Below are 72,089 nucleotides of genomic sequence, written 5' to 3' on the forward strand. Positions count from 1 at the left end.
CAAGCTTCACCCAATTTGTGCAGAGTTTTCCTTCTCTTATAAAATTCAACATGATCATACAAGGAGGAAGGCACCCTATTTATAGGATGCCTTGGGAAACAAGAAGCAAGGGTAGGATGGGAAACCTAAAAGTGGGGCGGCCTTAAGCATTGACTAAGGTTAATGGCACACCCTAGGCCACTTTTTTTAGAAATTAGGTAAAAAAGAAGCTAAAGTGACCCTATTATGCTAAATGATAACATATTCTATTGAAATTACAAATAAAGACGCTAGCTGATGCTCAACTCTTAAGGTATGTGCTCTACTCCTCATGATCCTTTGAGGAAGACTAGGTACTGAAGCATTGACTTAGTGGATCCCAACCTAACCCCGTGTCTTGAGTCATGCTCCTAGTCATCTTCCGGGAAGATTGAGCTTGATCAGTGGGCACACTCTCTTGTAGGTCTTCATCACTATTGAACTATCTTAAGGAGTTAACAATTTCACTATTCAATTAATCACAATGAACACTTTCTACATTTTTCACTATAAGAAAACCACTAAATAAAAATAAAAGATAATTAGTCATTCTATTAACTAAATTAAATACTATTTTAGAGACTAAAAAAATTATTAATATATAAAACAATTTTATAAACTAATTTTTAAATTGGTAGTTAATTAAATACTAATTTAAAAACTAATTTATAAATTTAGAAACTACTTTAGATATTAAAAATTATTTAGCCTATAAAATAATATTTAATTTAATTAATATAATTATTAATTATTATTTTATTTCTAAAATTGATTTATTTTTAATAAATTTCTAATAATAGTTAGCTGTCAAAGTTCACAACATACAATAGTTTCACTCCAGTAATTTTAACAATAAAAGATAAAAATTTAATTTTAATTAAGAATAACATAAATTAATAACATCTATAATATTCTGCATAAGTTATTTTTTAACAATAAATTTGAAGTAGCAAGTAGAACATCCAAATACGATGCTAGACAAGGTAAATGGTTTAGCATTTTCTCATAATAGTATATGGTTCATTTGTTCAGAAATTATAGAAAATCATAATGAAGTCACAATCCAATGGCGTATACATTTTTTTCTCTTTCCTTTAAATAACGATTATTTTAAATTATAAATCAACCAGGAGAAGATACAGAGAACAAGTACACAGAGTTTAGCAAAATTAAAAAGGAATGTGTCACGGAATATTCCATTCCTCAAATTACATTTTTTATTTTATTTTTTGGTAACTGCCAATGACGAAACACTCTTGTCAAATGTTAAACGTTAAAATATTCCTTTAATTTTGTATATCATATTTGAATCTCCTTGAATGTTTATAAAAATAGATAATGAAGTTAAAAAATGTTATGTATAGATTAAAAATATTAAAATGGATAGATGTAAGAAATAAAGTGAAGAGTTTGTGAGTAGAAAGAAATAAAAAAAATAAAAAAATGAAGTGAAGAGTGTTTTTGATTGGGCATAAAAAAAGAAGTATAAAGTAGGAAGTCAATTAAATATCCTCTTCAGTTTCGACCAGTCCTCTCTCTGTTCCCAAACCCACCTTACCAATTTTCTCACTCGGGAATTTTGCCGGAAAATTTCAGCGTCTTCCATTTCGCAACCAAACAAAAACACACCAATTCTTTATAATTCTTGCACAATCCGAAAGAGAGAAAATAAAAAATCATGGCATCGTTGGGATCTTCTTCTTCTTCATTCTGGTGCTACCGATGCAACCGCGTCGTTAGGGTTTCCCTCGCTACAGAAGGGCAGCCAGATCCTACCATTCTCTGCCCCGATTGCCACTCCGGTTTCCTCGAAGAGCTCCACACGCCTCCCCACTCGCGTCGATCCACGCGCGCCGGGTCGCCCTTCAATCCCGTCATCATGCTGCGCGGCGGGGGCGGGAACGGAAACGAAAACGAAAACGCAAACGCCAACGAAAACGAAAACGACGTCGCCTCGGGGAACTTCGAGCTCTACTACAACGAGGGGGTTTCTGGTCCGGGCCCTCTACGCCCGCTGCCGGCCGGCGTGACCGACTTTCTGATGGGCTCGTCGGGCTTCGACCACTTGCTGGACCAGCTGGATGGCACCGCGGTGCGCCTCGACCGGGCGGCGTCGAAGGCGGCGATCGAGTCGATGCCGGTGGTGAAGATCCTGGCGAGCCACGCGCACGCGGAGTCCCACTGCGCGGTGTGCATGGAAAATTTTCAAGTGGATTGCGACGCACGGGAGATGCCGTGCGGGCACGTATATCACTCGGAGTGCATCGTGCCGTGGCTCTCCGTGCGGAACTCGTGCCCCGTGTGCCGGCGCGTGGTTCCTTCCGATGAAGTCCATGATAACAATTCGATGGGGTTAACCATATGGAGACTCCCTGGGGGAGGATTCGCTGTGGGCAGGCTCATCGGAGGTAGAGAACTCCCCCTCGTGTACACGGAGATGGACGGCGCGTTTAACGCCTCTAACGGCGTTCCGAGGAGAGTCTCCTGGGATTCGTCTATTGGTAGGTCTAGGGAGAGTAGGGGGTTTGCTTCTGCTTTTCGGAATCTCGTTTCCTATTTCGGAAGAGTTAGGAGTTCCTTTTCTCGTGGAACGAGAAACTCGCGTGTCAATGGAAGATCACGCTCTGCCACAACCATTTTTTCTAGGTTCAGGAGTCGATCAAGATTTTAAAAAACTACGATTTCGACCACAATATCAAGATTTTTTAGGTCATCGTGACGCAATTGTTGCCCTATTCGCCACATTTGTTTGCAATTTCCTAAAATGAAACTGAAACCATGACAGCAATGGGGTTCGGTTTTCCTAATGTTTTTTTAGTTTGTTTAAGTATTCGTTTGAATTTAGGGGAATTTTGATTGTTTGTAATGTTTGTATTCTGTTTATTGATTCTGATACTGTAAATAACTATAACTGATAAACGGTTTATGCAATTGCTGAAGGGTGGTTTTGAATTAGCACATAGTTTTGGATAAATATCGGATTGTTTAAATTTTAGATATGTAATTTAAATTTGATTTATGAGATTGAATTGTCTGATTTTTCATCTAACGGTTGCAATTAGCTGATTGTATGAATGTGTTGAATTCAGGGCTTTGCTGTTTGTTTGTGGTTGTGATGAGGTTTAGTTAGGAAGGAAGAAAGGAAGATGAGATGTCATGCTGGGGTGGAAAGAGGATCTTGTGTAACTGTTGTTGTATCTCTTTGTCTTTTGGTTTTGAATAATTTCATTGGTTTTGTAGTTAAGTAATCAATGCTTGCTAGTTGTGGTGTTTTATTTGTTTTGAAATGTGGTTCTGTTGGGTTATGGGAAATTATGACTTCTATTGTTGATGTAACATGGTCTGTTTCTTTGTCTACCGCAGCTTTGGTTTCTTAGGCTCATGTTAGGTGGTGCTTAATATTTGTGGGTCTACTTTAGTGGCATTGCCGCTTTCAAACCTCATTTTCCATGTGATTGGTTTGGGTAGATAAACGTTTCACACCTTATTGATAAATGATACCAAATTGCAGTAAAAGGATGTGCTAAGGAACATAGATCACCACTTGAAGTACGTACTCTATCTCCTTTCGTGTTGTCTAATACTTATTTAGAAGGATTAGGACACTTCTGAATAAATTGTCCATCTGGTTATTCATTCTCACCAATGGCTTTAATGGTCAAATCTGCATTTAAGGGGACATGTTGCAGTCTCTGGTGTAGGGTGCTCGTTTTTTGCTTGATCAATTTCTCATTTGCAAGTTTTATCTTGAATAATTTCCAAGTGTACTTTTCATATGTATTTCTCTTGTAGCCGGTCTCTATCGATAATTTGAAGGTGTTGTGATATGTCTCTTTACTTTATTTGAAGATCGAAGGAATTTTAAATACCAACAAAAAAATTATGTGGACTTCTCTGATGTGATCTGAAACTTGCCATAAACTTGTATGGCCCTTTTTTGTGTTTTTCTATTTGCCTTTTATTTTTCGTTAGTAAAGGCGAGCATGCCTCTATTGGTATCTTACGTGATGAATGGGGAAGTTTCATTCTGCCTGTGGCTTTCTGTTGTTATTTTATAGTTTCTTTTCATCTTTAAGCATATGGATGCCTCAAGTTTTTGAGTTTATGCGTGATTCGAAGAAAACATTTTGTTTTTCTGACTTTATAATGCAATCCTATTTTAGTTAAAATGATTGGAATTAGTAGATTCACTCTACTGATTGATGACATGTGAACTTTGGGGCATTTTTTCTTGTTTCCAGGGTATGGCTTGTGGATTATATTTTTAATGCCAGCATGCCTAAATTGGTATCTCATCTCATGTGATGCATGAAGAAGTTTCATTTTGCCTGTGCCTTTCTGTTATGAGGAAGTTCTTTCAACTTTAAGCATTTGATTGCCCCAATTTTCTTTTGTTAATGTATGATTCAAGGAAAACTTGTGCCTTGTTTATGACTTTATAATGCAATTTCTTTTTGTTAAAATGACTGGAATTTGTTGATTCCCTCTATTGTTTGATGACATGCGAAAATTTGGGGGTTTTATTTCTGATTTAATTTTTTATGCTGCGGCTACTTTGTAAATAACCATCATTAATGTTATGAATGATTTGATGTCGTCATTTGGAGACTCACTTTCTCCATTTTTATGAGTTTAAAGTTTGCAGAAAAAGTTTTGACGAGTCAATCAAGTTCACAATACCACTATAGGGTTGCTCCATCGAATTTGGTTGGGAAAATTTTATAGTGAAGAGTCAATAGAAAAGAAAGGTTGACTTATGTTGTCTAGGCCTTTATGTGATCTATTCTATTACTTTCTAATAGAGGGAAGGTTGAGAATCATAACCTTATTAGTAAAATGTTGGTTGTCATTGGAGATGGTAGTCTGTAAAGAATATCGAAGAATATCAAGCTTACATTGTAACATCTCTAATTAGATTATCTAAATTGTCTCTAATTAGATTATCTAAATTGGTGTTAGGGATGTCATATCAACGAACATGAACATGAGATCGAAACATTGGTGTTGATAGTGGGGATGGAAAAGTGGTTCTAAAGATGAATTCTTATTCTCATAGTTATTGATCGAGAGACTTTCTGATACACTCAATAGTTTCACATGATTTAGAAGTTGAGATCAATGGTAATTTAAATACACTTTTATGTCTTGATTCTTTAAGGTGTCTTTTAAGGACAAAATGACGGAGTCTAAGGTGTCTTTTAAGGACAAAATGACGGAGTTTCGAGCTATCAAAGTGGATAATACTTCATATGTGATGATTAACTACATTGATACTATTTCAACAGACTTGAGGTTGAGAACAAAATTATATAAATGTTATATTATATATATATATATAATTTACATCATATAAAAGATTATTACAAAATGATATCTTTCTTTATATGGATTTTTAAAATACATGCATATTTCATAACAAAATACGATGGCGGGGTTGATGTTTTATATAAAATTTTATTTATATTAATTTCTTTATTCATCATTTGATTAATTGAAATATTGTTGATATTTACTTTATTTTGTCAGGTATTAATTTTTTTTCATTAAAATATTAAAATTTAATTTAATTTTATTGTTTTTGTATTTTTTTTATTGTTCAAAAAGTGATATCAATTATTATAACATCTAAAACAAAAAAAATAATTAAAGAATTAGAAGATTTTAAAAGTGACGAGCTAACTTATCATCCCATCTTATGATAGAACGTGTTACTATTTTCTGTCCGTACAACCTTGATGAGCCAGTTCGCCCCATCCCACTTTTAACGTGTCGACAACCGATCGAGCTAAAGCGGGTCAGAACTTTTTTTCATAATAATTTGATTAGTTTTAAAAAGTATTAAAAAAAAAAGATGTGATAGTTGAGTAACACATGGGGGAAAAGTGCACAACTCTTGTGTACTCTTATCCTCTTCATTTTCATGTGGTTAACATCTTCCTCACACTAAAGACCTAGTTTCTACACCCTTACACCCTGTCCCATCCACAGCCAAGAGTTATCTGAACTTCTAAATTTTAAAATCTCATATATTTACATTAAATATGGATATTTCCTTTTGCTTTACTTTTATTAAATAATCACTTAAACTAAATGTGACAAGTTAAATATAATCCAGTTCAGTTTGATTTTTAAATTTTAAAAAGTTTAAGCCAGATTTATATAGATTTTTGTAGTTTTATTATTATAAAATTATTAAATATATTTAACAAAAATGTTATGAATTCCTTTTCAGAACAATAATTAAACGTTTTATCATGAAAAAATTGTCAAATAAAAAGATATATTTTGAAATTCTTTTAATATGTTAGTATATTTATAATTTTAACTTTCCTTTATATTTATTAATAAATTACATAAATTTAGAATTAAAAATATGATAGGTTGTAAATAGAATATATCTTTATTAACATTATATTTGATATAATGTTAGTTTTGATATTGAGAGGACTGTCATAAAGGTCAAAGAAGAAATATATATATATATATATAAATTATTTTGATTTTTAAATGTGATATTATATTTAAATATGATAAATAGTGTGGGACATTCTTTTTATTTTTAAACGAAATTTGAATTAAATAATTCAATAAAAATTGTAAGAAAAAATAAATCAATTTTAGTTGATTTTTATATTTTTTTTATCAATTTAAGTTAATATTTTAGATGGGTTAAAAATGATAAATTCTACCGCCATCTTGTACCTTTTTTCTCTGCACTTCATATTTGTTTAAAATTTTAAATAACTTTAAATAAAGTTCTCACATTTTTAAATAATCTCATATTTACATCTCTTACACTTGCAACCTATGAAACTCGGACACTCTTCTTAAATGGTGCATCCGTGTTGGACACATGTATCAAATACCGACACTTGTAGGACACACGTATCAGTGAAATGTCTAATTTAAAAAATATTTATTGGATTTCTGACAATTCTAATATGGGTCTAAGATAATTTAAAATAAGAAAAATACATTAAATTTTTATAATTTATAATTATATAATATATAAATCCGTATTCTCGTGTTCTACATTTTAAAATTATGTATATTTTTGTGTTAGTGTTTATGTTACACATACACTGACTGTTAATTTCTCTCCACATGAGAGTGTATTTAACGTTATCCAATACAAATATAATTTAACTTTTACAACTTGTTAATTTCTTTTTCTGAGTTTTGAGATTTAAAAAAAATAAAATAAAAGATAAACTAACAAAACAAAATAATCACTAATAAAAAAATCCACAAAACTTATTTCAACCATGTTTATTGCCGAAATCACAAATAATCATTACCACTTAAAGATAAAATAAAAAACACTGTAATTGTTGAAATTAAAAGAAAATAAGAAGCTAAGGCGAATTTGGCTTGAAAAAGACTATCTAAAAGTTTGAAGTTATCCACGTTATCCCAACTTCTGACGTGGCCTTATCCAAACATTTTGAAGAACCATGAAAGCACGCCATATGTGCCTCCATAAAATCCACAAAACACAGACACTCTCCTTTCTCCGATCGTCTTTCTGCCACCAACATGGCTTCCATCACTCCACTTCACACTATGCTTCCCAACGCTGCGCCCAAACTCCCCGCATCTGTCGCTGTTTCCAACACCAAGGTGTCGTTTGGGCCCTCACCTGGGCTACCCTGCACCGCCATTCAGAGGAACAAGAGTAGATCTTCCAGGGTTGTTGTTTCGGCTGTTGGAGACGTTTCTGCTGATAGCACCGTTTACCTTGTTGCTGGCGCGGTTGCAGTGGCACTCGTTGGAACCGGATTCCCCATCTTGTTCTCTCGCAAAGACACGTAAATTCATTCTCTGCATTTTTAACCTTTCATTTTTAAAATCATTATTACAATTTTTCTGCAGGTTTACATGGATTGTTTTCCTTATAAGCATGCTACTTTACTTGTTTAAACATTTGTTGATCTTTATAATACTTATTTTAAACATTCAACCATTATTTTAAATGTTACAATGTCGTGATTTCTCATACAAATTTATATAATTAATATATGTTTATGTTCATAGATAGAATCATACGGTAAAACAGTCTATTATAGCGGCGTTTGTCTCAAACTGTTTTACACTAGTGTTAATTTTGTCTATAATGGAAATCAGGAGATTTTGAGAGTGGGAGAGGGAACGAGGAGATGATGAAAGTGTTTTTTTCAATGTTAACACTAATCAAACAAATCTTTTGATTTGTGGTGATTTATCGTCATATTTTACTTAAATATCATTGTATATATATTTTATTATAATATATAAAATTAAATATTACATAAATTTATTTAGTAATTTTAAAGATATTTAATTATAGTATTAATAACAACAAATAATTATAAATAATAAAAGTAATGAAATAAAATTATAATGTCATATAAAATAACAAATATATATAATACTAAATATTATTTTTATAATTTTTAATATATTTAATAAATTTATTTTAATTTAACACAAAAATATTTTCTATTATATATTTTTTAAATTTTTATTAAAAAATACAAGAAATTATGGATATTATATATTAAAAAATTTAATTAATTCAAATCTAAAAATAAATATATCTTAATTCATTATTCAAATATTTTTAATAACAAAAATAAATTTGTAAACTTACCTTTTACATATTTAAAATAATTTCTAAATTTTCTTTAAACTATCACATCATTCACAAATTTTAATAAATTATCTTTATAAATCTATTCAATCATCTTTTAATTCAAACAATCTCATATATTTTCACACATTCTCTCTAATACTCACAAATTTACTCTCTTTCCTGCTCACAAATCTCGTCCTTACTCCAGACAGAGCACAATAAAGAGAGATATAGTATAATCCCATTGTAGATGGATTCATTCTCTTTCTTCTTCCCTAGTTCTATTACTAGTTTTTTCTTTGCAGCACTGTAGGGAAACCTTCTTTTCCTCGTAAGAAAACTCCATATAAGAGAGATTTTTCCGATTTATTTTTTATGGCTGTTTACACGTAACAATTGGTGCTTTCCTCCATCGTGGTTGAGAACACATGCTTGAAGGAACTCTCTGCCAATATGAAGCGCATGCTTGAAGTATTGGAGAGTCGAGAAAGAAATATTGTATGAGGTTTGAACACGTTGATGAAGCGTAACCTTGCTACTTGTTCTACAAGTTAGGGACAACCCTTCCGGTTCCAAAACATAAGCTGGATTTCTTTTGCTTTGATGGCACCGATGTTCAATGATGGATTTTTAAGGCAGAACAATTCTTTAATTATTATAGAGCACCAAATGAACAACGTTTGACCATTGTTGTGATTCCCTTGTATAATAAGGAGGTAGTTCCTTGGTTCTGGATAATGTTCTGTAATAATTTGTTTCCATCTTGGCTTGGATTTACTAGAGCCTTAGAGTTGGAATTTGGTCCCTTCATATGAATGTCCATGATCTTATTTGTTTAAGCTTACCTAAACGTCCAGCGTTCATGAATATTATGGCCAAATTATTGTGCTTTATAATGGAGTCCATGGTATCACATTTGAGGCACTGTTGAATTGCTTCATAGGAGGTTTAAAACCACATATCTATAGGGATGTTATAGCTCAAGCTCCTACAACTTTAATTCGTTCAGTATCTCTATCTAAATTGTATGAGGAAAAATACATGTCCAAAGCCAAATCATCTAATTCCTGTTACTCTTAGAAATATCAGCCACCCCCACACTACCCAAACCCTCAAAACCACCAGCCTTCCTCCTTTACTACCTAACCCTAGTCTTGTCCTGAACCAACACTATCAAGAGAATTTCCCCTACTGAAATGCAACTCAAAAGAGATAAGGGATTATGCTATACACTTGAAAAGAAATTTTCCTCAAGCCATAGATCTTCTAATAGGCAGTATCTGGTGTTGCAATTAGACGAGGAAGACCAACATCAACCTAATCCAGAACCCCCAGATATTGTTGCAACTATTGATACTTGTATTGATAAAGAACATCATTTGTCTTATAATGCTCTTAAAGGGTCGTCTAGTGTGGGAAATATGAAATTTCAAGGCTCTATCAAATGAATGTCGGAGCAAATTTGTTGGATAGTGGCAGCTATGACAAATTTTTGCAACCTATACTAGCTCATTGCGTTAAGCTTCCTATTGAATCTATTCCTAATTGAAGAAGGGTTGGTTAGAGATTTGAATGTTAAAGTCCAAGATCACTCTCTCACTCTACCTGTCTACTTGTAGCCAATTTCAGGCGTTGATTTGGTTCTTGGTGCTACTTGGTTGTCTACATTAGCAAAAACTAACTCCAAAGTTTTATTTGGGAAACCAATTTGTCACCTTGCACAGTGAACAACACATGCCGCCAACTCTTGCTCAATTTCACCATTTGAGAAGAATGCATTACATTAGTGCCATTGCTGAATTTTTCACCTTGCAGATTCAAATTCTGGATCGTACTGCAAATCACTAGTTGGATTTGCCAACTATGGAACCAGAAATAGCTATGTTGCTGCAGACACCCCGAGATGTCTTTGTTATTCCTACAAAACTACTCCTACAAGTACTTATGATCATTCCATTCCCCTGCTGCCTGGTTCTGTACATGTGAAGGTAAAACCTTATAAATACCCTCTCATTCAGAAACAACAAATCGAATCGATAGTGCATGATATGTTGAATAGAGGAAGTATTGTGCCTAGCACAAGTCACTTTTCTTCTCCTATTATCCTAGTAAAAAAGAAAAATGACACTTGGACTATCACGGTTAAAGATAGTTTTCCTATTCCAATGGTATATGAACTTATTAATGAACTATTTGGTGCAAAATATTTGTCTAAGTTGGGTTTAAGGTAAGGTTATTATCAAATCTTTGTTAATCATGAGGATAGACACAAGATAACCTTTTACACTCTCACCAAGGTCATTATGAATGGCTTGTTATGCCATTTGGGCTTACTAATGCCCCTGCCACATTTCAAAGTGTTATGAATCAAGTTTTTCAAGGTTTCTGACGGAAGTTCATCTTTGTTCTTCTATGACATCCTAATATATAGTTCGTCACGGACCTCTCATTGCACCATTTGGAAATAGTGTTGCAGCTTTTACATATGAATAAGTTGTTTGTTAAATTATCCAAATGCTCATTTGGCCTTCAACAAATTGAATATTTGGGCCATATAGTTTCTGGTGATTGGGTAGCAATGGACCAAGAAAAAATTCAAGCTATGTGGCCTATTCCTCAGAACGTCAAGAAATTAAAGGGAATCCTTGGTCTAAAAGGACATCAGAAAAGATTCATAAAGAAATATCTTTCTTTGATTGTCCCTTTTCAAATTATTACAAAAGGATAATTTTTATTGGGATTATCATGTTGCTTCTGCTTTTCAAAAATTGAAGGAGGCTATTATGTGGGCACCGATTTTGGCTCTACCAAATTTCTCTAAATCGTCTGTGCTAGAGACTGATGCATCAAACACTAGAGTTGGGACAATTTTAAGTCAAAATCATCACCCAATTAGCTTTTCTAAAAAAAGTTACTCCCAGATTGCAACTGCTATGAGCTTATGCTAGATAATTCTATGCCGTCATTGAGTCTATTACAAAATTCAAATAGGATAGGTTTTAAATGACTCTGATACCATATTATAAAGTAAACTTTAAGCCTAACTCAACCCCATAAATCATCACCCATTCAAAGCGAGATTGGTCATCCCCTCTAATCATGTATCAGTTCAACAAACTCTACAAGAATTCCATAGTTTTATGCTAGTTATGCCAGGACCTTGGCTAGAATAACTTGACAATTCTATTGGCAAGGCATGCACAAGGACATTAGAAGGTTTGTGCAAGATTGTTTAATCTGCCAACAACTAAATCATCTACCACATTACTTGTTGGACTGGTACAACCATTGCCTATTCCTGAACAAATATGAAAGGATTTGGCAATGGATTTCATCAACGGGGCTTCCTCCATCAATGGTTATACAGTGGTTCTAGTTGTCATTGACAGGGTTTCTAGAGATGCTAATGTCTTTCCTATGAAGTCTGATTATTCAGCAAACAAGTAGCTGTAGTTTTCATGAAAATGTGGTGAAATTACATGGTTTTCCATAAACTATTGAATCTGACAGATTTAAATTTTACTAGTCATATTTGACTACATTTGTTTAGGTTCTGCCAATCACCCCCAAGCAGACGACCAATATGAGGCTCGAATAGATATCTTGAAATGTACCTAAGATGTTTCATGTATAATTCTCAAGATTGGGCGAAGTTGCTTCCATTCTTTTCACACTACTATTGGCATGACACCTTTTAAGGTAGTCTACGGTCGTGATCCCCCTTCCCTCACCAAATATATAATTCGTCCTAAGACTCTAGCTCCCTACAAGAACTATTGACAGAGAGATGCTTCTCAGCAAATTGAATTCACAATGATTGATCAGGTCTTAGTCAAGCTACAAGCATACAAACAACATTCCATGGTTCTGCAAAAGAATCAGAAACTGAGCATGTGGTGGCCCTTTCCCTATTGTGGAAAAAATTGGACAAGTTGCTTATCAACTACTTTTACCTCCAACCAACAAGATCTATCTTGTGCTCCATATTTAACAACTGAAATCTTGTTAGGGCAATCACTTTCAACCCTATGTGCCTTTACCAATTACTAAGACTGAATCTAATTCTATAATTCAGCCTACTACTATTATTGAATCAAGAGTTATCATAAAAAGGAAGCAACACATTCGACAACATCTTATTCAATGAGAAGGAATTGATGCATCTTATGCTACATGAGAAGATCATGACACCTTTATCCGAACTTCAACCTTAAGGACAAGGTTGTTCTTAACGGGGAAGGAATTGTCATGAATGGAAATGACCATGGGGTAAATGAGGAAAAACGAAATGTTGCACATGGGGATAATGAAGTAGTGGATTAAGTGGCAAAATATCCATGTGTTATGGGGAGGAAGGTAAGTGAGAAAATAAAAAATAACAACCTAACATTTTTGTTAAACTTGAGTATATGATTTATCCTATAAGTGTTTACAAATAAGGCACATAATGATTTTTACTATGCTAATTATTCGTTTAGTGTGGAATTTGTAAATATGTTATGTGCAAACAACCAGAAAAGATAACTTATAAATTCTTTTCATTATGTATTATGAAGTTATATGGGATTTCTTATAAGAAAAAGAAGGTTAGAGTAAAGATAAAGATACATAAGAAAAAGTTAATAACAAAACTATGGACCAACCAAATTGAGCAGAAGAAAGAGAATACATTTATTCACACCTCCCCCTAAGGTAAAGGACTACATGTAATTTTTCTCCCTAAAAATCATATGTTTAACATGACACAATCTAATAATTTCACATATTTATCACTGATTGTGCAATGATTAAAGTGGACTTATGAATCCTTATCATGTAACTATTTTCAATTGACTTATTTTTCCTCGGGAATTTGATGGAGAGCTTTTGTTTTCATAGTTTTCTCATGGATTGATTCTTATTTAGGAGGTTTTAAACTTAAAATGAATGCATATATATGTTTTATTCAGACATTCTTAAAAAATATTTTTGTATTACTAATGATATATGAATATGCATTTGGCAGATGTCCTGAATGTGATGGAGCAGGGTTTGTCCGAAAGGCGAATGTGACGTTGAGAGCAAATGCAGCACGAAAGGATCAAACTCAAATCGTTTGTGCTCGTTGCAATGGATTGGGTAAACTTAATCAAATAGACAAATAGACTTAACAAAATCACTTCTTTTCTCCTTTCTTTGTTTTCTTAATATGTAACTGTTTAAGCATAATTATCCCCTCCTTCATCCTTTTTCTTCGTGTGGGACGAACAACTTTATAATATGTCATGATAGGAGAGAAAATCACAAATTTCACTTTGTTCAAAACCTACCATTTTGTATTGCATTTATTATTTGTGTTTTTCTCTCCCATTTCATGATACTCCAATATTCCTATGTTTTCTTTAAGTGTATATGTTATATGTAATTGAACCATATTTGTGAATGCAGATGTGTTCAATAAATATCATATGTTGATGTTCATCCTTTGTTCCAAATTCTATTGTAATCACTGAATCTAATTAAATGGGAAAAATTAATAGAAGCCTATAGGACTTATATTTGGATGAATTTTAATGAATGATTATAATTTATTGTTTATAATATTTTTTTTTCTTGCTTGATAACAGATGAAAACCAAATCATAATATTCAAGTATTTTCACTACAAAGAAAAAAGAAATTAAACATACTAAAAAATTATGATTAAAAGTTAACATTTTTATCCTCAATTAATTATTTTAAATACAAAATCAAGTGTTAAAAGTAATTTAATTACTTTTATAGTCAGTTTACTAGAAAACCAATTTTGAACAACACTTTTTCTTCCCTCTACTTTCTCAACTATATCAAAACCGTGACTCAATTTTTATGATAACCTTGATCACTTTATTGGGTATCTTAAAATAGGATAGAAAAACTAATGGTAGTGGATTAAGAACTGATTTTATGATAATTGTTCTTCCTATAAATTATAGATGCTTGTCTTTTCATCTTGAAAGTTTTGTTTCAATTTTTTTATCAAACAATTCTAATTGTGTGATTTTCTTTGATTTGTCCGTATTGAGATTTCTAAATACATAAAAACTTTGCTTGTTATCAAGCTAGTTAAAATTGAGACTATGATTATAATTATGAAGGGTTCACAAAATCGTAAAAATTTAACACAGGAATGTAGATTTTATTTTCTATATAAAGTATCAAATTATTGAGAAATCCCTCCTTAATTATTGAGATGATAAGCAATGTATCTTGATAATTGATCCATTGATTATATTCAATGATGACCATTCCAAGATATCTTGATAACAAACATTAATTATTTATTATCTTTTTATGAAGAATTTTTTTTTCTCATTCTCTATATAAAGGGAACTTGTGAGAAAGAGATGCAAACAAATGAGAAGAGCAACATATACAGTAAATGAGATAATAGATATCCACCATAATGTGAGATTAGAAATCTTAGTGAAATGCTAGAGAGACTTTGTATTCTATCCTGGTTAGGTGAGATTAAGTGTTATCCTCACAGGGTGAGAGAAATTTTTTTTTTTGTAATCCTACTTTCATAGTAAATACATTTTCTGGACCAGATATCGTGAATTTTTATTTCTCAAGTTGAGAAAGTTTTCCCACTTTAAAAATTCTTGGTGTCATTATTCTATTTTGTTCTATTTTCTTGTCTACTTATTGCTTCCGCAAGTGCTCATTTTGTATCTACACCAAAGAGAGAGAATTAGTTCTGATTTTTCCAACAATGGTATAAGAGCTTGCTTCTGATACAAGATATAAGGAGCCATTTATGATGGAGACATGTTCAAGTTGACAGCAGACAACTATTCCTATTGGAAGATGGAGGGTCACTTATAGTGTAAGGATATGCATGAGCTCATTTCTTACAAAGACAAGCCATAAGGTAAGAGTGATAAAGATTGAACTTTTGAATTGAAAAGTTGTTGTAATGATTCGAAAGAATATTGATAGAAGTTTGTTTGAGTATGTGTCCACACACCAAAATGCTTATGAGTTATGACCAAAACTTCAATTTATGATTCAAAAGAAAACTCAAAGAAATAAAGCATCTCTTGTTAGAAGACTAGTGAAACTTGACTACACGAATGGTCAAAATATGATAGATCACTTGAATTCATTCAAAGGTCTTGTCAATAATTGATAAAGATAGACATGAAGATTGATGATGGGTTACAGTCATTTTTGCTACTTAATTCGTTACCTGAAAGTTGGGACACACTAGTAGTCACGCTCAACAACTCAGTCCCAGATGGGAAGATCTCAATGGTCACTGTTTTAGACAATTAGTTGAATGGAAAATCCAGAAGGAAAGAAAGAGGTATAAATTTTCAATATGAAGCAAATGTTATTGAGAAGCGAGGAAGAGGTGAAACCTATGAGAGAAATGAATCCCATGGAAGAAACAAAGCAAAACCAAAGGTCGTTCTCAATCTAGAAGAACAATAAAATGCTATTATTGTAGCAAAGAATGTCATAAAAGATCTAAATGCAGATTTTTGAAGAGAGACCATAAAGTTGGAACTGTCCATCCAGACTTAGTTGATCCAAAGAATAAGCATTATACTCCAACTACAATCGTCCTTATAGAAGATAATATTTTTCTCATTGGAGAAGACAATTACTTAAATGTTACATATGGTGATTGCTCTTGGATCGTTGATTCTAGTGCCTCCTTCCATGTAAGTCCACTTGAATATTTCTTTTCAAATTATAAGAAATGTGATTATGGTACTATGAAAATGGAAAACCATGTTTCAAGAAAGATTGTAGGTATTGGTAATATTGTGTTACTTACAAACACAAAAAACAAGCTTGTATTGAAGGAAGTGAGGCATGTTCCAGAAATGCGTCTCAACCTTATCTCAACGGGGAAGTTGGATGATGTTGGTTTTATAAGCCACTTTGGTACTGGAAAGTGGAAACTAACAAAAGGAAACATAGTTATTGCTAGAGGTTCAAAGGAAGGATCTCTTTACATTATGCAAAGAAGAATTTGTTTGGGAGAAGCAAATGTTGCTACATATTCCAAAGATCTTTGGCACAAACGATTGGGGCATATGAGTGAGAAAACACTTCAGATGTCCGCCAAAATTCACTTGCCAAGTATAAATGGTTAAATCTTGAAATCCGGTACTGATTATTTTATGATAAACAATGTAGAGTCAGTTTTCAAAGATCAGACAATCCCTCAAGGAAGCAATAAGTACTTAAACTTGTAGGAGAATTAGATTATTGATACCCCTTAATTAAGTTGGGAAGTAACCCCTCTTTAATTCATGGGAGACCATGAGCAATGAATCTTGATAATTAATTGTATTCAATGATGGTCATTCCAAAGTCTTGGAATTATATCTCTCTCGAAGGCTATGAAGCTCAACCTAGAAAGTTGAAGATAGTATTTTCAAAGTATGTTGAAAATGTAACAAGCATTAATTATCCATTATCTATTTATGAAGAAACCTTCATCTCATTCTCTATATAAAGGGAACTTGCGAGGAAGAGATGCAAGCAAGTGAGAAGAGCAACATAAATAGTAAATGAGAGAATAAATATCCATCATACTGTGAGATTAAAAATCCTAGTGAGATGCTAGAGAGACTTTGTATTCCATCCTGGTTAGGTGTGATTAAGTGTTATCCTCACGCAGCGAGAGATAAAAATATTGTAATCATACTTTCATAGTGAAGACATTTTCTGGACTAGGTATCATGGGTTTTTATTTCTCAAGTTCAGAAAGTTTTCCCACTTTAAAATTCTCGTGTCATTATTCTATTTTGCTCTATTTTCTTTTGTCTGCTTATTGCTTTCGCAACTGCCTATTTTGTATCTCCACCAAGAAGGGAGAATTATTTATGATTTTTCCAACACAAATTAATTGCATTAATTAAAGCAAGGTCTATGTCACTATAGTAATGACTTCAGGAACAATCTTCTAAGTTTTCATAGAGAGTCCAAATGAAGGTGTTTTCTCGCATACTTGCTAACCACCCAAAATAGCAGAGAAAGTCAACTATATGGATGTCATACCATCTATCTCAAGCAAAGACAACCTATATTTATTGGTTTTATAAGTATTATTAATCAACAACACAATGTTAAATGCATTCATCAATTTCACTGAATAATGTGTCTAAAAAACATCACTAACAACTTGTGAAGACTTATTACACCTACTCCTCCAGTGAATATATTTGTCACGCTCTAGCAACATCATTAACTATTGCATTTCAGTTCTACATCCTTTAAGTGATCTCTTGTATGCATATATAACGTACGTTGTGCACTTACTTTATTGTTTTGACATTCTTCTCATTGATTTCTTTCAAAATAAGTAATATATTTGTGAACTTAACTAGACTTTTAGTCATGTTAACATTCATGAAATATTCATTCAATTTTAATCTATCAACATAAGGGTCAACAACTAATGTTCGAGCCTATGACTCCCACATATTACCTTTAATATTCAACCTTCTCAATTGGCAACATGTTTACCTCACAATTTAAAAGGACAATCACACATTCGTGTACTAGTTATAGTAACCTCCAAATAATGTTTGTATTTTCTATACTTATCATCATTTTCACAACCTAACAACACCAATATTTTTTCTCTCTTGTTGTCCATTTGCTTTATCAAATCTAGTTATGACAATTAAAAAACCAAGTCAAAATGTTACCCGTACCCATCGAAGTAAGTAATCTTGAGTACAAAAAACCTACATAATTACATGACTTGTCAAAGTTTTAAAATAAATAAATAATTCTTTTGCCTCATTTGTTGTAAAATCCCTAACACAGTCTCCTTCAACCAATTCATCTTCACTTCATTAAATTGAACTTTTCCATACCATACCTCTTATCTACTTCATCGGAAACTCTATTCCATAATTAGGATACCATCTCCATAATCCTACAATTACATAAATAAGTAAATATAGATAACACCTTTATTATAATTTTATCGATTATTACAATAAAGATTTTTGAAATGATAAACGTTTAAAACTCAATTATGCCAAAAACCTTCAAACATATTTTTAATTATAAGTAAAATTAATTATATTATAGATTGTACAATTCAAAATACAAAGTTATATCCCACTTGTGCAATCTAGAAGATATTACTAAATTAAAAAATAATTCAAAATATTACCTTTTGGATATTATAATCTAGAATACAAAGTTACATTTCAAATTATTCAATTTAAAATTCAAATTTATATTTGGATTGCACAATCCAAAACTCAAGAATTGAAAAAATTATGAAAATTAACCAAAAACAGAAACAAAACATAATCATCTACCAACACTAGTAAACACCACAAACTCCATTAAACTCCAACCAATAAACACTAATAACTAAATACATTTTCAAAAGAATAATGTTAAAATTTTCAGAACTATTGGGAGCAGGAAGAAGTTACCCTCACTTGTAATCTTGGCCGGCTCTTGAGAGTGAAACCCACCCATACTCCACTATATTGGCTGTTGGAATAGCGAAAGCCTTTGTCACCTTTCTTTCCTTATTCATACCCCAATTTTCTTTTCCTAATAACAAGGAAAGAAGAAATCGCCTACTAGTCATAATATAAGAGAAAGGGTAGGTAAAAGAGAAAAGATAAATAAGAAAACTAAATAAAGACATTTCTTTAATCATTTGTTTAAAAACAAAAACAAAATAGAGAGACTTTGTTTTCTTTTCTTTTTTTAGACTATTTTTTTTTTTACTTTTAAACATAATTAATGTAAAAGAGATTGATTTTTTAAAAAAGAAAAAGTATCATACTACAAAATGAATTTATATTTTTTAAATAAAATATATTTCTATATTTGTTTAATCTCTTTTAGTATACTTTTAGTATTTTTTGTTTTTAATTTTTTTGTATTATTTTATTTAATTATATTTTTATTTTTGTTTCATATTTTTCAATACTTTTTTACATACCCAATATGTCATGGTCATTTTTTTTAAATCGATCTATTTACATTATTTATTGAAAAAATTACACCAATTTGATAACAAAATTCTTCATTTAATTTAATTTAGATATATATATTTTTTAATTTAATTTTATTTTATTTTTAGATTTAGTTTTTTATTATTTTTTCTGTAACTTATTTTTTATTTTAATTATTTGATATACTAACACAACTTCATCATGCACACTCATGTAGGTCACGCAACTTCATCTTTGCTTAAGTAAAATCATTATAAACTCACATGAGTTTAGAGTGAAATACTGACACTTTGACACGAATTTCTCATTTAAGTAAATAAAAAAAAAATATCTTGATATGTTAACAATAATATACAGTAAAATATATGCACTTCACATACCAATAAATTAATATTTTAATCATATTTTATTTATTTTTTAATTTTAAATATTATTATATTATTATAATAGTTTGTTAAGATGTATGTATTTTACTTTTTGAGTGTTAAAAAAATCTTTTACATAAAAAAAATACTGATTACTCATTTTAATAATAAAATATAGCATTAGCAATCTGGTTAATCAATCCAATTCAACATTTTATTCTTTTTAAACATAACTTCGAGTTCAATTACTATTTATTCTACAATTGTCAATCAATTAATTACTATATATTCTACATCCCCTAATTATAATCATTACTACCAAAAAAAACTCATTAAATAAAAATTAATTTTAAAATAAAAATTAATTAATTATTATATTGATTAAACTAGATACTATTTAAAAATTAAAATAATTATTAATATTTAAATTAATTTTTGTTAATGATAAATAATTTCTAAATTATATTTAATTTTAGTTATCAATTTAGAAACTATTTATCAATAATAAAAATTAATTTAAATACGATAATTATTATAATTTTTAAAATAATATCTAATTTAATCAATATAACAATTAATTATTTTTTATATATATAACTGATTTTTGGTTTTTATTTCTAGTACTATTTATTCATCCTGTTACTATTTATTAAATTTTCTATAATTTAATAATTTCTCATAAAATCTTAATTTACAAAAACATCAATCGTTCCACCCGAACTTAATTTTATTAATATGTTCAAAGGATAATAAAATCTACAGGATTCATAGGCACTCTCGCAAGGAAAGAGATGCAGAACTTTTAATGCTTTTTTTCCAAACTTAGTGCAAGAAATCTTTTATTTCATCATTATGATTCATATTTTGCCCTATCCTCTTCAATACGTACATTCCTATTTTGACATATTCTCTCATATTTTGCTGTGGTATTTCCATGCATGACTTCGAATAAATAAAAAGATTTATGATTTTATAAAGATAATAAATAAATGTATAAGCTGAAAGATTTATAAATTTATAAAGATACAAAATATAGAATACCTGAAAGATAATAAGAACGTTTCCATGATTTAGTACAGCTAATAATTATTTTATAAAGATTTTATCCATATCTAATGAAATAATTTACCATTAAATATGAAGATTTTGTTATATTTAACATGAATAATATTTATTAATAAATATTTCAAAAAATCAATTATTAATACAATATAAAGATTAAAATAAAGTATTAGATTATCATACAAATAAATATAAATGTATATATTCAATTATTATTATTATTATTTAATATTTAAATATGTATTATTTATATTAAAATGCAAATATTATGTTTTAAAAAACTTGTTTTAAGATAAACAACGTTTTTATTTCTAATACACTTCACCTTCCCAATATTGTATTTCAAAACTAGTAACAAACAATATATTAATTTTCAGGAATTCCTACCATATATTATAAATTATCAATACAACTTCCAAGGAAATGCATCATCATATTAAATAGGTTAGATTTCTTTTATTAAACTTTTTTTTTCTGAGGTGTATGTACCGTCAAATACAAAAATTAATAGACATTGAAGATTTGAGAGATATCGAATACGTAGATATTTTCCTTTAAGATAAATTTGTGTATTTTGATGAATCATAAATCAAAGTTAACCTATTTTGATTTAACAATACAAGTTACCGACCAAATTATTTATGGAAATAGATGGAATATAAGAAAACAAATCATACTAGTATATATTTGAATAAAATCCATAATAAAACAGATTATAAAACATTCAGTTATATCACATTAATATCCACTAAAACTAAAACTACTTTAATTTACTTATTGATAGTTTAGAATATTTTTATTTGAACACAAACAAGAAGGAACGAAAATCAAACTAGAAAAGACAAACAACCTTCTTATAATAACTTTATTATATTCTAATTTATCTTTTATTCTAAAATGAAAAATAAAATTATAAAAACAAAATTATAAATATACAAAAATGGATAATTTTAGTGAGTTTTAATATGTTGGTAAATATATCAACTAAATATTTATTTGCAACAGTTAAACCTTCTAAAAAATTTTATTTGTAAATTTTATTATAATCATCAATATACTATCTCCATACAAAATTTTAAAATACAAAAATGGATAGTTTTAAAAATATGTAAATAAGATAGTAAATAACCTTTATAATTACTATTAAATATCAATTTAAAAACTATTTTTATAAATTTTTATTTATAATAAAAATTATTTTACGTTAATAAAAAATTATTTTAGATATTAATAATTTTTTTAATTTATGAAATAGTATTTATTTTAATGAATATAGTAATTAATTATTTTAAATTTCTAAAAGTAATTGGTAGTTAATAGAACTTGATCTTTAGATTTTTTTTTTTTGAAAGGAACTCCGAGAAATCTTTTTATTAACAAAAAAAGTTCTCAGTATGGAAAAACGTAATCTGTGTTTTTGTTTTTCCCTTATAGATTTCAAAATACAAACAACACTTTGCTAAACTGATATTTTTAAGCAATTAATTTTTTTTTAATATAGACTAATGCTGTGAAATTTCACAACATTTTAATAAGTTAAAATAACTTAAGTTTAACTTCTTTGATTACTTTAATTAATTAAATCGTATTTTTTATATTGTATCATAATAAAAAGAAGGAGAAATCTTTTCTCTAGAAAGATATTTTCATATATAATTAAATCATATTTGTTTATAAATTCAATATATGAAAATTCAAAAATCAAATATTAAATAACAGAGTAATTATATATGGTAATAAGTATAAGGAGAGATCTCCTTCCAGCAACCATATTTCTGTATATTAATGGAATTAATGTCAATTGTTTTAAAAGTAGAAATAAGGCGATATCTTATATTGACAAATATTTTCGTATATAGTAATTTTTTTTATCTTCATGAATTCAATATCATGAATGTTAATGACATATGAATAATAAAATAATTATAATGTGGTAGCGAATAACTCCAAAAGAAGAAAGAAATCTAACATTAACAAATATATTTTCATATATAATAAAATAAAATACATTAACGTTTAGAAGTTTTAATAAAGTTGTTTTCTGTTGGTTAGTTAATAAATCCAAATTTTTCTGAGTTTTACATTTTATCATTTTCTTCTCAATTGAATTTTTCTCTCCACAAAATCTTTTAAAGAAAAAAAGTAAGTTAAATTTTAATCCTTAACCGTCCCTTGTGTAATTTTCTATTCTTAACAACCTCTTTGACAGTTGATGAAACAAAAGAGAACATAAAAATTGGAAGCAAATAATTATCACAAGCTATCACCTCCGTGTAACTAAAACTGTCACGCTAACATAGTTCGAAGCAACCTCAACATTTGTGTTGATCATCCTTCTATTTCAATTCTAAGAAAATTATAATGATGAAGTTTTGATAATTTTTCTGTTGTACATTTGATACACGTCATAGGAAAATAATAGGTTGTGGCATAACATGCAAAGAGGTAAGATGAAGCTAGATGAGGATCTGCGTCCTGATCGTGAGGAAGATTTCCAAACAGATGATGAAGAAAATCAGGCACAAAGGGTGTTTGAACATCTGGATGATGATACTGATTCTGATAATTCACCTCCTTCGCCAAGTTTATCCAATGAAGTTTCCATGATCTCTTGGCCTCAAAGCTACAGGTAATTCTTCATGTTGTTAATTAGATGTGTTTTTTATTGTTATTTTGAGTGGGCAAGAATCTTTGTACCACTTTGTTGTACATTCAATTCTACCTGTGTTAGTTTTTGAGTTGTTTTTGCATTGGTCTCTTCATCAAGAAACAGGTTATTACCCCATTAATTAACATGTGTTGGTTAGTTATATGTGATCACTATAACATTAGAGGATTATGACCAATGAATTTGAATCTGAATATGCATTTCAATATACTTTTATTGTGATGCATGCTACACATATACTAATGTAGAAATCAATTATTTCCCAATATAATATATGAACTTTGAACAATATTAAAGTACTAAATTCCTTTGTTTATTATGAGCAGACAATCTATGGACATGTTAACTAGTGCAACACCTCCTGGACTTACTCTCTTAAAGAGATTTGGTTCAGTAGGGAGAAGTAATTCTCTCGCTACATCATTCAAGAGATCTCAAGAATGCCAAGAGGATTCTGCTCTAACTCTACCCCTTGTTTCTGAGACATGTGCATTCAAACAAGAGAATCATCCTGCTTCAGCACATACCCTACAACCACTTAGTAGTGCAAGATTTTCTGTGGAGGAATTGCCACCGCCACAAGAACAATGTTCATTTGCAAAATCAGTAATTAATGGTGACTATCATTCCACAATTCTAATATAATTACTATCTGTTGTTGCATTATCCATGTCCTCTACATCTGTCATCTTGTCATAATGTAAAATAACCAAGGTAATGTTTTCACTTTTGTGAAATGAAAACAAGATACAAGATATTTACATACAAAATTATTTAATTATTTCAAAACTAAATTCATTATGAAAGATTGTTGTTAAGCTTTATGCATAATTATCCTCATTGTGTTGACTTACAAAATCTATTTTTTTATGAAGGAACCAATATACTATGTGGAATAGGAATTCTTACCATTCCATATGCAATGAAAAAAGGAGGGTGTCTGAGCCTTGTAATACTTTTAATGTTTGCTATCATGTGTTGTTATACTGGGATGCTATTAATAAGATGTTTAGAAAGCAACGTTGGACTCAAAACCTACCCAGATATTGGCCAAGCTGCTTTTGGAATTGTTGGTCGCTTGGGGATTGCAGTGAGTATCAAATAATAACTTTTAATAGTGTCATCTAAAGTGGGTAACGGTCAAGTGAATAATTAGCCATTGATGAGAAAATCAATGAAAATGAATGATTTTCTCATCAATGATCATGATTAGTTACTTTACTCTCTAAAGTGAGTTTCTCACTTTAGTGAAGCCAAATCAACTTCAATACGCGCATATACAACATTATTGTGTGTATAGAAAGGAAAACTAACATATTTTATTTGGTTAAATGCAGATCTTTTTATACGTGGAACTTTTTGTAAGTGAAAGAGTTTGATATGCATTTGCAATTGTTTTTAAACACATTCTTTAGCTTTATTTATTCAAAATACATACTTACCTCTGAATAGATCTTATGTGCAGGCTTCTTGTGTTGAATATATAATACTAGTTAGTGATAACCTTTCATCACTATATCCTAACACCCATTTGAGATTTGGTGGGATTGATTTGAACACAGAACAAATTTTTTCCATCACAGCAGCAATTCTTGTTCTACCAACAGTTTGGTTGCGAAATCTAAGTTTACTTTCTTATATTTCAGGTATTTGATCACCATTGTGTTACAATTTACAAATCTCTCTTTGATTGCTAACAAAAGTTTCATCTTTGCTCAGTTGGAGGAATATTTGCAACAATACTTGTTGCACTTTGCTTGTTTTGGGTTGGGACGATGGACCAAGTTGTAGGATATAAGCCAGGAGAAAATGTTTTAGACTTGGCAAACTTACCTGTCTCAATTGGTCTCTATAGTTTTTGTTTTGCTGGCCATGCAGTTTTTCCTAACATCTACTCTTCTATGAAGGAACCATCCAAATTTCCATCAGTGTTGTATACCTGGTAAGTATCAAATCTATTATTGAGCTTTGTAAGATGTAATGTTTGGTACTCAATTCATGTTTTCTAGAAATGTTTATGAAAATATTGTTTTGCTGGACAAAATTATTGACTATAACTTCCATTATGCAGCTTTGCCTTTTGCGGTTTCATGTATATGAGTGTGGGAATAATGGGGTATTTAACTTTTGGTGACTTAGTTTCATCTCAGTTTACCTTAAACATGCCTAAAGAATTATATGCATCTGAGATTGCAACTTGGACAACGGTAAGAGAAGAAACTAGTCTCATTTTTCTATGTTATTATACAAATTTGAACTTATATATGTTGAACATAAGAAATTTTTTTATTCTCTTATGTCTATGATTGTTTAAATGATATATATTTAATAAATTTATGTATTTTATAGGTTGTGACTCCATTGGCAAAATATGCCTTAACGTTATTGCCTATTGCATTGAGCATAGAGGAGCTAGCCACCTCTCCTAGGCTAAGATGTCATGCTACCTCCGTTCTTATTAGAACAAGTTTAGTGATTTTAAGCTTACTTGTGGCTCTCTATATTCCATATTTTGGTAAGTATTCACACATTTATCATCATTATTATTACTATCACCTTTGTCAATAGTTTTTGTCTTGTTTGATAAGTTTCTTTCTACAAATATTTGTAGAAAAAGAAAATAGAACTGAAAATGAATTATTCTTATTAATCTTATTACATTAGTTTATTAAAGAATATTAAATTTTTCTTCTCCTATATGATGGAAAAATAGGATTTTTTTAAAAAATCTAGTGAAATTTCATTTCTTAATTAATAAAATGATAAGGTTTTTAAAAATTATCGAAATGGATAAGTCGTGCCAACATGACACGACTATATTGTGAAATAGTTGTGTCAAGGTGACACAACTTTAGTGTATTTGAACTGGACACGACTTCGGTATAGTCAAATTTTAATTAAACTTGTGTAACACACGACTTATCTATTTTAGTATTTTAAAAAAAAAAAAATTAGTAAAAATTCCAGAAAAATAATTTCAATCAAAATATTTTCTTTATGTAATTTTTTTAAGGCTTCTGAAGGGACACATTGTTTTTGCTTAAAAAGTATATTGAGGGGAAGAAAACGGAAAGGTGCATGCAAAACTGAAACCATTTAATATCAACTTTGATGAATCTATAAAACATATACAAGGATTTTCATAGTATAAAATATGAGAAAAACATATTTTAGTCATATATCTAAATATTCTTGAGAACAATGATAATTAACAAAGAACATCATACACTTTTGTGGTTTAATTATCTCTTTAAAAATTATTGCAGGTTCTTTGATGGCATTAATTGGTTCATTCATGTCCATACTCGTTGTAAGTTCTCTAGCTTCCTATTCACATTTTTAGTGCAATTTATTTAAACATATATTAAATATTTACAATATTGTGTTGTTTTGAGGCAGGCACTTATTTATCCATGTGCATGTTTTCTCAAGTTACACAGTGGCAGATTATCAAATTCGGAGGTACAAAACCATATCTTTATTCAAAACATTAATTATTATTTTAATATTACCACATGAAACTAATTAAATTACATGTTTTTTTTTTAATTTCAGATAGCAAATTGTTCTTTTATAATCGTTGTGGGCATGATATCCGCTTGTATTGGAACATTGTCAGCTGTTTCAAAAATAACTGGCGAAGGGGACTGAATAGAAGTACTTGTTCCCCATTTGTACCTTCTATTGTCAATTTTTGTTACAAATTAAGACTTTCTCATACATGTATTAGTCATTATGCTTAGTTGTGAATTTGTGTTTCATAGTTTAAACCAATCGCAGTTTGTAATCCATAAAAAATGGATTACGATTCGTGTTTTCAGCTCTTTAGTTTGAGTTTGTAAAAATATTTGTTTGTAATATTTGTATGTTTTGTACTCTTTTAAATGAAAATGAATACATGTATCTTAAGGTTTTGCCAACGACTAACACACATGTCCATTAAAATGTTTAGAGATTATTTTAGTTCTTATAAATATGACAATGTTTGTTTTTAATTTGTTAAAAAAATTATCCATAAAAATTTCATACGTGGTGATATTTTCATAAATGGAGGACATTTTTTTTATTGTAAATAATAAAGACTATACTCAAAATTGTATAACTTAATGCTATTATTAAAAGTTAATTATATTAATATTGTAACCCCTCAAACTAATTATATATATAACTAAATTAGTTGCATATATAATTAGAGATTTTGGTATAGAGAATTTTTCAACTCCATCCTGACTTGAACTACAAATAAATTGTTTAAGTAACAATTCATGTCGCTTAAGTAATAAGGATTACTCTTTACGATGATGACAATATTTTTTTCACACATTTATAGTTTTATTGTATGATGGAAACACTTTCAATATGTTTTATTTTGATTTTTTAAACAATTTTCTTAGTTGTAATATATTAAACTTAATGTATATAATTGCTTTAATCATGTATTCTCAGCTAATTTATCATTTGTTTACTCTTTTGACTATAACCTTTATGTAGATATTATTTTTGTATAGTTTTAGTTTAATTAGATTCTATATTTTTAAGACTTCAAAATGAGCATACAACTTGCTAGATTTTGAGTCTTCTATTATTTTTGGAAGTTGAGGTAAATTTTTTTATTTTTGTATAGAAACCTATATGATTTTAGCTACCAACTTTAGAATTTAATTAGTTGGTAGCTAAAACTTTGCTAGCTAAATATATACCAATTTAGAAGTTATTTATTAATAATAGAAATTACTCTAGATACCAATAATTTTTTTAGTCTCTACAATAATATCTAATCTAGTTAATATAGGGACTAATTATTTTTGGTCTTTAAAATTAGTCTCTATTTAATGATTTTCTTATAGTGAGCTATCCATGGATGAAGAACGAAGAATACAAAATAGAGAGAATTTAGTCTACGAATCTTAAATCTGTGTATGAATATATTAAAGATTAATTCAATAGATGTGTTCTTTGAGAAAATGCACATCACTTTAGCTAGCCTTTAACGTATATATTTAAAATACACTTTATAAAAATATGTGATAATTATATAAGTCTCTTTACAACATTAGATGATTTAATTTCAAAATAACATTGAAAATCAAGTGATAAGACACTCTCTTAACATACAAAGGCTTTCTAGAATTCAATCATCTCACCAATATTCCATCGCTTGAGCAACCTTTAGGTGTTGCTTGAGCGATAGTTATTATAAATGAAGGAGAATTGACGTGACACCTCCCTTGTTACAATTAGAAACCACAACTTGATTAAGGAGTATTATTGCTTGAGTGTTTACTTGGTCAAACAATGGTGCTCAATAACTAAGTTGGTGACTCTCACTTGTGCACCACTCTTGCAACGACTTGACCCTCAACATATGTAAAACCAACAATTCTACATACTTTCATTAAATAGTTTTCCAACCCAAATTTAAATATTTTATCTATTCTAACAAGTTTGAAGTGTACTTTTACAACACAAATATCAAGTATTACTCAATTTGATCATTCAAACCAAATATCAAGTTCAGAACATAAAAAAATACATTAACAACCAAATTAAATCAAACATCTCAAAGCGAAATCTCAACAATTCCCATACCAATATCATTTAACAAACTTTCTATATTCATAATAAAATTCATTTACAATTCAAAATAACTTTTCTTAGTTGGCACTAGCTTGTTTCCAAAACAACAAGAAAAATAAGAAGTGAAAAATACTAAAACTCCTAAGAACTTAAGGAAACCCTACCAAATAGATCAAAAACATTTATTAGAATATGAACCAATTAAGAGAATAATTATTTTTCTCAATTGACATAATCAGTGAAACCTTGATTTTAAGTCATAAATCATTTATACAAGATTAGACATAACTAACCCATTTTATTACATGTCACAAGGTTGATGTTGCATGTCATACTGAAAATATCTTCTTTAAGGGAATAGTTAGTTTGCATTGGTTTTATAGAATCATAGTATCTTATAGGGATTCAAAAGTTTTTTAGTCACTTTTGAAGAACCTTATAGGGAAAATTTAGAACTAAACTTCTCTTTTCTACAATACATAACCCTGAAACTAACCGTCAAAACAAAGTGTTTAATGGACCTTTATCTCGACTATTAAGATGTGTGATATTTGGGAACCTAATGGAGTGAGAAAATACATTATATAGAGTTTGCATACAATAAAGTGGTTAATACCACAACTTTCCATTTTCTTTTTGAGATTGTGTATTGGTTTAATCCTTTAACACCTCTTAATCTCATATTCTTCTAATCTTTTACCTTATGTTGTATAATAATGGATTTTAAAGTCTCAATTAATTAATGAATTGCACACTAAAGTTAAAGCTCAAATTGAGTAGAAGATTGATCAATATGCTAAACATGCAAATGAGGAAACAAAGGAAATCATCCTTGAACAAGGAAATTGAGTTTGACTTCACTTGAGAAAGAACCTCTTAAAAGAAGTCCAAACTTTAACCAAGGGGTGATAGACCTTTTCAAGTCCTAAAAAAAACAAACAGTAACGCATGATTTAGATCTACCTTATGATTATACAATTAGTTCTACATTTAATGTGAGTTATCTTACTCTCTTTAACGCGGGTTTTAAAAATTTGTGGGTGAATTCTCTTCAAGAAATGAAGAACAATGAGTACATGAATAAAGATAAAGAAAAATAACAAAAATAACACAACATTTCAAATATGATAATAAGGATCTTGTCAAGAGAATATGTTCTTGCTAACAAAAATAATTGTTTGGTTTCTTTCTTTTACATTTCTTGGACTCTATAAGATTTATATTTTTCTTTCATTCGTAAAATTTGTGCAATTAGTAATTTTTAGCTTAGGTTGTAGTTGGATCTATTAAGCTTAATAAGTGTTGGAACAATTTGAAGTCATTCAAGCCCACTTGGAGCCCATATAATTCTCAACCAAACGAAAGCAAAAGTTAAAGGAGAGACTAGACATGACAAGTGTGACACTAGGGTGAAAAGTGACTCAAACATGAAAACACATGGAGTTAATTCTTACCACTAGCATATATCTAAGATTTAAATGTCAAAATCATTTTCCCTCCCTTTTAAAACTCAAAATTTTCAGCCAAAGTGCCCTGGAAGGTTATATATACTCACCTATTCCATTGTATACATGCCTAAAATGTTTAGACCTTAGATGCAACAAAGTCATCATACCCCCTAAAAATACCTTAACCCCCATTTTTACCTTTTATATTTTTACCTACTTATGATTAGAGCAGTATTTACCAAAACAAACACTTCAAGGTCCAATATGGATTTGTTAGGTAAATAGAGATGGTGAATGGATGTGGGTAGTAGTAAGGAATGAAGATGTAGGAGAGACATTAGAAGGACTACTAGTGGCCAGGATCACATAAATTGGTTTGAAATCAACTTGGAGTGGTAAGTAGGGAATGATCAGAAAATCAACTTTTGGCACGATAATAGGCAGGAGCGGAAATTTTGGATGTAATGTACCTAAGAATCTAGTTCAACCACACTAATACAAATGCAAATATAGGGGATTTGAGAGAGTGGAATAATAACACATGGGTCAAGAAGGTAAATTGGAGAATGAATTGGTTTGAGTGGGAAGTCAACCAATTTAATAGTCCGGAAAGAAGGATCACGATCAAACAACTATATTGTGATAAAATAAATGAGTGGAAGTGGGGAAGTTCTTAATCAACCACATATTGAGTTAGCTCAACTTTTAGGATCCTACAATAAGAATGCTTGGAAGAAGTTGGGGAGCTATTTAGTAAGCTTTGGGAAGTTAAAACTCTTCTTTTGAGCTCAATTCTTTGTTTAGAGTCTAATATTGGATAAAGTTGTCACTAGAGATAAACTCCTAGTTAAAGGACTATAAGATAATACAATTTTTCCATTGTGCTCATTGAAAGGAGAATGTGTATACCACTTATTCTTTGTGTAAAGTAGCTACAAGGATTTGGAACCGTGCAACAAATAGATGGCATCAACACTACTATGCATTTCAAAGCTACAAAGCATTTTAGACTCTTTAAATTTAGTTTGGATTGTATGGTAACTATGGAGCCACAAAAACAACATTGTATTTGTTTGGAGATATTTATAGTAGCATAGTTGAAGGGTAACTAATAACTATCCTAAATTTACATTCTCTTACTCTGATGGATGCTTGACTCTAGTGTATCTCAGAACTTTATAACTTGAAAGGAATGACCAAATAGTACAATGAAGTTGTTGATACCAGTGCAACAAAGATGTTAACGTAGACGATGATTATTGCTATGTGTTTGGTCATTGTGCAAGAAAGTCAAACAGCAAGTGCTGGAGCAACCACGAAAACTAGAAGTCATATCTCTATGTCCAAACACCAATAAGAAAGTTTTTAGTACACTAGACCCAACGAAGGGTCCCAAACTGAAATACAACTTATATGTTATTTGTTCTGGGGCCTAGGTGTGTAGGTTCAAAGGCTATATCAATGTTTGACTTGGGAAAAGGGAATGCACATGGTTTGGTTTCTGTGCACTCACATAACTATCACAGGGGATCATTCTGGTTTAGCCACATGTGTCAATGTATGTAACTAATACAAATGAGTGATTTTTTTTTAAAAAACTATCATGATTAAAAAGGTATTATGATTAAAAACTATTAATAAAAATGCTTAAATTTAAAAATAGTGATTAAAACCATTAATTTAAATTCGAAATTTAAATGTCAAATATACATAGTTAATAGTAATCACTAAAAACTCATTATTTTCTATAATCATGACATATGAAAAGCCAAATGATTAAAGTGTATTTGGACAATATAGGTATACGTCAAATTAATCCAAATGTTTCGCAGATGAAGAGAAGAAATATTGTGGCTCATTTGCTGCACATGTGTTTTTATTTTGGAAATAGAAAGGTAAATTGATGTGTTTACAACACCGTTTTTTATTGGTGAATATGAAATTTCGTGGTCCACTTTTTGCTCTTGTTACGTGAGACACAGAAGCACATCTCATGCTGGATATGTTTGATCCATTCTCATGTATTGGTCTCATACCCTTCTATTTTTCTTGCAACAATGTTTATTTTTAACATTCACTTGTCACAGTGTTTGGTTTGTGATCCATCAAAGTTTCAGCATTGCACAACTTTTGGGTGCTCTCCATTTTTTATAGGATACACACTGGTTTAGATTCTTATTGATTAAGATTAGTTTTGCATTTTCAAACTAGTGTCAGAAACCATTTTCTGATATTTGTTATCCAAACAAGAATGATATTAATCAACTCTATAAAATTACATTATTTAAAATTAATTATAAGACAACATATTATTTAAAATATTTTAGTTTTGATATAATTTAAATCATTCAACATAAAGCATCGGTTGATCACGCCAAAAACTTTTGTCAATTTTTTTACCTTCAAATTCTTTTCAGGTTAAAAAATGTATGGTGTGATCATTCACATTTATATTAATTATAATATTTATTATAATTATAAAATCATATTTAAAAAATATTAATTATAATATATTTTAATTTTTTAGTTATAATTAACGTAAATATTATAATATATTTTATCATGTGTCAAGAAAATGTTAGTGTTGATTGTTGTCAAGTATTCATTCCAATAATCTTTATACATTCAAATAGTCTAAAATTTGGATTATGAAAAAAATTAATTTCAGAATAAAAAAACATATTTAACCCTTAAATATTTTATTTATTAAAAATAATTTAAAACGAGTATTTATCCTTTGTAAAATTTAATAGGGACGTAAAATAATTATATTATTTAATTTAAATTTTGGAATTGTTATGTTAGAAATTATGCATTTTTTAATCTAATTTAGTTATGTATTTCTCAATATAATTCAACCTTTTTAAGGTTCGAGTTAAAGTAAAAATTATCATAATTATGTTTTTACGTATGAATAATATATTTAAAATTTTAGCTAATCTAGCAAAGTTCATCAAATTTATTATGTTTATTTTAATGCAAAATTTAGTACTTTTTTATATGCATGTTAAGTCTTTTCTTTTCTTACCGTGAAATATAGTGTATTCAGAAAGTCACGTTTAACTTAAGATAAGTCAAGTATTAATTTGTAATATTTACTATAGATTTTTTTTATAAATCTTAAATAACATAAATATAAATTTCAGAATTTCAAATATAATAAAAGTTAGTACTTAATTATTATTTTCCAATAAACAAATTAAGAACTATTAACAAAAAATAAAATAATTAAAATATTCACAATATTTAGGGATTTATATTAAAAAATTAAACTGTTCTCCAACAATAATGCCAAAACTTGATGACTTTTCTAGGGCAAGTGCACCGCATTGTTAGAAGGAATAATTTGTCCCTAAGGACGGATATCGAACCCACAGGGAATAGTTGAATAATCAACTAAAAGATTCACTAAATATAAAACAGAATAATAAAAGTTTGTTAAGATTTGTTATGATGACAATTAATAAGAAAACAAATCAAAGATTTTTTTGTTTCAATTGGAAAAATAGGAATTGAGATTCATCATTTTCACTCTTTTTCATTTTGATTAGCATGACAATATTGTGTCCTTTGATTGATATTGATGCCCGTATAAAAATTATTTATATCGATTCCTCACATATAAAATTATTAAGATGCTTCCTAAATATCAATTCCTCGCATATTTAAAAAAAACAACTTATCCTTAAGATCATATGTTGATAACAATTAACATTTCAAATTTATTCCTAACATTCAAAATGTTAAGTATTATCATTTAGGCCAAAACCTTAGAAGTACTTTCCAGTCAAATTTAAGATTCTAGATCATTATAAACCAAGAATTACAAACAAAACAATAATATCAATCATCAATCAATAACAAAATATTATGTTTAGATATCACCTCAATACATAAGAGTTTGAACATATTACTCTCAATCCCAAAGGATAGAATTAGCCACACATGATGACTATTACAAGCAGGGAGAGCATGAAAAGAAGATCCAGGATGTTCCTTCTTAACGATTGCCTCCTCTAATGTTTTTCACACCTCCTATTCTCCTAATTGGGTTATGATTCACTCAGTGGTGTTTTCCTCTCAATCTTGCACATCAGTGTGGTGCTTTAAGCCCTATATTTAATCTAATTTGATTGGGTTAAGTGAATTCTCGCCTGGGCGTTATTGGGCTCACCTGGGCGACCCCAACGTTCCTGAAACTATCTCACTTAAGCGAGATTGAGCTCGCTTGAGTGAGATCCACTGGTGACATCTTGGCTTTTTTGCAAGTTTGGGCAACTTTAGTGAGTGTTGATGCATTACAACTTTCTCTTTTTAGCTTTGTATATTTTCCTTTTGCCCAGTTATCTCCATTCTTCCCTAGAAACCTGAAATTAACAAAAATTTGGAAATAAATCATTCTTATTCAAATTAAAATAATAAAATATGTAAAATGGTATAATTTCATAAATTAGAGGTTATTTTATACTTATTTTAGCAATTAATATCCATAAGTGCCTATATTTTAATATGAAATATTACTGAAATTTGGTACTTATCAATGGGGTTGGTTTCATTCCTAACAGAATGTTTGCTAAGAAGTTTTTCAACCACTCAGCTTCACTACTAGCCATTTCGAGAGCAACGAACTCAGATTCCATTGTTGATCTTGTAATAATTGTTTGTCTGCTGATCTTCATGTAACTGCACCATTTGCAAGTGTAAATACATAACCACTAGTGGATTTTGTCTCATCTGAATCAAAGATCCAATTAGCATCACTGTAACCCTCTAGCACAGCGGGAAATCCACTATATTCAATGGCACAAGCCATTGTACCTCTCAAGTATTTCATGAGTCTTGCAAGCACATCCCAATGATCCTGACTAGGACATTGAGTGTACCTACTCAGTCTACCTACACTACAAAAAAAATCACTTTTAGCGACCACCAAATTCGGTCGCTAAAAGCACTATAATCGGTCGCTAAACCTATCTATGACCGAAATAGTCACCAAATAAAGATGGAAGCGAAAACCCTAGTCGCAAAGTCTTTAGCGACCGAATTATAAAGTGGTCGCTAATTTGCAACTGAAATTTCGATGGCTATATAGGTCGCAGAGAAGTTGGTCACCAAAAATTTAGAAACTAAATTAGCAACCGAAAATTCGGTTGCTAAATTCGTAGCAGATAAATTTAGTCACCAAAATTTGAAAACCAAATTAGCAACCGAAATTTCGGTGGCTATATTGGTCGCAGAAAATTAGGTCACCAAAATTTAAAACCCAAATTAGCTACCCAAATTTCGGTGGCTGAGATAGAAGGTGATAGTGACCACCGTTTTCGGTCGCTAAAAATAAATCATTTGGTGACTAATTTGGTGGCTAAATGGAGACCCCTATAGCGAAAATTTTGATTTCGGTGGCTAAATAGCCACCAAATCAATTTCGGTGGCTATTTTTATATGTATTATTAATACCTATTTAAAATGGTATTTTGACCATTTTATAAACAAATTCAAACCTGCTTATAGATACTCAAAATTCAATCAAGCTAAATTGGAATGAACTTCAAATACATAGTTTAAGAAGAAGTTGTACTCAAATTAAAGGTAAATCGTACTACACAACTAAAACTGTTGAAAACTAGTTAAAAGAATCAAATCTATGATATAATTCAACATACAACTAATCTTCTTCTGAACTGTCATCTCTAATGTGGTCTCCTTTATGATGTCCACTGGTAGTAGGATCCGAAGAGTCTGATGCGGGATTTTTCATTTGAATGTGTTGGAGGATGAGTTGCATCTGCTCATCTTGTTTGCGCAAGCGTTCACTTTGCTCTTCATGAGTTTTCATCAATAGCTCCATATTTTCTTCAAGTGTCCGCTCATTGACCCGTTTTGTCATAAGTTCATCATTTAGCTTTTGAATAATCTCACGCATTTCTTCTATTTGATGGACTACTGGAGCTTGACTTGTAGTAGCAGAGTGAGCACTTGTTGAACTATTAAACCTTTTGCTCAATACACCAAGACCATAGACATTCCCTTTTTTATTTCCACTTCCAACAACATCGATGTATATTTCATTGTCATCAATAGAGGCAACATGAGAGTTTTGCGAAAATGCGCTTTCAAGCATTTGCTGTTGTCGGGCTTCTTCTCGATGTTTCTTATATTTCTCCTGAAAATGAAGTCAAATTGATTATTGTGAAGAAAACATATAGTAAAAATTAAATTATAACTTAAATTTTAAACATACCGCAAGGTCGTGAGTCTTGTCATTGACCCATTGTCCAGTCTTTAATTTCTTTGTTCTCTCTACAACCTCCCAAGCAGTTGGTTATCGTTCAAGCTTTTTAGTCTACATAAATTTAAGAAAAAAATATAATAGATTGTATTTAAATTAAATATAGAAAGAGAAGAAATATAATAATATTACCATTTTCTCAAAGTGAGCTGCGGTAGATATGGAACCACCACAGTAGGCTGAGGCTCCCTTCTCAACAACCCGATTCGCCTTGGCAATAGCACTCTTGTTCAGGAATTCTGTAGAACTCCAATGCTGGTCCAAGGTTGCTCGAACAAGTGATGGAATCCAAGTCCCCTTATCTTGACCATGCCTAACTTTACTCATAGCATTTTTAAAGATACGAGAGGCTTTTGTATCAAAAATGGATCAAATGAGTTGGTCTTGTTCCATATCCCACCTATACTCTTTCTGCATGTAAAATAAATTAGAAAACAAACATTGTAGAAAAATAAAATATCATTTTAAATGTAATCATAACTCAAATTACCTTAAACTCTCCAAACAATCTATCCCTAAGCTCAAGATGAACCTTCTTCCAAGTGGGACTGGGTTCATCATATTTTTTCTTGATGATTCGTGAGATTACATTGGAAGGTCCATTTGCTGGTGAAAAACTATGTTCAAAACATATTGTCAAAATGATATATGAAAATTAGATCATATTGATGAATTACAATTAGATTAAAATATACTTACTCTCCTCTTTCTGCATGAAGCCAGGGTCTTTGATCAACTACATTGCCAGACTCATTGTCAGGTGTAAGAGAGTCTTGTATTGGTGAAGGTTGATTCATAGTTGGCTCTGTAGAAAAGGTAGTAGGATTTGATTCTCCTACATGATGTTCAATATCTTGTTCGTGAAGTGTAGGAAGTGGGGCGGCTCCTTCATAAATAGGATGTGTAGACTCCATAGTTGTTGGAAAACAAATGAAGGGGGAATGTTAATGTTGGGTAAAGATATATCATCAACACGAACACCTCGACCACCACGATTAGGTGGTCTACGACCACCACCTTTACCCCTTGGTGTCATCTGCAAGTAAAACATATTACATATATAAGATATAATTAATACAATAATCAAAGTGGATCAATCAATTTTGAATAAACAAATAAAGTAATCATGATCAAAAAACTCAAACCTGATTGTGTTTTCTACAACCAAATAGGTAAGTTATCTTGCCTGTTCTTCACTACAATTATGAGAAACCACAATAAAATTAATGTTAAAGATAATTTGAACAAGGTATACAATAAATTTTAATGCATGAATTACCGAAGAGGTATCTGTGTCACTGAAATCACTCTCAATGTTATCCTCACTTGAAATGTATTCCTCCTCGTATTATTCATCTATGTTTATTTCATTTAGTAATTGTAGATCTACTTCTTCTCCCCTCCCATCAACATTAGCAAGAGAATCATGAATGAATTATGGATCAACATGTAGCACTACTTCAAGTTGTAGAAGCTCATCATCTTGGTATGGAGTGTCATGCTCAACCTCACTTATTGTGTTATCAATGATTCTAATACGAGCTTTTGTTTTAATTACTCCCAACCAACCTTGGTGTCCCTCTGGATATTTGGTGTAATAAACTTGCTCTGCCTGTTGTGCAAATATGAATGGATCATATGCTTTATTATATCTCCATGATTCTTTTACTTGAACAATGCCATAGTTCTTATCTACTTTGGTTCCTATATTAGGAGTATTATCAAACCATTCGCACTGAAAGAGAACTACACTTTATCAAAATGTAGATTAACATTTTGATAATCTTCTTGAGAAATAAGCTTTAAGAACAAAATGGGGGAACAACACTTTATCAAAATTTAAATACATCATGATAGTAAATTGGTCCACACAAAAAGTCTAAACAGAGCATGCATCTTAATTTGCTCAGGTTTTTGTGTAATTCATGCAATTAAACAACTAGGCTAAGCATCAGAATCATTATCTGCTTGTAGATATGCAGTAAAAAAAATACTCCAAATAACGTCATGGACCAATATTGACAGGTATCATCCTAAACAAAACATAAGTGACTGTTTGGTGGCAGTAATCCATTCCAGCTAGTGGGGCGAAGCATCCAGCCAGACCCTATAACTGAAATGGCTGGATAGAACATAGTGGAATGACCACAATTTTGAAGGTTATAAATATAAGTTATATAAGTTAAAAAAAAAAAAAGAGACAGAACAGTGATGGAGACGAAACTCATTAACAGTAAGGGATAGGTTATGACCATGGTAAGGAAGATATGATAAAATACTTGCAGACCTTCATTTGTGCCCTTGTTCACGCCTCTGCTCACACCTCCTCTCTCCTCCGTTCGCGTCTCCGTTCGCCTCCGCTCGAGCCTCCGTTCCGGTCTCCGTTTGTCTCCGCTCAGGCCTCTGTTCCCGTCTCCGTTCGCCTCCGCTCGCGCCTCCGTTCCCGTCTCCGTTCGTCTCCATTTGCGGCGATGCCTTCCACCCGCAGCTTCCTCCTCCTCTTCTTGCATCTTCACCTTCGTTCGCACCACAACCACCACCTGCAGATTCCTCCTCATTCTCCAATGGTTCTTTGTTTCAATGCCCTAAAAGCCAACACCAACTCTCTGAAGCTTGGAGAAGAACAGAGTGAGAAAACTTTTTTAAAACAATAATAATAATATTCAAGAATTTATGACACAAATTTTTCAATAGATAAAATAAAATTGATTTTGAATCAACATCTCAATGTTTTATCTAATTACATTATTTACTTTTTCAATACGTAAAATAAAATTGATTTTGAATCAACGTCTCAATATTTTATCTAATTACATTATTTATTATTAGAAATGAATAAAACTAGATAGCCATACACATTCAAAAATAAATATTAAATAAGTATTTAAATACCCATGATAATAAATATGAATATTTTAATCATTTAATTATTTTTCATACTAATACAAATTTCATGGTTTCTAACTTGCATATACTTATTATCTCTATTAATAATTTTTATTTAAACAACTTTTTTTATAGAAACAAGTGATAAAAGTTCTATTAATAAAAAAATATTAATAATTAAAAAATTATTTACAATTTAATTCTGAAAATTTATTTATTTTTATAAAATTAAAGTTATTTTGAAGAGATAATTTTATTTAAATTTAATTATGTGGCGTAAGTTTTTTTTTAAAGAATTAATTTTATTAATAATAATTTTTTGTTATGTAATTTTATTTATAATTTTCATTTGAGCTGATATTTTAAAAATAATATTTAATTAATTTTATTTAAATTTAAGAAATTACAAACTCATGACCACTCATGAATATATAGAGTGTGATCCTTGTATAGTTTTTTAAAATAAAAATGAATTATTATTATTATTAATAGCAGTAGTAGTAATAAAATAAACAATTATATTTAGCAACCAAAAGAAATTCGGTGACTACAAAATATATGTATTTAGTGGCTGATTTGGTGGAAAAAATAAACAATTATATTTAGCAACCACAAACAAATCGGTGGCTGATTCGGTGGAAAAAATAAACAATTATATTTAGCGACCAAAGAAAAATCGGTGGCTAAATAATAAACATATTCGGTGACTAATTCAGTAGCAAAAAATAAGCAATAATATTTAGCGACCGAATTACAATCGATGGCTAAAAAAGAAACATAATCGGTGGCTAATTCGGTTGCAGATATATTTTTCCAATTTATTCAAAACAACCACTACTTTAGCGACCAATTATTTTGTCACTCTCAAGTTCGGTCGCTGATTCGGTCGCAAAACTAACTAACATCATTAAAAATTCAGTTAGTCGCTATTTCGGTCACAGATTTGACACTACGGGTATTCCGTGGCTATTTCGGTTGCAAATTGCGACCACTTATTTTCAGTCGCTGAATTCGGTGACTAAATTTGTTATTTTCTTGTAGTGCTATTGCATAAGCAATATCTGGTCTAGAAAAGCTAGCATCATACGGTGATGAATGTTGAAGATGGTTGCTGCCCCTTCAAGACATGTGTTTGATGAAGACTTCTATGTACAATTCATGTATATTTCCTTTTGCTTTAAGTGTGTCTTAGGTAGTGTTTTAAGGTTGTTTAAGAGTGGGCTTTTTGCTGAATAACTCACCTCCTACCCTGGCCATGTGATAAGAACAAGCATAAGGTTTCTTAAATTGTTTTTCACATGTTTTACAAAAAACACGTTTACTGCATAAAAATAAATCTGTTCTTTTCTAAATAAACAGATTCATTTTTAAACTGATGCCTTGGCTAAGTCTTGTGAAAATTAGATTTTGTGCATCAAGTATTTTGACTAAGTCTTCTACCTTTCAAAAGGACTGTGTTTTAAATAGTTAAGCTTTCTCTATTTTCGTTTTGAAAAATAAATCTGTTCATCTGTAAATGAATAGATTCTTTTTTACTCTGGTGCCATGGCTATCTTAAACATTTTTATTTTCAGTTTTATCTCTGCACCAGAATGGTTGACTAAGTCTCCTCACTTAACAAATTCTCTAACTGCTTTTGAAAATAAATATGTTATTTTCATTTTCAATCTGTTCATTTTATAACAGCTTTAACTGTTTTTCAAAAATCTGTTATAAGTTGGTTTTCTATAAAATGAAAACTTGTTTCTGAGTTTAAAAAGCGATCATACATTTCAAAAAACAAGTTTTTGCATCAGAGAATTGAGGATTTACAAGGAATTAGCATCTGTTCTTAGAAGATTTCGAAAATCACAAAGTGCTTGTTCTTGTTTGGTTTCAAAAGCTTGGTGAGAGGTGCTGCTACGGTTCTAGCAATATGTTCTACTGGTTTAAGGCAGATTTCTGCATCCTCAATCAGGTGTTGTCGTTTCACTTTTCTTTTCTTGTAAAAGTTTGGTTATACACTCTTCTTGATAGGTTTTCTTGAAGAGTGTGTGTGTGCTGAAATAGGGTTTTTCAGCAAGTGTACCTAAGTTCTTGTAGGTTTCAAGAACAGTGGGATTTGTGTTTGTTTGAATTGTGATTTAGTGAATTTCACCTTGGTTTAGGTGAAGACTGGATGTAGCTCAGTAGAGTGAACCAGTATAATTGCCTTGTGTTCATTCTCTCTTAATCTCTGCACTTAAGTTTCTGCATAACTGTTAAAACAACAAAGAAATAAATTTGTTCAATCAATAATAAATCTGTTCTTTCTGGGCTCGGTTCATACTGTTCTTAATTTATGGAAAACTGTTTGATTTTAAGAAGAACATAAATAACCTGTTAAAAAGCCACTGAAACAGATTGATTGTGATAGGTCACTCAAGTAATTGTCAAGCTATCAATTGAACCTTAATCACTTGTTTAAAATTGAAGCTTGCTGTTTTGTGATTCACTGTTTTTCATTCTCATATCAGTGTGTGTATCTGGAAAATTGATCTGCATAATCTTGTGACAATCTTGACTGTATAAACGTTTTTCAAACTCAAACAGTGCCAAAATAAATCTGTTCATTTTCACATAAATCGATTTATTTTCTTTAAACTGTGTTAAACACTGTTTCTGCGAGAAAGATTTAAAAGGTCAATTCACCCCCCCCCCCCCCCTCTTGAACTTTGACACTATTAAACCCAACAATTGGTATCAAGAGCTAGGACTTGTATTTTAATCAAGTTTGTTTGTAATAATGTCTGAGTTTAAAGTGCTTTTTGCTGAGGGATCTGCTGTTAATAGACCACCTATGTTCAATGGAATGAATTATGCGTTTTGGAAAATTAGAATGCAAATTTTCATGGAATCTATTGATGCATTAATCTGGGAAGCTGTTGTCCATGGACCCTATGTGCCAATGCAGGTTGTCAAGGATGAAGAAGTGGTAAAGCCAAGATCAGAATGGAATGAGACCGAAAGGAGGAAGGCTCAACATGATCTTGTGGCCAAGAACATCATTACCTTTGCATTAACAATGGACGAGTTCTTCAGGATATCCCAATGTAAGTCAGCTAAGGAGATGTGGGAAGTCTTAGAAGTCACTCATGAAGGTACTGAAGATGTGAAGAGGTCAAGAAAGCATGCTCTCATCCAAGAATATGAATTGTTTAAAATGCAACCCGAGGAGAGCATTGCTGATGTGCAGAAAAGGTTCACTCATATTGTGAATCACCTTACTGGTTTGGGAAAAGAATTTGACAGAGAGGAACTCAACATAAAGATATTGAAGTGCCTCGACAGAAACTAGCAACCAAAGGTGACTGCCATATCTGAAAGCCGTGATCTGTCAAAGCTGGGAACTGCTGCACTCTTTGGAAAGCTAATGGAGCATGAGCTAGAGCTCAAGAGACTCAAAGAGCAGGAAACAGCAGAGAGAAAACCCAAAGGTCTTGCACTGAAAGCAAGTGAACAGAATGAGATCAAGGAGGAAAAAGAAGATGCTGAAGATGATGAAACAATCAGTCTTCTTACAAAAAGATTCAGCAAATTTCTGAAGAAGAAAAGCAGAGATAGGAACCAGCAGAAAAGAAGGTATCCTAAACCAAATGATTCAAATTCCTCTAAATATACTTGCTTTGGCTGTGGCAAAACAGGGCACATCAAAACGGATTGTCCAGACAATCAAGCAAATGACAAATCTGCCAGCAAGAGAGTTGAAAGGAGCAAGGGAAGAAGAGCTTACATTTCATGGGAGGAAAATGAAGTATCTTCAACCAGCAGGTCTTCAACAGAAGATGAGGAAAACAATCTGTGCTTCATGATGAAGGATGAGGAGTCAATCTCTGATTCAGTAAGTGATTTCTCTGTGGATTCAGATAACTATGATCAATTGCTTGCTGCTTTCAAAGAAACACATGATGAAGCAAATAGGCTAGCTGTAATATGCAATAAGCTGCAAAAGGTAAATAATGTGCTTGCACCTAAAGTAAAAACACTTGAGGAAGAATTGCCTAAGGCCAAAACAGATTTGGTAAGCCTTGAACTAACATGCTTGCATGCCTCTATTAAAACCTGTGAAAACTGCAAAAAATTGGAAAAACAAGTGGAGTATTTGCTAAAAACCCTTTCCAATTTCACCAAGGGAAGAGAGAACCTTGAGTCTCTTCTTGGTTCACAGAATGTTGTTTTCAATAAAAATGGACTTGGTTATACCCCTGGAAATGTAACTAATGTCAAAAAGCTTTCAAGTTTTTTTGTTCCAGCAAAATCAGGTTTTTCAGCTTTTAACAGTGGCAAAAAGGCATCTCATGTAACCTGTTTTTACTGCATGAAAATCTGGTCATATCTCTAGGTCTTGCATTGCTAGAAAGCATCTTGTTCCTAAGAATTTAGCAAAATGGCTACCAAAGATAAGGTTTTAATCTGTGCTGGACCCTATACTGAAAAGGGTACCATTTATATCATTTTTATTCTGTTTTGCAGATTGACAGCAAGAAAAATCAGTGGTACTTGGACAGTGGCTGTTCCAAACATATGACTAAAGATCTTACAAAATTCACCAGCTTGAAGCTCAAAGCAGAGGGACATGTAACCTATGGTGATAATAACCGAGGAAGAATTTTGGGCAGAGGCACGGTTGGAACAGGGAACTCAACAACCATTGAGAATGTGTTGTATGTAGAAGGACTCAAGCATAATTTTCTCAACATAAGTCAGCTTTGTGACAAAGGATACAAGGTGAATTTTAAGTCAAATGGCTGCACAATCTCAAGTGATTGTTTACTTGTAAGAGAGTGAATAACATATATCTTTTGAATATCATGGAAACTAACTCTTCAAATGAGTGTTTGCTGTCTAGAAGTGATGAGTCTTGGCTGTGGCACAGGAGGTTAGCTCACATACACACTAATCAGTTAAATAAGCTGAAATCTAAAGATTTAGTTTCTGGTTTACCTAACATTAAATTTCAGAATAACAGGCTCTGTGATGCTTGTGTGAAAGGTAAACAAATCATATCTTCTTTCAATTTAAAAGATATTGTCTCTACAAAAAAGCCTTTGGATGTACTGCATATGGACTTATTTGGACCATCTAGAGTTGCTAGCTTGGTTGGAAATTTGTATGCGTTAGTTGTTGTGGATGATTACTCTAGATTTACATGGACTTTATTTCTTGCACATAAACATGATGCTTACATTGCCTTTAAGAAATTAGCAAAGATTCTGCAAAATGAAAATGGTTGCTGCATTAAATCAATTCGAAGTGATCATGGGGGAGAGTTTCAGAATGCTAGATTTGAGAGGTTCTATGAGAAGCATGGGATATCACACACCTTTTCAGCCCCTAGGACACCCCAACAAAATGGTGTAGTTGAAAGGAAAAACAGATCATTAGAGGAACTAGCTAGAACTATGTTAAATGAATCTAAGCTTCCTAAGTATTTTTGGGCTGATGCAGTCTATACTGCAACTTATGTTTTAAATAGGACCTTAATAAGACCAATTCTTAAGAAAACCCCATATGAATTGTATAAGGGCAGAAAACCTAGTGTGAGCCACCTTGGAGTATTTGGGTGTAAATGTTTTGTATTGAATAATGGCAAAGAAAATCTTGGTAAGTTTGATGCTAAATCTGATGAAGGTGTGCACATTGGTTATGCTTTGAATGGTCATGCGTATAGAGTCTTCAATAAAAGGTTGCTCATAGTAGAAGAATCAATGCATGTTGTTTTTGATGAAACTGATCATAGCATATCTAAAATTGCTGCTGATGACCTAGACAGTAATGAATTTAAATCTGTTTTAATCAAAATGAATCGATTCATTTTGATACTGTTGATACACATGCTATGCAAGAATCTACTGTGCCTGCAGGTTTGCCAAAAGAGTGGAAAACCCCTAGAGACCTAACACTTGATAATGTCATTGGGAACATTGAGAAAGGAGTATCAACTAGGAAATCCTTGAACAACTTCTGTGAAGCAATGGCCTTTGTATCTCAAGTGGAACCCAAGAATCTGAATGAAGCTCTCAAGGACAACAACTGGATCTTAGCTATGCAAGAGGAACTGAATCAATTTGCTCTTAATGAGGTCTGGACTCTTGTTCCTAGAATACCTGAGATGAATATAATTGGGACAAAATGGGTATTCAGAAACAAAATGGATGAGCACGGGGTGATTACCAGAAACAAGGCTAGGCTAGTAGCTAAAGGGTACAATCAAGAAGAAGGGATAGACTATGATGAGACATATGCACCAGTGGCTCGGTTAGAAGCTGTTAGATTGCTACTTGCCTTCTCCTGCATCAAAGGGTTCAAGCTATTTCAAATGGATGTGAAGAGTGCCTTCTTGAATGGTTATATAAATGAAGAGGTATTTGTTTCACAACCACCAGGTTTTGAAGACCATCAGCATCCAGAATACGTGTTCAAACTCAAAAAGGCTCTCTATGGGCTCAAGCAAGCTCCTAGGCAATGGTATGAGAGACTAAGTGATTTTCTCACCTCACAAGGCTATGACAGAGGCACATCTGATAAGACCTTGTTCATCAAGAGGAAAAGGGATGACACAATCCTAGTACAAGTATATGTGGATGCCATCATTTTTGGATCAAACAATGGAGAATTGTGTGAAGCTTTCGTGAAAGTCATGAAGAGTGAGTTTGAAATGTCAATGATGGGTGAGTTGAAATATTTTCTAGGCTTGCAGGTCAAACAACTCAAGGATGGGATTTTCTTAAGTCAAGCTAAGTATTGCAAGGATCTGCTGAAGAAATTTGAAATGGACAAGTGTAAACCAATCAGCACACCCTTCTCAACAAACTGTCACTTGGATCATGATGAAGCTGGAATTGCTGTTGATGAAACCAAATACAAAGGACTCATAGGATCACTACTGTATCTCACTACCAGCAGGCCAGACGTAATGTTTGCAGTGTGCATGTGTGCTCAATTTCAATCTGCTCCTAAAGAATCACACTACAATGTTGCCAAAAGGATTTTGAAGTACTTGCAAGGAACTAAAGCAGTTGGCTTGTGGTATCCAGGTAATATTTCACTAAGTTTAACTGGATATTCTGATTCAGATTTTGCAGGTTGCAAAATTGATAGGAAGAGCACAAGTGGAACCTGTCATTTGCTTGGATCAAGCTTAATCTCATGGCAATGCAAAAAGCAGGCTTGTGTAGCTCTTTCCACGGCTGAAGCAGAATACATTGCAGCAGGGAGTTGTTGTGCTCAAACCATATGGCTAAGACAACAATTGAATGATTTTGGTATCTTACTTAACCATATATCTCTGTTGTGTGATAATACAAGTGCTATCAACTTAACCAAAAATCCTGTCATGCATTCAAGAACCAAACACATTGAAATTAGGCATCATTTCCTAAGAGAACACATTTCAAATGGAACATGTGAGATTAAGTTCATTGGTACTGATTTACAACTTGCTGATTTGTTCACAAAACCATTGGCTAAAGATAGGTTTAATTTTCTGCTTAATGAATTGGGAATTATAAATGTCAATTGTGCCTAGCAGTAAAAAATTAAATTTGTTTATTCGTAATTGAATGTGTTTATTTTCTGTACTGATATGCATTGATGACTAGGAAAGAGAAATTCTGATCTTTGACTGCTTGACTGACCTAGTGGGCATTAACCTCTGTACCTTTGACGGTTTTGGTCATGGTTATGTAACCGATTTGATGGTTTGGGTGCTCAATAAAGGTATGAGTTGTGTGCATCGTGACCCTAAATATTTGTTGCATATTTTCAAAGATTCTCTGCACATATTCAGAGCATAAAATCTTCATGCATATTCACTCATAACTGCCATATCAACCCATTCATTTCTATATAAATCTGTGTGAATATCTGCTACCCACATTGGCTATCCATTTTCTGTTCTCACCATTTGAAACCAAGAGAAAAATTCTGGTTCAACCATGGCTTCTTCTTCAAGACAGAAACAGAAAAATAAGGGCAAGCAAAGCACCTTTCAAGGTGTGCTAGAAGGGTGGTTCGCTGGAAATGAAGAAGCAATCAATGCCTACATCCACGAGACAAGCAGAAAGCATATTAATATACCCAAGGTGCTGGATTTCAACTGGCTGAAATCAGAAAAATTGGCAGAAACAAGGGTTGTGTTGAAGCACCAAAAACTGAAAAAGCTGCTGGAATTAACGGGTAATGTATATCCTGACTTGGTTAAGGTGTTTTACACTAACCTCACATTGGATGGAAAGAATGTTGTCTCTTATGTGAAAGGGATCAAGATGAAGATCACAAGTGAGGTGTGGAATTCTGTGGCTGGAATTAAGTATGCTGGACTGAAAGTAGGAAAAGGAAACACCAGTGCAATTCAAGAATTCAACAAGTTGCAATATTATAAAAGCTGTATGAGGAATCCTACAAAGAGTATAAGCAGGTTCCATGCAGGGCATTTAAACCTCACTCCACGTCTTGTTGCCTACATCATAGCATGGCAACTTATCCCAAGAGGTACAAACCATGATGTTTTACATGAAGAGGATTTAATCCTTCTATATTGCATCATGAACCAGATTAAGGTAAATTGGGTTTTCATTATCAATGAACACATGTTGAAATAAAAAAGATTGGTTGATTACCGCTTTCCCTTGTTGGGTCTATTAGTGTCTAAGTTCAAGAGGGGAGGGGTGAATTAAGCTTATAAAATTTTCGCAAGAACACACAATTTTCAGTATACCAGAGGCAAAAAGAACAGATTGTTTTTACATGAAACAGATTGATTCTTCAGAGCAGTCTAGCACAATTTGAATTTGTTCAATATAAAGTTGTGATCAACAGAGAATTATACCAGAATCAGATTAGCTGAATATTATGAGGATGAAGGATACAGCTATGCTTAGAAATCAAACAAATTTACTCAACACAAGGTTTTAAGGAGAATGATTCTTTCTTAGATTTTAATGATTAGATTGTTTGTTCACAGATCACTTAAACCATCATATACAACTGTCTTGTTTGCGATTAGAGAACTTTAACAAATAAGGAAGAACAGTTTTTACTTAAACCCAGAATTAACAGATTCAATTTCAAAAGAACAGATTTAGTTCTTGACATAATTAAGCAAAACCAGAAATGAGTGCAGGGATGAAAAGAAAAGGCACACAAGTTTTTATACTGGTTCACTCATACAGAGCTACGTCCAGTCTCACCTTACCCCAAGGTGGAATCCACTAAAAACAGTACCAATTACTTACAAACACAACAGTTCTTGAACACTACAAGAACAACACAATGAATGCTGAAAGACCCTATTTCAGCACACCTTGCACTCCAAGAAACCCTATCAAGGAGTGACTAACACTTACACCTTTACAAACCAGAATAAAGGAAAGATTACACCTGAAAAGAAGATGCAAGAACTCAAAACCAGTAGTTCAATTTGCTGCAGAACTGCACCAACACCTTCACCAAGATCAAAGGTTTCCTAGAACAAGCACACTTGAAAATCTCTTTGGAAAACCTTTCAAATATCTTTCAATCCTTCTTCTCACATGGAAATTGTTTGATCTCTGTCAAAAACGTAATTGCTCAGCACCTCTTCATGTGAGAGAGACTTTTCTTTATATAGAAAACAGTTTCTAACTTCTTTTCAAAAAACAGTTGAAAAGCAGTTATGAAAACAACATATTCATTTTTGAACTTAACAGATTTATTTTGTGAAAACCGCCAACTCAGCTAACTGAAATAACTGTCTGAGTTGTACCTTTGGTGCCCTAACTAACTTGTGAGAAACCTTTCAGCTGACCAAAGAATAAACCTGTTCTTTCACAGTGAAGCAGATTAAAATATAGCAAACAGGCCAGCTCAGCTTTAACTGAAATAACTGACTAAGCTTTACCTGTGGTGCCCTAACAGAATATTTGAAAAGCCTTTTAACAGAGAAGAAATAAACCGATTCTTTCTCCATAAAACAGATTTATTTTTTGTACTGATTTAAAACTTTTAAGAGAACTTTTAAAAGCTTTTCAAAAACCATTTAACCACATCATGTGCTTGATCTAGACTTGGTTAGGCATCTAGGATGGGTCATACACCAAAAGGCAACCTTACACAACTACAAGCCTACATACAAGATCATCTAAACCTATTACAAACTTCAAAGAAAACTAGCTATTTTTCTACATCAAACACACACACCACTAGGTAGAGAAGAGACTTCATCCATCTTCAACAATCTCCCCTGTTTGATGGAGACAAATCCCCTTTGCACAGCATAGTTTGATGATCACAATCTGTATTAGACTAGGTGCCAAAACCTGCACATAATTGTTAGACATAAAACCATAATAGGGCAGTTGTGAGTTTTGTGCTACCTTCATGTACCATGTAGCTTTCTGTGGCTGTTCTTCTCCCCTTTTGGATTCATCAAACAGAATAAAGCATGGGATAAAACATACAAACCATTCATCACAGTTTAAACTATAACTCTAGTATTAAGTTCTATTATAAACCTCAATGAAATTAACTAAAAACCAGTGCAGAATAAAGACAAACAGATTAATTCCAAAATGTTCAACATATGAAAGCTAAAGACTTAGATATAGGATCACTTGTCATTGTAGTAGAGCTCAGCTAGCTGCACTTGAACTCCTTCAAGTTGGTCATCCAAGTGTTGAAACCTGGCGTAAGTCATTTCATAGTGTGCCTTCTGCTCATATGTGAGTGTGTCCAGCCTGCTTAGCACTTGTCTTTCAAACATAAACAGAGGTTCACCTCTGTACTCAAGTGCCTCATATGCAACCATTGCATTTTGGCTTGTAGCAGCAACATCTTCATGTCCAGCAGAGTGCACTGGTGATGCATCCATGTTCTGCACTCCATCAGCATTTTCTTCTTCATTTTCTGGATTAGCTGCTTCATTTTCAGCTTTGTTTGCAGCATTCCTTCTGAATACCCAACTGTCATCTTCCTTTTGAAAGCTCATCTTCAAGAGAGTGGAGTTGTCTATTTCACTTGCTGCCTTAATGGTGTCATTTCTCTCATTTGTAGTGTCAACTTCAAAATAATCGATTAGCTTTGACACAAAAATAGCATATGGAAAACGATAGTTTGGTAACCTTGTGGATTTGAGCATATGCTCCACCATTGTACTCACCCAATTTACCTTGAGTTGGTTCATGATACAGTACAGCAGAATCAAATCTTCTTCATGGAGAGTTGCATGATTACTTCCTCTTGGAGTGAGCTGCCAAGCAATGATGTAGGCAAGGAGTCTTGGAATGATTGTAAGATTTCCAGCATGGAATCTAGCCACTGGTTCAGCAGGGTTTCTCACACAACTTCTGTAAAACTGCATCTTGTTGAATCCCTGAATTCCAGCAGTGTTACCTTTGCTTACCTTCATTCCAGAATACTTGATTCCTCCCACATTACTCCATATTTCTCTTGTAATCTTCAGCTTCACACCTTTCACATGGGAGTCCAAATTTTTTCCATCTTGAACCAAGTTGCTGTAGAAGACTTTCACCAAGTCTGGATAGACATTTCCAGTCATTTCTAGGAAGTTCTTCAGCTTTTGATGCTTAAGCAAGGTTTTTGCTTCAGTCAGATTTTCTTCTCTCAATAAAGAAAATTCCAGCACTTTGGGCGCATTGACTTGCTTTATGCTTGTCTCATGGATGTACCTTGTCATTGCTTCAGAATCTCCAGCAAACCATTTCTCCAGAATACCTTGGTTGCTGCTGGATTGCTCCTTGGATTTCTTCTTTCTGTGTGATGAGGATGCCATGCTCAATCTGTTTTTCTCTGCACCAGTTTATTAATATACAATTCTAGAAAAAAAATACAGTACAGATTATCACTCAGAACAGAAACGAAACCTGTGGTGAAGCAAGTGTGAACCTGGACAGCTTATAGCACAAATGAGAAGGTGTGAGAGAAAAGCTGATTTGTGCTAGGTTTATATAGAATCATTAAACCAAAATTTGAAAATCACAGATTTTAATGAAGGACAATTTGATCAGATTTTAGGAATTATGGATTTTGAAGGAAAATCAAATCTATCAGATATGCTACAGATTTTATTCTAATGGTGCAGCAGGTTCAGGTGTGGATTCACGTAAGAATATCTTGGAACCTGATTTTGGCACATCAAATCTGTTGCAGCTACACAATATCCAATCAGTTAGGATACCCACACACTAATTGGCACAGACCTGCTGGTTAATAACCGAAAAAGCAGTCAAAGATAAAGTGAGAGAGAGAGAAAAAGTGAATCTTTCTCTTTCCTAGTCACAGCTGAATTCTGAAACAGGGAACAAAACATGTTAAAACATAAAACAACAGATTGAAATTTTCACTACAGAGGACAATTTAAGCTAATAATACCTAATTCATTTAGAAGAAAATAAAACCTGTCTTTAACAAGTGGTTTAGTGAATAGATCAGCTAGTTGAAATTCAGTACCAATGAATTGTATATCACAAGTTCCATTAGCTATATGTTCTCTTAGAAAGTGATGTCTAATTTCAATATGTTTAGTCCTTGAGTGCATGACAGGATTCTTAGACAGATTTATGGCACTAGTATTATCACAATTTATAGGTATCTTGTTTAACAAAATTCCAAAATCACTTAGCTGCTGCCTTAGCCATAAGGTTTGAGCACAACAACTTCCAGCAGCTATGTATTCTGCTGTGGAGAGAGCAACACAAGCTTGTTTCTTGCAATGCCAAGAGATTAGACTTGATCCAAGCATGTGACAAGTTCCACTTGTGCTTTTCCTATCCACCTTACAACCTGCAAAGTCAGAATCTGAAAAACCAGTTAAATTTAAGGATACCTTGTTAGGATACCATAATCCAACATCCTTAGATCCTTGCAAATATTTCATAATTCTCTTTGCTGCATTGTAGTGTGATTCCTTTGGATCAGATTGATATCTAGCACATAAACACACAGCAAACATAATGTCAGGCCTGCTGGCAGTTAGGTATAATAAGGAACCAATTAAACCCCTATACTTGGTTTGATCCACTGATTTTCCTGCAAAATCTTGATCCAGCTGGCAGCTTGTTGAAATAGGAGTGCTGATTGCTTTGCATTGATCCATATCAAACCTCTTAAGCAGTTCCTTGCAGTATTTTTCTTGGCTTATGAAAATTCCATCCTTGAGTAACATTGACATCTCAAACTCACTTTTCATGGTTTTCACAAAGTCTTCACACATCTTTTCATTTGTGGATCCAAAGATAATATCATCTACATAGACTTGCACAAGTATGATATCTTCTCTTTTCTTCTTTATAAAGAGAGTTTTATCAGAATTGCCACGGCTATATCCTTGAGAGAGCAGAAATTCGCTTAGCCTTTCATACCATTGCCTAGGTGCTTGTTTCAATCCATATAAGGCATTCTTAAGCATGTACACATGTTCTGGATTTTTGTGATCTTCAAACCCTGGAGGCTGAGATACAAACACCTCTTCATTGATGTAGCCATTTAGAAATGCACTCTTGACATCCATTTGAAACAGCTTGAAACCTTGTATGCTGGAAAATGCTAGAAGTAATCTGACAGCTTCAAGACGTGCTACTGGTGCATAGGTTTCACCAAAATCAATACCTTTTTCTTGGTTATAACCTTTTGCAACCAGCCTTGCTTTATTTCTAGTGATAGCTCCATGTTCATCCATCTTGTTCCTGTACACCCACTTGGTTCCTATGATGTTCATCTCATGCTTTCTTGGAACCAAAGTCCACACTTCATTGTATTCAAACTGGTGCAGCTCTTCCTGCATTGCTGTTATCCAATTGCTGTCTTGCAGTGCTTCTTCCAGGCTTTTAGGCTCAATCTGTGACACAAAAGCCACTGTTCTGCAGAATTTGTTGAGTGAATTCCTTGTTGATACTCCTTTCTCAATTTTACCAATTATATTGTCAAGAGTGAGATCCCTTGGAGTCTTTCATTCTTTAGGCAGTCCTGCATTCACAGTAGATTCTTTGATAGAATTTGAATTAGTTGCATCAAGCTCACTAGATTGATTATGTTGCATAATGGTTCTTAAATCATCCATACCAGGTTCATCTAAAATAGATTTGGGCACAGAAAAATCTGTTTCATCAAATACAACATGTCTAGATTCTTCAACTGCAAGCAATCTTTTGTTATACACTCTATAAGCATGACCATTTTGTTATACACTCTATAAGCAATCTTTTGTTATACAATCTTTTGTTATACACTTTATATGCATCATTTTTAGAAGCAAGAAACAAAGTCCATGTATATCTTGAAAAGTCATTAACAATCACCAAAGCATAGTAATTTCCAGCTAAGCTAGCAGTCCTAGATGGTCCAAACAAGTCCATATGCAAAACATCCAAAGCTTTATTTGAAGAAACCATATATTTTGATTTAAAGGTAGTTCTAATCTGTTTTCCCTTTACACAAGCATCACACAATCTGTTATTTTGAAATTTTATGTTTGGTAAACCAGAAACAAGTTCCTTAGACTTTAGCTTATTCAAGTGATTTGTGTGAATATGAGCTAGCCTCCTATGCCACAGCCATGACTCATCATTTTTAGACAACAAACACTCATTTTCAGAACAACTCTTTATAATGTCTAAGAGATAGATGTTATTTACCCTTTTTCCAGTGAACAACACCTTACCAGAAATTTCATTTGAAATTGTACAAGTGTTGGCTTTGAAATTGACCTTGTATCCCTTGTCACACAGCTGGCTAATGCTTAGAAGACTATGTTTTAACCCTTCAACATACAGTACATTCTCAATAGTGGTTGAGTCTTTAGTACCAACATCTCCTCTTCCAAGAATTTTTCCTCTATTGTTATCCCCATATGTGACATGCCCTTCAGCTTTGAGTTTCAGATTTATGAACTGAGTCACATCACCAGTCATGTGCTTTGAGCAGCCACTGTCAAGGTACCACCGGTTTTTCCTGCTGTTTTTCTGCAACAAAACAGATTTAGCACATATGGTACCCCTTTAGTCTAGGGTCCAGCATGATTAATACCTTTTCTTAGGAAGCCATTTGGTCAATCCTTTAGGAACAAGGTACCTCCTAGCTTTACATGTTCTAGATACATGACCAGACTTCATACAATAAAAACATGTTGCAGTATGCATTGTTTTTTAATAACTAAGAGAGGAAAAACCTGTTTTGGAAGGAAAAAAGAAACTAGACAGCTTTTTCACATTACTTTTCATTCCAGGATTATATCCTAGACCATTTTTATTGAAAACAACATTCTGTGAACCTAATAAGGTTTCAAGATTTTCTCTTCCTTTAGTGAAATTTGAGAGAGTTTTTAACAAATATTCAACCTGTTTTTCCAGCTTCTTACAATTATCACAGGTTTTGATTGATGCATGCAAACATGTTAATTCAAGGCTAACCAATTCAGTTTTAGCTTTGTGCAATTCTTCTTCAAGAGCTTTGACCTTAGGTTCAAGTACCCTATTTATTCTATTCAATCTGTTGCACATTATAGCCAACCTGTTTGCTTCATCATGTGTTTCCTTAAAAGCTATTAACAGTTGATCATAGTTCTCAGAATTAGTGGAAAAATCACTTACTAAGTCAGAGTTGGATCCTTCATCATTAACCATGAAGCACAGATTTGCTTCTTCACTTTCAGTTGAGGAATTACTGGATGAGGATACATCATTTTCTTCCCATGAGATATATGCTCTTCTACCTTTGCCTTTGTCACTCTTCTTGCTTGCTGATTTTTCTTTATGTTGATTGTTTGGACAATCAGCTTTTATATGACCTGGTTTACCACATCCAAAGCACGTGTAATTGGAAGAATTTGAATCATTAGGTTGTTTAGAGTACCTCTTTCTTTGTTGAGTTCTGTCACGGTTTTTCTTTCTAAGAAACCTGCTGAATTTTCTGGTGAGCAGACTCACGGTCTCATCATGTTCAGGATCAACTTCTTCCTCACTTGTATCATGTTCCATGGTAGTTTTCAGAGCAATTCCTTTGGCCTTTTTCTCCACAGTTTCTTGTTCTTTCAATCTTTTCAGCTCTATTTCATGCTTTATCAGCTTTCCAAAAAGTGCAGCAGTGGACATCTTGGATAAATCTCTGGATTCTGAGATTGTTGTTACCTTAGGCTGCCAGCTCCTATCAAGACATTTTAGTACCTTTATGTTAAGCTCTTCCTTGTCAAAGACTTTACCAAGGCTAGTGAGGTGATTTACAATGTGTGTAAATCGTTTCTGCACATCTGCAATACTTTCTTCTGATTGCATTCTGAACAGCTCGTACTCCTGAATTAGTGAGTGCTTCCTTGTCCGTTTCACATCATCAGTTCCTTCATGAGTCACCTCTAGTACATCCCACATCTCCTTTGCTGAGTTACATTGAGAGACTCTAAAGAACTCATCCATATTCAGTGCAGAGGTGATGATATTCTTGGCTAAGGAGTCATATTGGGCCTTCTTCTCGGTTTCACTCCATTCAGACCAAGGCTTCTTTATTGTTTCATCTTTGACAACCTGCATAGGTATAAAAGGTCCACTGACCACTGCATCCCAGATTCCCATGTCAATAGACTCCGTAAAGATCTTCATCCTGATTTTCCAGAAAGCATAGTTAACACCACCAAACATAGGAGGTCTATTAATAGAGGCACCTTCAGCAAAAGGCATTTTAAACTCAGACATCATGCACACACTTGAGCAAAATACAAGCCCTAGCTCTTGATACCGATTGTTGGGTCTATTAGTGTCTAAGTTCAAGAGGGGAGGGGTGAATTGAGCTTATAAAATTTTCGCAAGAACACACAATTTTCAGTATACCAGAGGCAAAAAGAACAGATTGTTTTTACATGAAACAGATTGATTCTTCAGAGCAGTCTAGCACAATTTGAATTTGTTCAATATAAAGTTGTGATCAATAGAGAATTATACCAGAATCAGATTAACTGAATATTATGAGGATGAAGGATACAGCTATGCTTAGAAATCAAACAAATTTACTCCACACAAGGTTTTAAGGAGAATGATTCTTTCTTAGATTTTAATGATTAGACTGTTTGTTCACAGAACACTTAAACCATCATATACAACTGTCTTGTTTGCGATTAGAGAACCTTAACAAATCAGGAAGAACAATTTTTACTTAAACCCAGAATTAACAGATTCAATTTCAAAAGAACAGATTTAGTTCTTGACATAATTAAGCAAAACCAGAAATGAGTGCAAGGATGAAAAGAAAAGGCACACAAGTTTTTATACTGGTTCACTCATACAGAGCTACGTCCAGTCTCACCTTACCCCAAGGTGGAATCCACTAAAAATAGTACCAATTACTTACAAACACAACAGTTAATGGACACTACAAGAAAAACACAATCAATGCTAAAAGACCCTATTTCAGCACACCTTGCACTCCAAGAAACCCTATCAAGGAATGACTAACACTTACACCTTTACAAACCAGAATAAAGGAAAGATTACACCTGAAAAGAAAATGCAAGAACTCAAAACCAGTAGTTCAATTTGCTGCAGAACTGCACCAGCACCTTCACCAAGATCAAAGGTTTCCTAGAACAAGCACACTTGAAAATCTCTTTGGAAAACCTTTCAAAAATCTTTCAATCCTTCTTCTCACATGGAAATTGTTTGATCTCTGTCAAAAACGTAATTGCTCAACACCTCTTCATGTGAGAGAGACTTTTCTTTATATAGAAAATAGTTTCTAACTTCTTTTCAAAAAACAGATGAAAAGCAGTTATGAAAACAACAGATTCATTTTTGAACTTAACAGATTTATTTTGTGAAAACCGCCAACTCAGCTAACTGAAATAACTGTCTGAGTTGTACCTTTGGTGCCCTAACTAACTTGTGAAAAACCTTTCAGCTGACCAAAGAATAAACTTGTTCTTTCACAGTGAAACAGATTAAAATATAGCAAACAGGCCAGCTCAGCTTTAACTGAAATAACTGACTAAGCTTTACCTGTGGTGCCCTAACAGAATTTTAGAAAAGCCTTTTAACAGAGAAGAAATAAACCGATTCTTTCTCCATAAAACAGATTTATTTTTTGTACTGATTTAAAACTTTTTGAGCACTTTTAAAAGCTTTTCAAAAACCATTTAACCACATCATGTGCTTGATCTAGACTTGGTTAGGCATCTAGGATGGGTCATACAGCAAAAGGAACCTTACACAACTACAAGCCTACATACAAGATCATCTAAACATATTACAAACTTCAAAGCAAACTAGCTATTTTTCTACATCAAACACACACAACACTAGGTAGATAACAGACTTCATCCATCTTCAACATCCCTATGCTATACTTGTCTCCAAATTGATTGATTACTTTGGTGTTGATGTTACAAATGAGAGAAACGACCCTATCAAGGCTGTAAGTGAGATTCATAATTCAACTCTAACCAAAATGGGATTTCACAAAATCGAGGACAAGTGGGTGGTTCTTAAAGGGAAGGACCCTCAAGCAGAACATGAAGCATCAAACCCCCACAATGAGGATGAGGATGAAGCTGTTCCTATGGAGGATGACTCACCTGCTACCCAATCTATGCATGAGGAAGTTGCTGCAAATGCCATAGTTGCCTATCAAGCTCCAGAATATCGAGGAGAACCAATGTCCATGTTTGAAAGGCAAGTGTTGTATCGCCTTGATGTAATGACTGCAGAACAAAGGGCTTACTTTGAGACTACTCAAGCAAGGTTTCAGCACCTTGATGATCAGATTGAAGGGGTACAGGCACAACTTGCAGAGTTATACTACAAGGATCAGTAGTCTCTTGTTTTTCATGCTTTCTTTATCAGTTTTAAAATTTCTGTAATGCTGAACAATTTGGTTTTATTTTCTGGACTATTATGGTTATATTTCTGTTTTTTTTCCTATGCTTATATGCTGTTTGATGAATCCAAAGGGGGAGAAAAATAGCTCACCATGCTAGGTGAAGCTAACTGAAACAGGAAGTTAAATTCTGCACCTTAAAACCATTTCACTTGTTATACAATGCTTATGTTTTTCTGGTTTAATTTTGGTGCAGTGCAGGTTCTTAAAGCAATAGAGCTATGGGGATTTGTCTCCATCAAACAGGGGGAGATTGTTGAAGATGGTTTTTGCCCCTTCAAGACATGTGTTTGATGAAGACTTCTATGTACAATTCATGTATATTTCCTTTTGCTTTAAGTGTGTCTTAGGTAGTGTTTTGAGGTTGTTTAAGAGTGGGCTTTTTGCTGAGTAACTCACCTCCTACCCTGACCATGTGATAAGAACAAGCATAAGGTTTCTTAAATTGTTTTTCACATGTTTTACAAAAAACACGTTTACTGCATAAAAATAAATTTGTTCTTTTCTAAATAAACAGATTCATTTTTAAACTGACGCCTTGGCTAAGTCTTGTGAAAATTAGATTTTGTGCATCAAGTATTTTGACTAAGTCTTCTACCTTTCAAAACGACTGTGTTTTAAATAGTTAAGTTTTCTCTATTTTCGTTTTGAAAAATAAATTTGTTCATCTGTAAATGAATAGATTCTTTTTGACTCTGTTGCCATGGCTATCTTAAACGTTTTTTTTTCAGTTTTATCTCTGCACCAGAATGGTTGACTAAGTCTCCTCACTTAACAAATTCTCTAACTGCTTTTGAAAATAAATCTGTTATTTTTATTTTCAATTTGTTCATTTTATAACAGCTTTAACTGTTTTTCAAAAATCTGTTATAAGTTGGTTTTCTATAAAATGAAAACTTGTTTCTGAGTTTAAAAAGCGATCATACATTTCAAAAAACAAGTTTTTGCATCAGAGAATTGAGGATTTACAAGGAATTAGCATCTGTTCTTAGAAGATTTCGAAAATCTCAAAGTGCTTGTTCTTGTTTGGTTTCAAAAGCTTGGTGAGAGGTGCTGCTACGGTTCTAGCAATATGTTCTACTGGTTTAAGGCAGATTTCTGCATCCTCAATCAGGTGTTGTCGTTTCACTTTTCTTTTCTTGTAAAAGTTTGGTTATACACTCTTCTTGATAGGTTTTCTTGAAGAGTGTGTGTGTGTGCTGAAATAGGGTTTTTCAGCAAGTGTACCTAAGTTCTTGTAGGTTTCAAGAACAGTGGGATTTGTGTTTGTTTGAATTGTGATTTAGTGAATTTCACCTTGGTTTAGGTGAAGACTAGATGTAGCTCAGTAGAGTGAACCAGTATAATTGCCTTGTGTTCATTCTCTCTTAATCTCTACACTTAAGTTTCTGCATAACTGTTAAAACAGCAAAGAAATAAATCTGTTCAATCAATAATAAATCTGTTCTTTCTGGGCTCGGTTCATACTGTTCTTAATTTCTGGAAAACTGTTTGATTTTAAGAAGAACATAAATAACCTGTTAAAAAGCCACTGAAACAGATTGATTGTGATAGGTCACTCAAGTAATTGTCAAGCTATCAATTGAACCTTAATCACTTGTTTAAAATTGAAGCTTGTTGTTTTGTGATTCACTGTTTTTCATTCTCATATCAGTGTGTGTGTATCTGGAAAATTGATCTACATAATCTTGTGACAATCTTGACTGTATAAACGTTTTTCAAACTCAAACAGTGCCAAAATAAATCTGTTCATTTTCACATAAATCGATTTATTTTCTATAAATTGTGTTAAACACTGTTTCTGCGAGAAAGATTTAAAAGGTCAATTCACCCCCCCCCCCTCTTGAACTTTGACACTATTAAACCCAACAATGAAGACCTATATTTTAGCAATTAATATCCATAAATGCCTATATTTTTATATGAAATATTACTGAAATTTGGTACTTATCAATGGGGTTGGTTTCATTCCTAACAAAATGTTTGCTAAGAAGTTTTTTAACCACTCAGCTTCACTACTAGCCATTTCGAGAGCAACGAACTCATATTCCATTATTGATCTTGTAATAATTGTTTGTCTGGCTGATCTTCATGTAACTGCACCACCTGCAAGTGTAAATACATAACCACTAGTGGATTTTGTCTCATCTGAATCCAAGATCCAATTAGCATCACTGTAACCCTCTAGCACAACAGGAAATCCACTATATTCAATGGCATAAGCCATTGTACCTCTCAAGTATTTCATGAGTCTCGCAAGCGCATGCCAATGATCCTGACTAGGACATTGAGTGTACCTACTCAGTCTACCTATTGCATAAGCAATATCTAGTCTAGAAAAGCTAGCATCATACGGTGATGAAGACCTAGTAGAGGAGGCACCTGGGGCCCAAGCCCAACCCATGAGCTCAACATCCTTCATGCCTCAAAGGATTACTAGGAGCAATGCCAAGGCTTTGGGAGATGAGAATCATTGGATGTCTCTTTTTGTAATTACTTTTGAGTAGTTTTTTTAGTATAACATAAAGGGAGGTGTAGATATAGATATAAGAGGTGTAAATGTACAAAGATAAGTCACACCTTTCCATGTGACATAAAAAGTAGGTGTAGGTGTAGTTTTAGGAGGTGCCAAAGAAAGAAATCAAGTCACACTTCCTTTGTAACTTGTTTAGGCACCAAATTTGAATAGTCTTGTGTTTGAATTTTGCCTTTTCATTTTCAGCCCTCTTCTACTATAAAAGGAGGTGTCATGCTCTTGTAAATTCAGAATTGAAATTTTAAGAAAGGTCAGTCTACTCAAATTGAGAGAGAATTGTGTGAGACTTGTTCTCCTTCATTTTGTCTCATCTTGTGAGTGTTTGGGAAGCTCCAAGTGGCGGCATTCATGCACTTATCTTGGAACAATCACCTCCAAATGGCGTGTTCTTCCGTTCCATGACTACAACCACATAAGTTCCTTCTTGCTTCATCTCCATTTCCATTTCCACACATTATTCAACAATTCTATTCGGTCATTTATATTTGTTAGTCATTTCTATTCGGTAGTTTGTGTTCTTGTTCAATTCAATCGGTTCAAATGTGTTTAATTGCTATTTTAATCGGTTAAATATCTTGTTCTTGATTTCCTTTAAGTTTTCGCACCAATTTTCATTGTTCTCTTGTTGTTCTTGTGTTTTTACTATTCAATTGTTGTGTAAGGAGATGCCACTCATGTTCATGAGTTTGGTTCATCATTGGAAGGCATTAAACTCCATTGATGTTTCCTTAAGCCTCCTTACATTGTTCTTAAAGTGTCACAATTTAAAGAATCTCCTAATCAACTCACATCATAAGGGATAGTAATATATTATCTCCCTTCCTTATAATTTTAACTCCTAGAATCACACTTGCTTCACCCATGTATTTCATCTCATAGTGCTTGTTTCAAACCATAAAGAGATTTTAAAAGTTTGTATACTTTTTCCTTTTGACTTGGAACTACACATCCTACAGGTTGAGTCATATAAATTTCTTCTTCTAGTTCACGATTCAGAAAGATTGTTTTAACATCCATTTGGTGAATTACTAACTTATGGATAGATGTTAGGGCTAACAACATACAGATAGGGGAAATCCTAGTAACAGGGGCAAAAGTATCAAAGTAATCTATGTTAGGTTTTTGAGTAAAACCTTTAGCTACTAATTTTGTCTTATACTTCTCTACGGATCCATCAGGATGGTACTTCTTCTTAAAGATCCACTTACAACCAATGGATTTTGCTCCTTTAAGCAGATCTACTAAGGTTCACGTATTATTTTTCTTAATTGAATCAAACTCAATCCTAATTTCCTTATCTCATTGTTTAACATCATGAGCCCTAATAGCTTCTAAAAAACTTATTGATCATTTTCAATTAGATAAGTGTAAAAATCATCTCCAAATGAGGTTTCCTTTCTCTGTCTTTTATTTCTCCTAACATCCTCACTCATGGCATCACTAACACTATCTATAGGTTGTTTAAAAGTACCACTACTCTTTAAAGGAAAGATATATTCAAAGAACTCAACATTTTTTGTCTCTACTATAGTGTTACGTTCAATTATAACATTATTAAGAACTAGAAACCTATAGGCAACACTATGTTCCGCATATCCTAAGAACATAAAATCAGATGTTTTAGAGCCTATTTTCCTTTTCTTAGGATCAAGTAACATCACTTTAGCTAAACACCCCCACACTTTTATGTATTTCAGATTTAGGTTGATATCCATTCCACAACTCATAGGGTGTTTAACCAGTTTTCTTATATGGTATCATATTTTGCAAAAAAACATGCGGTAAGCAGAGATTCACCCCACAGATTATCAAAAGCATTAGAATTAATAAGCATGGCATTCATCATTTCTTTAAGAGTCTTATTTTTCCTTTCACCTACTCCATTAGATTTAGGTGAATACAATGGGATTACTTCATGAATGATACATTCTTTAACACAATAATCATTAAACAAAACATATTCACAACCTCTATTTGATCTAATTCTTTTAATTTTCTTATTCATTTGGTTTTCTACTTCCGCCTTATAAGTTAAGAACATACCAAAAGCTTCATTCTTATGTTTAACTAAATACACTTTGGTGTATCTAGAAAAATCATCTACAAAAGTTACAAAATAATTTTTACCACCTCTAGACATGGTTTGTTTTAAATCAGCAAGATGGGTATGAATTAAACCAAGAAGTTCATATTGACGTTCTACAAAATGACATGTTTTCTTCGTTATTTTAGATTCTACATATATGTCACATTTACTACTTTGTTTTTCATGCATAATGATCACAATATCCCTTTCCCATAAAAACATTATTTTTTGTCATAACGATCTTGTCATATTCAAATGACACTTCAACTCCAACTTTGCCTAGCAATGCTGCAGAGATCAAATTAACTATAATCGATGGCACATGTAACACATCACTCAAAGCTAGAGTTTTACCAGATATGAACTTTAGAAGAACCTTTCATTTTCCTAGGATAGGATTTGTTTTGAAATCACCGAGATAAACTTGTTCTTCTCCATCCCACACACTTGTGTAAGAGGTAAACACATTTCTGTTTGCACAGATGTGTCTGGTAACCCTAAAGTCTACCACCCATTTACTCACATTGGTCACAAGATTTACATGTGAAACGACTGCAACAATGGTATCTTCCCCTTCGGCTAGATTTACCTTAGGAGAATAATAGTTTTTGGCTCTATGTCTGCATTGAGGTGCATGATAATCTGACTTTCCACAAACAAAACAATTTCCCTTTTTCTTGAAGGTAGAGTTAGTTCTATTGGAACGAAAAAATTTATTATTGTATTTCTTTTTGTGATCCGGTTTTTTGTCGTACCTTTTTGGAGTTGGTTTGTGTTCTACCATATTTGCTTTGGCAGAAAAAGTTTTGGCCCTTACAACAACTCACTCCTTTCTGTTGGTGTCTTCAATAATGATGTGGGTGATCATATCTGATAGTGACATTTGTTTGTGTTTGTGCTTCAGTTGTTGCTTGTAATCAGTCCAAGATTGTGGAAGTTTTTCGATCAACAATTCGGATATGAATTCATCAGACAAGGTTATGCTTTGCTTTGATATCTTAAAAAATCTTGTGGTATTCATTTATTTGAATTTTTATGTCCTTCTCTTCGATCATCTCCCAGTGATAGTTTATGATCACGAACCTTTGTCTAACTACGTCTTCAGCAGTGTATTTGAGGATAAGGGAATCTCAAATATCTTTTTCTTCCTTGTAACAACACTAGACAATGAACAAATCATTAGATAACGCACTGAGTAAGGTGTGACGAGATACCTTATTTGCATGGGTCCAAACATCAATTTGTTTTGTAGGCATGCTTGAGCTGAGTTTAGAAATTTTAAGTGCAAAAGTGACTTCGTACATGTCCAACAGGGTGGACACACATTCTTGGCAGCGTCAGAAATTCTGACCGGTGAAGACTTCAATTTTCGAGATGTCCAGAAATGGTGTCACAAAAATGGTTTGCCTTGTGAAAATAGCGTTTGATGTCTCCGGAGTAGAGTTGTTGTTGTTGTTTATATTGTTAGTCGTAAGTTCTTACGATTGTTGTAAAGAAGGCTTTAAAACACAAACAAAGTTGATTTTCTAAGGCGTAGGTGATCACTGTGTGAAAGGACTTATCTGCGGTGTACTGTGCAAGTCCCCTAGGATACAACAAAAACTTCTCGAAAAATTTCGATGATCAGAACTAGCAATCAACTCTCTTAAAAGAGTAAAAACCCAGGATCCCGAAAAAATTTAGAATAAAAGAAAGAGAAAGAATGGAAAAGAGAGAATGAGAAAAAAAATGCAGTGTGAGTGACACTTGGAGAAAAGGAGAAAACGCATATTTATAAAAGGAAAAACAACAACATCCCACTTCGTTGTAGGAACTAATTGAAGGAAATAAGAGAAGGCAAAAGGTTGTAGAAACTGATTGAAGGTAATTGCACAAGATTGCAAAACTGCTGAACTGATATTTTTATTTTTATTTACTTCAATAATATATATAATAAAATTACAATTACTGGAAGCTATAAAATAGGAATATTAACAGCCCTATAAACGGACCATTAATGCAATAATAACGGTATAATAATTTAAGGGTAATAAAATCAGAATTAATAATAATAAAATCAGAATTAATAACCAACATCCTCCCTTAATTTTGATTTGGAAGTTCCTGCCCCAACAGATCTCTTAACTTGATGATGAAAGCATTGATCTTCAATGGCAATATCTGCAATCTGATCTTCTGATCTGCAATATTCTAATTTGATCATGTTCTTCCCAACTTGGTCTCACAGAAAGTGATATCGAATATCAACGTGTTTATTTCTTTGATGAAAAATTGGATTCTCTGCAAGATTAATTGCAGAGACATTGTCAACATAAATCTTAATTGGAATATTTAGATTAAAACCAATTTGAGTCATGATATTATTTTTCTCAATCGCCAACAATTCTTCATTCATAGCCTTTTGCCATTTGGGGTGTTGAATGGCATCTGGAAGTCTCACGGGTTCTGAATCTGCAAAAAAAGCAAAGTGAACCAAATCTCCATTGTCGTCAACTTCATCATCAAGATTTACTTCACAATCTTGAAGGTGTACAGGTTGTCGCTGCTGTCTTCTTGGTCGTTCCATCATAGTTGCAATTGGAGCTGCAACTTCAGGTTGAATTACAACTTTAGGTTGAACTGCATGTGCTTCAAGAGTGACTTCATCTTCCATATCATTGTTCAAAACGTAAATATATCATTTTTTCGAATCTATTTCGGCTGCTGCATTCCATTGTCATTCCTCATCTTCGGCAAATGTAACATCACGACTAACAATCACCTTCTTTGTTATTGGATTGTACAATTTGTATCCCCATGCTTATATCCAATGAAAATGGTCTTCTATGCCTTATCATCCAACTTCGATCTTGCTGCCTTGGGGACATGAGCATAAGGAATTAACCCAAATATCTTCAAGTGTTGCACATTGGGTTTGAATTCGCTCCATGCCTCAATCGGAGTTTTGTTAGGAACACTCCGAGTGAGTGATCTGTTTATCAAATATACCGCACATGTTACGGCCTCAACCCAAAAATAATTTGGCATACCTTTCGCTTCAAGCATGCTCCTCGCCATGTCCATGATTGTTCTATTCTTTCTCTCAGCAACTCCATTGTGTTGAGGTGTGTAGGGACAAGTTATGTTATGTTGCAACCCTTGAACTCATTAGACTTGTACTCACCCCCTCCATCACTACGCACCATCTTAATTGGTCTATCACTCTGTCTTTCAACAAATGCTTTAAATATTTTAAAGCAATGGAATACCTCACCCTTGCTTTTCAATAGATAAATCCAGGTTTTCCTTGAAAAATCATCAATAAAGGTTAAAAAATACTTATTACCTCCAACTGATGATGTTCAGCGGGTCACAAACATTTGTATGAACAAGCTCCAAAGGAAATTTTGCACGCCAAGGCTCCTTAACAAATGGTATCCTGTGATTCTTTCCAAAAATGCAAGCCTCACACAATTGATCAGGGTGACGAATATGGGGTAAACCATTCACTAAATTTCGTTTGGAGAGATTTTCCAAACTCTGAAAATTTAAGTGCCCAAAGCGTAAATGTCACAACCACGATTCATTATTCACTATTGCATTGAAGCACTTGAAATCACCCATATGCAAATCTACTGGAAACATGCGGTTTTTTGATAAAAAAGGTTTTAAGAATCAAACTAATTTTTTTTATCAAAAAATGATAATTTATTTTCAACTATGTGCATCAAGTAACCCTTTTCAGCTAGCTGTCACATACTCAACAAATTACTTTTCATATTAGGTACATAGAAAACATCATAGATGTACCTGTGATCACCATTCTTCAATGTGATAAGAATTCGCCCTTTTCCAGTCACTGAAACGAACCTCCCATCACCGAATTTCACTTTTGTGCAAAATAAGCAAACAACTCCTTCTTACCACACATATGATTTGTGCAACCTGTATCCAAATACCAAGTCTGATTGTTTGGAGTTTCATTTGATGTTGCTGCCATTAGTACCGTATGATCATCTTCATCTTGTTCGTGATTACTATCTTCTTAAGCACAATTGGCAACATGATTATCACCTTTTGATATGCACTCATTTGCATAATGGTCGCGTTTATGGCAATTATAACACTCAATATTTGATTTATTATAAATGTCTTATCGTCCTCCGCGATCACGTTCCCCGCGCCAAGAGTTATTTGAACTTGGATTATGATTGGAACCAGTGTTGTTTTGCTCAGCGCCTCCATGATTCTAGCCACCACGACCTTTACTACAATAAGTACCATGTTTATGATAGGAGCTACCAATTGAGGCTTGTGCTTGTAAAGCCAATTCAATTGGTTTTTCAATATTATTGTCATTCATTCACTGCTCATGTGCTCGTAGGGATCAGACAATAACCTTACTGTCATTTTTGAAATTTCATTGGCCTCTTCAATTGCGGCAATAACATGTTCAAATCTGGGAGTTAAAGATCTCAAAATCTTTTCCACCTTTGCTTGCTCCGAATGTGTTTCACCAAGGCAAGAACTTTATTTATATAGACATCAATAGTCTCTATGGTTTCCATCTGCAGTAGTTCATATTGGCGTCTTAGGGTTTGAAGACGCACCCTCTTGATCATGTCATCACCTTTGTAATTAGTTGACAAAATTGTCCAAGCCTCACTGGCAGTTGTTGCTCCTTCTAACTGCTCAAACGTCTCGTCATTCATCCCTTAATGGATGAGATACAAAGCCTTATTGTCCTTCTTCTTCTGATCACGATGCGCTACTCGTTGCGCCTCAGTTGCATTATCAGCTAATGCAGACACTCCACTCTCAACGACATCCCATAACTCATGATAATCAAACAAAACTCTCATTTGCACACACCACCGATTGTAATTTTTTCCATCAAGGATAGGAACTAATAATTGGGTAGAGTTCATGATAACAGACTGACTCTGATACCAGTTGTAGGAACTAATTGAAGAAAATAAGAGAAGACAAAAGGTTGTAGAAACTAATTGAAGATAATTGCACAAGATTACAAAACTGCTGAACTGATCTTTTTATTTTGATGTACTTCAATAATATATAATATAAAATTACAAATTACTGGAAGCTATAAAATAGGAATACTAACAACCCTATAAACTGACCATTAATACAATAATAACGGTATAATAGTTTAAAAGTAATAAAATCAAAATTAATAATAATAAAATCAGAATTAATAACCAACATTCGTGAGCGGCTGCTTCCCACAGTCGATGTTGTTCAATGCTGTTGTGGAGAAGAAGGTTGAGTTTGCCCGAAGAGTACGGAGGAGATCTAGATCAGTTGAAACCACGTTTTGGGGTGACTCCTTCAAAGTAGGAAACCATTTATGAAGGCATCCCGAGGATGCAGGACGTTGAGAATCTATCCCGAAGGTTTGTGCATCTTCATTCTCTTCTATCTTCTCTGCATGTGCTTCAGAAGGTTATGCGCATGTTGCGCATTTTATAACTTCACAACAGTGTAAGTATTCTGTATATATGTTTAGAGGCAATTGTTACTTGATAAGATGTTATTTCTTTTCCGGATGGTTTATTTTTTGAAATTATACAAGAATCATAACCTATTGACTAATAAAGTTGGAGTATCCTAAAATATTTTATATCATTATTTTGTTAATAAAAAAACTTAAATAAACAAAACAATCAGGTGCAGAATTGCTAGTACATAAGTCAAGCCAATGTTGAACACAGTTGGAACTTATTTGAAGATGAATTTGGTACGAGGATGTGGACCCAACCATGTTGTTGTGTCCTCAAGGAATACAACAGAACATGTGAGAACCTTTAAACTTCAGTTGCCGTCACCGGCAAATAGGAATGAAGAACCAACGTGTTGTATCTTTTAATTTTGTGCACTGTTCAATGTAGTGCCATAAATTAATTAATGTTCTAAAGGGTTTTTACTTATAGTAGTTTTTAGTGCTACATCTCCCATCAGCCACACTCCAAATTATAGTTTAGGCATTGAATACCTAACATTGGAATGATTCTTTCGTAAATCAATCATTATACTCACACTAGTTGAGTTTTGTTTTTATTGGAATTTGATACTAATTAACTTTATATACGTGTCCAATGATCCCTGATTTTAGTTTCTTTAAAGTTCAACATACGTTGGATGACTCCTACGTTTAAGTAAAAAATATTTTATAATAAATAATGAGAATCATATTAGTTTTAGAACATACATGATACTCTAAATTTTATCTAGGTTAATATTTTTGTTACTTAATCAAATTAAAATAGTTTTACTAATATAGTGTTACATCGTTTAAAAAAATAATAGTATAGATAAAGTTAGTTGATCTAAATTCATCTTTCAACAAATCCAATTATGAAACAAATCAAATAGTTTATAAATATTGTTTGCAAAGAATAAGAGTAATATTTTGTTTAAATTAGATGTGAATTTAAGAGATTGAATTTCAGATAATTTGAAATAAAAGTGTAAAAAAAATGAGATTGTTTTGATTAAGATAAATAAAATAAAAAATGTAATTTTTTTTATGAAAGTTTGTAAGTGATGTAATGAGTATTATTAAAATTGTATCTTTTTAATTTATAAAAATACAAATTTATAAATTTACGTTTATATTTAAAAATTATTAAAAAATTAATTTTAATTATTTATTTATGAATTATAAATATTTATAACTAAAATATTATTTTCGGTCATTGAAACATCATTTTCGATTCTGTTAGAGTTAACTTCGAAAAAAATTAAATAAAAAATTGATAAATAATATTTAAATATTTGATAAAAACTTATTTTTATATTAAGAAACATTATTATTTTTATCTTTATTTTTTTAAATTAATATAATATTACATAAATTTATCTTTTTATTATAAAAAATATTTATTATTATTATTTATAATTATAATTTTATTATTCCTATTAATTATTATAATTAATAATTATTATATATTTTTATAACATAAATTTATTTAATATTTAATACTTTATTTTTCAAATATTATTTTATCATATTATATTATATTTAATTATATAAAATTAATTATATATTTTATTATAATATATAATCAATTATATATATAACATAATAGATTATTTGTTATATTATATATTATATTTTAACGTATAATCGATTATGTATTATAATATAACATATAATATAATATATTATATTTATATAATATAATATAATATAATTAATTATGTTATTTCTAAATATTATCTTTTTTATAATTTTTTTATATTTTTTGTGTTTAGATTGTAGTTTTAGTTTAAATAAAAATTAATAACAATTTGAGTTTAAATAAAACAATTGTAACAAAATAAATTATAAATAATTGATTATATATATATATATAATTTTTATTGTAAATCTCTTCCATTTTGAAGAAAATTTAAAGGTAATAACGATTTTCATTTTTATTTTTTTGTGTTTTTGACATTTTATTTTTGAGTTTTCTTTATATATAACAAATACCTTTTTTTATTCATTCGGAAACAAACAAGCAATTTAGGAGAGTTGAGATTGTTTAGCAGAAAATATAATAGATGTGGCAAAAAATATAAAGAGCAAGTTGAATCTCAAGTTCATTCACTAATGAATTTGTCATTGGTTATCTTAAAATTATCATTCTTTCAATTATCACACAAAGTGAAACTTAATCAAACAAATGTCAATCAAATTCAACAGAATCTTATCAGCAAAACAAACGTCTACTAACATATTTATTATCTCATAATTTAGTATCTCATTCATCTTCAAGAGTCAACTTATGAGATGTTTATCTTTTATCTCTTGAATTAAGCAAACAAGAGATTGATTAGAATTAGGAAAACTAACCAAGAACCCCAATTAAAGAAAAGAATTCAATTCTCAACAAGCATTAAAACACAATTCTTTTGATGAAAACCAAAATTCAAGAAGATTAAATTGTATAGCACAATTTTATGTAGAAAATTGAAGAACAAAACCTTTTTTGAGCACAAACACAATTCACTTATCTATTAAACCCTCAAATGTAACACGAAAATGGAAAAAAAATTAATTGTAGGGAAAAAGAATGTAAAATAGGATAGAACATAGTATCAAGAACCACACACAAAACAATTTGACGTGATTCCATTGAAAACTCAGTCTACATCCATGGACAAAAAATCACTATCAATAATATATTAGATTACAACACTAAGTTTCTCTCAAGTTTTAAAGGGAACTCTCAACTCCCACATTAAAGAATAACTGTCAAATTCAAGTTCCTATATACAAGACAAATTGTCTTACAACTTCCAACTAAGGACATTTCTCATAAGAACTAACCACGTGCACAATGATTCAGTTACAATAAACATGAGGCTTAAAAGTTACTAGGAAGTTCCATAAACAAGATGATCCAAGATTTAATCTTCATGTTCTTCATAAATGAAGACTAACTCATAAGACGATTTTGATACTCATCAGACGATGACGAACCACTAGAGGGTCTGAGACCAGTAGACGATGACAAATTGATAAACAATCTCAAATTGTTGGATGATCTAACACCTCTAGATGATTTAGGAAACTTGAACTTAGATTTTATTTGAACCAAATCTTCACAAATATCCACCTTGATTCAATACAAATCTCTTGTGCGATAAAACACTAAAATTTATATTAGCCTATTTACTATCTAACAAGGTCATGGTTAACACTCTAAGTGTGAATATA

At 32.2% G+C, this 72,089-nt stretch overlaps 3 protein-coding genes across 3 annotated transcripts; all 3 read left to right on the forward strand.

Annotated features, from left to right (window-relative positions):
• The first annotated feature begins 1,524 nt into the window (after window positions 1–1,524).
• Window positions 1,525–2,973, forward strand: LOC137825536 (E3 ubiquitin-protein ligase RDUF2). Its single transcript, XM_068631225.2, has one exon. It carries the CDS (start codon window positions 1,697–1,699, stop codon window positions 2,687–2,689), a length of 993 nt encoding a protein of 330 aa, XP_068487326.1. The 5' UTR covers window positions 1,525–1,696; the 3' UTR covers window positions 2,690–2,973.
• Window positions 2,974–7,386: 4,413 nt separating this feature from the next.
• Window positions 7,387–14,089, forward strand: LOC137823650 (uncharacterized). Its single transcript, XM_068628869.1, has 2 exons — window positions 7,387–7,826; window positions 13,635–14,089. Exons 1-2 carry the CDS (start codon window positions 7,555–7,557, stop codon window positions 13,771–13,773), a joined length of 411 nt encoding a protein of 136 aa, XP_068484970.1. The 5' UTR covers window positions 7,387–7,554; the 3' UTR covers window positions 13,774–14,089.
• A 9,371-nt stretch (window positions 14,090–23,460) lies between these two features.
• On the forward strand, window positions 23,461–27,402 carry LOC137824629 (Transmembrane amino acid transporter family protein). Its single transcript, XM_068630293.2, has 11 exons — window positions 23,461–23,654; window positions 24,020–24,309; window positions 24,569–24,783; window positions 25,031–25,054; window positions 25,159–25,339; window positions 25,413–25,635; window positions 25,765–25,900; window positions 26,043–26,208; window positions 26,960–27,003; window positions 27,093–27,155; window positions 27,249–27,402. Exons 1-11 carry the CDS (start codon window positions 23,461–23,463, stop codon window positions 27,342–27,344), a joined length of 1,632 nt encoding a protein of 543 aa, XP_068486394.2. The 3' UTR covers window positions 27,345–27,402.
• The last annotated feature ends 44,687 nt before the right edge of the window (window positions 27,403–72,089 follow it).

This window comes from Phaseolus vulgaris, chromosome 8 (genome assembly GCF_051622355.1).
Source record: "Phaseolus vulgaris cultivar YP4 chromosome 8, ASM5162235v1, whole genome shotgun sequence".
Classification (NCBI taxonomy): Eukaryota; Viridiplantae; Streptophyta; class Magnoliopsida; order Fabales; family Fabaceae; genus Phaseolus; species Phaseolus vulgaris.

Excerpts from the sequence above, each read along its gene's own strand:
- LOC137824629 (XM_068630293.2), top strand. The coding sequence starts at position 23,461 with ATGCAAAGAGGTAAGATGAAGCTAGATGAGGATCTGCGTCCTGATCGT. Across the intron at positions 24,310-24,568 it reads TGCAAAATCAGTAATTAATG|GAACCAATATACTATGTGGA; the intron begins GTGACTATCATT and ends TTTTTTATGAAG. Across the intron at positions 27,156-27,248 it reads GCAGATTATCAAATTCGGAG|ATAGCAAATTGTTCTTTTAT; the intron begins GTACAAAACCAT and ends TTTTAATTTCAG.
- LOC137823650 (XM_068628869.1), top strand. The coding sequence starts at position 7,555 with ATGGCTTCCATCACTCCACTTCACACTATGCTTCCCAACGCTGCGCCC. Across the intron at positions 7,827-13,634 it reads TTGTTCTCTCGCAAAGACAC|ATGTCCTGAATGTGATGGAG; the intron begins GTAAATTCATTC and ends TGCATTTGGCAG.
- LOC137825536 (XM_068631225.2), top strand. The coding sequence starts at position 1,697 with ATGGCATCGTTGGGATCTTCTTCTTCTTCATTCTGGTGCTACCGATGC.